The sequence below is a fragment of the Harpia harpyja genome, chromosome 1 (assembly GCF_026419915.1).
Source record: "Harpia harpyja isolate bHarHar1 chromosome 1, bHarHar1 primary haplotype, whole genome shotgun sequence".
Taxonomy (NCBI): domain Eukaryota; kingdom Metazoa; phylum Chordata; class Aves; order Accipitriformes; family Accipitridae; genus Harpia; species Harpia harpyja.
This window is the reverse complement of record NC_068940.1, coordinates 107,422,759-107,494,847: the sequence shown is the minus strand read 5'-3', so window position 1 is coordinate 107,494,847 and position 72,089 is coordinate 107,422,759. Positions and strand designations below refer to the sequence as shown.

Genomic DNA, 72,089 nt, shown 5'->3' with positions numbered 1-72,089 from the left:
CAGACAGTCGGTTGTGCCTGCAGGAGTCACTGCACGCTCCAGAGAAAGGGATCTAGTAATTTCTTACCGTCTGTGAAGTTCCTCCTAGTACTTTGAAAACAGATGTCTGGTTAGAGGGAATGGACGCTGTCCCTGCTATTCCTTGCACTCTGAGCAGTCTATAATTTAACCAGGGAGGAGTTTATCTACCAGATGTACCCCTCCCATCTGCTCCAGATTGAAGCACTTCAGCTTCATTCCATGTGTTGTGATCTGTTACCTCCTCTGGGATAAAAGATTTACCTTCATCATGCACGTGGTCTTGGAAGATCAAGAGACACACATTTAAGATGCTGTGATAAGACCATATTGAAGAAATATGGCCCTAACAGAAACCCACTGTCTGAACATATCTACCACTTCAGAACAAAAAAAAAAAGAGAGAACCTAATGGGGAAAGGTTCAGAGAGAATGGCAAGGATTACTCAAGGCAAGAAACAACTTTTGTAGGGGGAAGGACTGAGTTAGAAAAGACATTTCCAAGATTTTGGGACTCCACATTCACTATTCATGAATTAGCTCACGGAGTTCATTATATCCTTGCAGAATCCCGCTGCTACAGCCAAAAAGTGTGGGTCCCTTGGGCTTTTGGATCAAACCTCCATGCAGGTGGTTTGAAAGATGCTGCTAAGTCCAGCTCAGGCTTTTCCCGGTTTGGTGCAGGACGTGATGCAGCTTTAGGTCATAAGGGGGACGTGGGTTCATCTGTGTGTGAGACGAATGCCTTCTGGTCAGCGTTGTTGGAATGCAGGGCCCTGCTAGATGACACCCTGCTTCTTTGGGGTGTAAAGTCATGGGCTCACCCATTGCTCCATGGACCCTCTAGAGTAGGAAGAGATGATGGGAAGATTAAAAAAGCTGCAGACCGACTGGGCTAATTCACAGAACGGGAACACGTCTGTGATGATGCTCTCCAGACATGGAAGATGCTGGCCTGGCTGTGTGGGAGATGGATGCAAATCCTGATTCTCAGGCTCAGCACATGTATTACGCTGCCGGTGGCACAGAAGACAGCGGAGGGCAGTGAAAGGGCTGAGCTACCCACCTCGTGGCCTCAGCACCTGGGCTAGATGCAGACGTGGGCCCAGCTGCACGTTAACAAGCCATTTTGTTTTCAGGAGCACATTTGCTAAAGATTAGTGGCAAATCTAGCTTCTGTGCAACCCCGGGGGGGGAGGTAATGGAGGAAAGGCACTGTGGTTCCTAAATGAGGGTAAAGGAGGAACATGCATTACAAATGGAAGAGGCTTTCTTCCTCCTCCCACCACTGCCATGATGGGGGCAGCCACAGACTACTTTGAAGTCCTGTCCTTCGGGCTCTTTGCCATCGTTTGTGCTCAGCCCTTCCAACAAAAGCACAGTCTCTTGGTGGCAAGAGACTTGGCCGAGGAGCAGAAGGCAGGCTTTTTACATTAAGGGAAGGGCTGTGAACAATTTTGCCTTTATCACCACAAAAGGGACTGTAAATCCCTCAGAGTTATGGATTCTGGTCCTGCAACTTGATCTCCCAAAACCAGTCATTTAAGTTAGGATAAATCTTTTCTTCATTATTATTATATGGTTTGTTGTTTTATTTTAAAAGAGAAAAAGAGAGAGAGAGGAGGGAGAAATTGGCTCTGAAGTGGCTTGAAAATAACATTTGCAGCCAAAGAGTTATTTTATGTATACTGCTTTGCCTAACTATACTCTGTAAGGATAGGAAAGGACCAGAAGGCTCAGACCAGATTTCTCCATTAAGAGATGGAGCTTAGTCCGTTTCTTGGCACTACTTAGAAAGTCAATATTTTCTCTTTCTTCTTTCCTGGCTGAATTTGGTGGAGCAAAGGGTCTGATTCCCAGCTACAGTTTGGGATCCAGGCAGGCAGGCTGGCAGGCATTTCACCCTACAAAATCACGCCCTGCACAATTTCGGTCCTGGCTGTTTCCAGCTCTTTCACACTCACTCATTCGATTCCTGCCTCAGCTTACTGCAAGTTTGTAGTCTGTGAGTTTGTAGACTTGCTCCTTCCTTGGGACCCAAGGGGCAGCTGCAGCTGCGTAGCCTGCTTTGCCATCTGCTTGCCCGGTGTTTGAAGATCTGGAGAGGGAGAGAGGCCATGCCATCGCGTGTGCTCTCCTCAGGACTCCAAGGAGCCCTACGAGAGAGCAAAGTTTTCAGCTGCCATATATATCTGCTTCCTCACATGCTTCAGTGTGTAGACACCTTCACCCTGCACATGGACAGCGGAAAGCTGGGCAGCCTGCTTTGTTTTTTTAACAAATCCCAGTGGCAGATTTCCTTTATGGTACCAAATATACTCTTAGAAGCATCTCTGCTCATTGCCACTGGTAACAACTTCAGTGTCCATCGGTGCTGGTGCAGTGGTTTGCCATCGTTGATTTGGAGAATGGTGTGCAGTAACACATCTGGAGCCACTCTCCACCTGCACCCTGGCAGCTTTCTGAGCTAGCTCTTTACAACCAATGTGCTGGAATGGAATGGAATGGGGCTTGTGAGTCACCAGTCTCTTGCCTCAGCACCTCGGCAAGGGATTTTCCTTCTGAAAACGTGATCAGTGCCTCCATCTGTCAATGCAGTGCTGCTATCCGCAGTTTAAAAATCTCTGACTGATGACTTATATCATGAGGTTGCCCCTTAATCATCATGAAAAAAGAAACAGACCTATAATGATTTCCTCCTGTATATAGATAATAAATCATAAATTATCATGCATTTATGATCCTTATTATCTATGTGCATATACCTGTGATTTTTATATATATATATATTCATTTGTTTAATAGGCAACATTTTATTTGGTCTGTCTTTGAATTATGAACTCCTCCCCTCTCCAGATCCCGCATGTGTACAAAAGGGTATAGTGGTTTCTTTTCCCATTTAAAAGTTTCACCCCCCCCTAAAACCTGCTGGCACAACTGCACGTTAGCCTTTCCTAGCTGGTTCTGTTGTAGTTGCCTGGATGAGGGAAGCCAGCTAATTAAAATGTTTAGATGAACCCAGAGTATTTTGACACAACTGGGTTAGGCAGGTTGATGCTGGCAGGGTGAGGTCCTCACATGTGGCAACAGGCACATTATGTGTTCAGGCTACCCCCTTCTGTCCCCAAAAGCAATATGACTCACTGCAGTCTTAATAACTTGTCCAAGGTCAGCTGCACAGGCAAGAACTGAATCCAGATCTGCTGGGACCCACTTGAACTCCTGAGCCAAAGGATGTCCCAGACCCAGTCAAATCTCCATGTCCTTGCTGAGAGCAGAGCACAGCCTGAATGGAGTGACTTTCTGGATGGCTGCAATTGGTCCAGCTGCCTTTTTGCTGGGTTGGAGGAGCAGAAATGATACAGATCTGCAGCAAACAGCTTGAGCCACACTTGATGGACACCTGGACCCACCCAAAGCCAGAAATAACTAAAAGCAAAACTAACATCCTAATGTCCTCTCCTGGGTACTGGGAGGAACTTCTTTTAAACAACAGTCTGTGTTTTGCCAGAAATTAATAGTTTTGAATTAACTGGTGGTAACCAGAATTTAGCTGCAGATGATATGGATATACAGTCAGCCTCTGGTTGTGCTACCATCCCATGAACCAGAACCACAAAAGAAGACTTCAGTTCCTAGAAGTAACATGTTGCAACCAGGCATGGATTTATGGAGGGAGCTAAGGAGTTTTTCTTTGTACCCTCTTCAACCACCCAGCACAGCGCATGCATCATGCCAGAGGGAGAGATGACAGCCACAGTTGCCTTTGTGGCCACAGGCACCTTGGCATCCTTGGCACTCATTAGGCTCTGAGGTGTCTTTCCCTGGGGAGAGCTGTGTGAGCCTTCCTGCAGGTTCTCCTTAGTGCTTTAGCTATCTAAGTACTGACCGTCCCACTTTCAGCAAGGTCTTAGGTTGTTGCAGTGATCTAAGGATGGACAGGAGCTCAATGTTACAGCTGAGTTATGTTGTGCTGGCCTCCTGACAGGATGAACCCAATGCTGTGCTAAGACTGTGGTACCCACCTCCTGCAGCAGTGATGCTTCCCAGCTGGGCAGAACCTCAGAACTTGGGTCTTTCTACACCAAGTTGTGTGGGCTCCCCTTTACTCTTTCTTTGGATCCACCCTAACACCCTTCAGAGTTAATACTGAGGACCTTGCTCCCCACCAGGAATGTCTGTCCTTTGTTTCACCAAATATGTCAGTCTTGTTGGGAAGGGTTCACAGTTGGAAACCCTAGATTTATTTTTGAGAGAGTCAAATTTTGAGCTGGGAGAGAAAGAAACTGATTTCCAAGACATTATACCTTATGCTACTACATGAGTATCTCCTAAAAAAGTAAACCAGATCCCAGAGGTGCAACTGTCTGGAAGGAAATGAGGGCTATTTTTCTCCATTTCATGTCCTTTAATTCACTTTTAATTGTGCAGCTGGGCACATCTTTGAAACACCAGACTTCAGTCAGAATGGGACTCTATTTCTGCAGCACCCCCTTGTTCCCATGAAACAAACCTCCCCATAGATGTCATTATCCACCCATCCGTCACTGTCGCAGTGAACACAGCGCACACGTGTCCATTCAGGCGTGCAGAGCTCTGTACCGTAGTTCAGTCATTTTCTGCAATTGTTACAGTGCCAATTCATTAAATAATAGCCTCTGCCTTGCAGTGATGATACGTTGCTTAAAGAGACCTCCTTTCTATTTATACTATTTACCTGGCAGTAAGCCCACCCCAATTATTTATAATGAAAAAAAGTTATATAAAGGGATGAGATGTTTATACAGATGGCAAGAAGATTCCCAAATCATAGTAGGAAATACTCAAATCTTAAAACTTTTGGATGGGATGTAAACCCTCTCACTCCAGGATATGTGCCAGCTGTAATTGATGGGGTCAAGAGGAGAGCAGGGGAAATAAGTTTTCTTTGTCTTGGTGGATGGAGTAGAAAAGTGGGGATGGTGGGAAAAAGGGATTAACTTTGGCTTCACCTGAAACAGAATTTTGGTTTTAGGGTTTTTTGGCAAAGACGTCCTAGAAAAAAAAGGAAATACTGGAAAAAGATGAGGTAAATGGGAAATAAGACATCTCATTAAGATAGTTAAGACCTCTCTTCAACTTCACATTTGATGAAGAAAAAAGGCACACTGCAATTAACAATCAAAACATTTTACTTAAAATTTGACAAGACAAATTCATTGTTTTGCCTTTCCCTAATATTTTATTTTTTTGATCCTTTAAAAAGTATTTTTATCCTTTTTTTCTCCAGCTTAAATGATCATCTGCATTTGACATAAGCATGAAAATTATTTCTATTCTTTTAAAAGTGTCTTCCTTGGTAGAGATTATTCTTACAAAACTGATCAGATTTTGGTCAAAATGAGTACTTCCTCCACAGGCAAATTATCTCCTTACTTCTCAGTACAGCTTCAGGCAACTTTTTACCAGAACAGTTGGCTCTTACTAAAGAAAGAGAATGCTGAATAGTCATTTGAGATGTACTAAACCTCTTGTCTTCTCACACACGGGCATTGTCTTTCTCTGCCTGAAAACTGTAAGCACATTAAAATGTTTTCATTGGCCCATCTGTTAGCAGGAAAGGCTTTGTGAAATCCATGTGAACTTCCATTGATATATGGTGCTTTATTAACTATCCAAACCATGTTGATTATTTATTATTCATTGTTTAGATTTATAGTAGTGTTAATAGAATAAATATTTATTATAAAAGCCCCTGTTGTCTAGGGCACAGTTGCAAACCAAGCAGAAAACAGCTTGAGTGAAAGACCACCCTTCCTTCCAAAAACCCTCTCTAACTGTGGTTGGATTCCACGTCTCCATCTCCTGATGGTGTGAAGAACATTATTATAAGAGATCTGTACGGTGATTTACAGTGAAAACCAAAGTCTGGAGGTTTTTTTTTAAGTGACACTGAGGAAAAGAAAAAAAAAGAGAAAATGTAGTAGAAAAAAATCGCTCTTTCAGAAATCTCTGACTTGTTTCCTTCTATTTCTAGACATGGGTTTACCAGTGATTTTTAAGGAGATGAAGGCCCATCTCCACAGGACCAAAACTGCACCGCCACCAGAAGAGCTGTTACCTCCTGCCCTGATGGCAAGAAGAGCAAAGAGCTGATGATCACATGTAGGAAACCATATCAACCAACTCTGTCTGCTGCCCACGTCAGGTTGGTGCAGAGGCTAGTGACCCCACGAGTGTTGGAAAGTCCATCTGTCCACATGCCAAGGCTGATTTCATTCATGATTGGAAAATTTCCTTTCGGTAGAGCTGTTGTGGACTCAGAAGCACAGAACTGAACCAGAGGCTGAGCATCTGTGTCCCAGAGCGAGCACCCTCATGCAGTGACCCACATCTGTCTTCAGTCTTTTTTTACCTGTTTATTTATTTTTAATGTGACCTGCTTATTTTACAGGCCTGGTCCAAACTTTATTGGTGTTAGCAGGAAAGTTCTCAATGGCAATAGTGGTTTCATGCTCAGGCTGTAGAATGCTTATGAAAGATCATTCATGTATTATTTGTGCTAAACTTGCAAGGTAGGCATCAGACCAGCGGGGCTACTGGAAACTGCTGAAAAATGAAGCAGTGGTTTGGGACTTTCAAGGGGCAAATCAGCCTTTTTAGACCCCAAAGTGCCAAGACCCCCTTCGTTTCTCTTCCCCCATGTCTACAACCCTCCCCACCTCATGTTATTGTTCATTGAGAAAATCCCGGTATCATTCTTTCTAGCATTTAATGAAAATGAGAGAACTGGTTCCAGATCTGTGCTTTCATAACTGGTTCTTGTTAGAGTTGCCACGACAGGTTGGGAAAGGAGCCCAGAGTGGGTGGGTGGAGAGATCCCCGCCAAGCAGAGCTGGCTGGCTCCTGGGGCGTGCTACGCAGGAGCTCGAGACTTTTCAGAAGCACTTGGGTTTTTCCCCTCAGCTCTGCGCTCTTTTGGCCTTTGGCTTTATTTTTAGCCTGACTCCATCTGGTGTTGGTCTCTTCATCTACACACCAACATCCCAGGAGCAGGGCCTGCCTCCAAATCACATCCCTGCTTGGGCGCAAGTGGTGAGCTAAGGTGCAGAAACCGTAAGGGGACAGCACATTTTGTGAAACTTGAATGAATCACCCTGGGAGCAGTGGGCTAAAGAAGAGGAACTTATGGACACCACCCCACAAGCAACTCCCACCGATGTGGAATCATAGAATCAAAGCATGGTTTGGGTTGGAAGGGACCTTTAAAAGTCATCTAGTCCAACCCCCCTGCCACGAGCAGGGACATCTTCAACTAGATCAGGTTGCTCAGAGCCCCGTCCAACCTGGCCTGGAATGTTTCCAGAGATGGGGCATCTACCGCCTCTCTGGGCAACCTCTGCCAGGGTTTCACCATCCTCATCATCAAAAATGTCTTCCTTAGATCTAGTCTGAATCTACCCTCTTTTAGTTTAAAACCATTACCCCTTGTCCTATTGCAACAGGCCCTACCAAAAAGTCTGTCCCCACCTTTCTTATAAGCCCCCTTTAAGTATTGAAAGGATATCCTCAGCTCCCCACTGTCCCCCCTAAGGCATCACTGTGCCCTCTCCATGTCCTCCACTTCTCAAAATACCTCATCTTTCTTATATGTCATGCAGGCTTATCTTCCCACCCATCTCCCTACGCAGTCTCTCGAGTCTGTGGTATACCGATACCTGTTGCCCACATCTTCACGTCCATCCCTCCCCTTCACAATCCCTACACCTACATTTTGGCTAGCAGCTGGGTGGTGGCTAAGGAAACAAGAGAGATGCTGATCAGACTGGTGCTATGTGATCTGTTATTATTTGGCAGAACTTACACCTTCCTCCCTAGCACCGGTCAAAGTTGCATTAAACTGGCAAAATTGGCCAGTATGCAGGCAAATTTGGAGTTAAGAATGAATTGGGTGTGACTGCTTGCCTCTGCTGTCAGTTCTGCCCTGGCTGGCTCTGCCCAGCAGCTCAGGCAGGCAGGCATCAGCCTCTGCCCCATCCCTGAGCACAGGCATGCCTGCAGCAGGCAAAGAAGCCGGGAAAGTCATCTGCCAAAATGCTGATGCTTTAAGACGTTGCTTTAAACCAGATTGTTGCTAGGAAGCATGTCTTTGTGTTGGAAGCTATTTCTTTCCTATCCAAAGGCAGATTAGAGCAAATTCACTGAGAGCAGCCTGAAATATATATATATATATAAGAGGTTAGACAGGAGAATATCCAGATCCAGTGCATTTAGAGATGGGAACAAAGTCAAACCTCAGTCCAGGCAGCCATGAAATATGGAGGTTATAACGTAGATATAGGTTCAGCCATGGGAAACTGTCTGGATTTTATGCTGAGATCTTCACCAGCTCACATCCCTGACTTATTAAACACCGCTTTGCCTTTAAAGATTTGGTGAATCTTTTGAACTCTTTTTCTGAATTTTTGTACATGTATACATTATTTACATTTTTTGTCTCAGACATTTTTACATTAAACCCACAAATGTTCCACTCCCATGGTATTTGAGGTTGCTAGTCTTCAAATAGCCCTGGTTCACATCCCTTACTAGGTTTACCTATATTTGTCTTCTGTTAAAACACCACATTTTCAGGGTTTTCCCACAACCATGGAATAAAAAGTAGCTAACTTTTTTCCCCCCTGGTTTTTTAAATGAAGCACGGTATTTTTAAGTAGTCACAGGAATCCAGAAGCTGGAACTATTGGGGAAAAAAAAAGCGAGACTTGCAATAATAAATTGGCAGTTATGGAAAAGCAGGCCTGTGGTTTGCTATTTATACTTGCGTCTGATCTGTTTGGCTCTTGTCTGAACTAGATCATTGAGGGGATTACTGCTTTATTTGTAATGCACCAAACATATCTTTGGTATGAAAATTATCATCGTACAGATGTGTTCCTTGGGTTGCATCCTGCACACACATACCTCATAGTAAATCAGAAACAGCTTCAAGAAAGGAAGCAGATTTACACAGAAGTAAAACCGGAGTCTATCTTTGTGCCCACTGTATATATTTCTATCAGGCTCTGAGATTTGTTTGACTTCCTATGATTGAATACTGAGCTAATGTTGATATTAGCAGCTAATGCAAATGAAATATTGCCAGAGCTGCTGCCAACTTACATTCAACCAAGGCTGATGGATTGTTTTTGGGGTGGGATTCACCTCAGCTAATTTTACAGTTCTGTACTTGAGTTAGTCAAGCCCAGACTCGGCAGAGGACTGGCACTCCTTTCAGTGACACAAAGCAGTACAAAACACGGAGCAAAAGATCCCTACTCAATTATCCTCATGCCCTTTATCCCCACCCCTCCTTGCTCCCCAAATTTTTTCATTAAATCGTGATGTTTCGTTGAACCCTCAGAAGTCAGGTTTTTAGTATCTTTTCACGGGTGGGAAGATGGTCAAAGGAGAGGAGAAAAAAAAAAAAAGAAGAAGGTGGAAATGCATTGAAATCTGTGTCAGTTCCCCCAGAAATAAGGGGCCTTCTGTGCAGGAGAGTGACAGGACATCTGAGCGCATTTCTGATGGTGAAGTCCTTATGTTCACCAGAAAAATATGATGAAGGGTTTTTTTGGTGTTTATTTATTTATTTTTTTAATCAAGTGACTACATGAACAAATCTGGTTCTAAGCCTAGCCAGGATATGGAAAATATAGATATTTATACTCTCAAATTATCTTTGAAAATGCCTTATTATTGCAGAAACTGGAAGCATTTTCATGAGAGACTTTACTAGCTCTCATGACTAACTCCTCTTCTTAAAGATGTCCCTGGGAGCAAATCTTTCTGCAGAGAAATCCTAGTTTTGAATAAGACAAAATATTTTGCACAAATTTCACTTTTGTTAAGCTATTACAGGGAAAAAAAGTTTTGCAAACTTTGTGTAGAACTCCTTGATTTTTCCTCCAATTTTGAAATATTTCATGAAATATCATAAATATTACCTCACTATTGCTGGTTGAAATGCAGTATTTGTTGTTTAAAAAAATGAAGGACAGCTGCTTCTCAGTGCTCATTAAAAATTCTTATCTTTCCTGGATCAAAGTGTCTTCTGTTTGGGTTAAAATGGGGCAGTATGACACTTTAGCCATTTGTGGGAAACTTCAAAAGCTTCTTTCCAGTTGGAACAAAGAACATATTTGATAATGTTAATTTCCCATAAAATGGAAATGTTGAGTTTTGACCAGTTGGATTTGAAATCATGAATACTTATGTCTATTCACTGAGCTGTGCACATTGAGGGATCTACCGACTTTTCCAGCAACATAACTTTAGTATCATACTTTGACGGTCCTTTAATTTATATCTCTTCTGGATCCATTGCACACTGATTTTTCTGTACAATGAAACAAACACTTTTTTCCCCAACATCAACTTGAATCCTATAAAGTTTATATTACAGAGAGGAACAAAAGCAGGGAATAGTAAATGACTCAAAAAATCAAGATTTGATCTGTCAGAATGTCTCATTCACAATGCTATGGAAAGCAGGTTCAGTAGTTTTGTAGATCCTACCATTTTAACAGGCACATATATTTCACTTCTGTTAAGAAGATGTCAGTGAACTGTTTGGCCAAATACAACGTAATTATCCTTTGACATTAAAAAAATAATATTATGTAGATGTGTGCATTCAGACCAATCTTATAAAAAAAGTTGCTGAAGTTTGGCAGGGGAAACTCTTTTAATATAAAAGGTTTTCTATCTGTCACTAGAAAGTATGTCCCCTGGTATATTTATTGCTTTACAGCTGTTGAGACACATAGGACAGTATTTATCTTATCTAAATTTAGCCATGCAAATGTTAGACAGCTGGAATCTCAGCTATTTGAGGGATTAGCCTAGACAAATTTTGTGTGATAGATGCTTTAGATAAGCAAAATTTTCCGAGATGATTCCTAATGATAATGTAGGATCTGAAGGTTCAGGCTTCCATTCAGAATAGGCAAAGGAAGGAATTAACTCAGTATGGCAGAAAGTTTCTTAGCACTGGATTCAAACCATCTAATGATCTAGAAAAGGAGTTTGTTTCATCACATTAAAGGCTAAAGCACTGGCCTCTTTTCCCACCCTCAATCCCACCCAGGCAACCAAAAAATGTCCAGCTCTTTCACACCAAATCTACCAAAGGAATAAGCAAGCAAACAAACCAAACTCACTCTTCTTTCCACACAGCAGCAGAAAAGAAGTCCATTGATCAAAATCCAAAGAAGCTGAGGAATTGAAGTTATGCAAAAACGCTTGGTTGACATCTGTCAGAGCGGGTCTGAAATAACAGCTTCAACTAGGAATTTCACCAGGGTCTAATTAAACTGCAATGTGTACATTGTTAATGACAGTGAATTAGCAAGGATCTATTTTCTTTTGCAATTCTATGCTTTAAAGGGTATTGCTGGACCAACAGTGAAACTGAAAAAGAGAAGCTCTGAACTCCCATGGGTCCAGATAAATATCTCCAAGGCAAGGGTGATCTGAAGACTGGGTAGCTGCTGGTGCTTTGCTGTGATGATTCTCTGAGCTTTTCACATCAAGACTTCGTAGCCAGTCAAGAAAATGCTCAGGCATCAGTGTTTGGGATTCAGGTGTTATACCTGTCTCACAGTATGGAAGTATTTTGTGCCTCATGGAGTGAGAAGGATCCCTGAAGTGGCAGTAGGACAGGCACAGTGATATCACCACAAATACTGGCATATCAGATAGCACCTGAAATTTTAATGTGTTTTACGCTTTGGCTCCCACTTATAGCAATACAAATTAGGCACTTCATTATGTTTAAGGGCGAGGGTCATAAAGTTCTTATATTGTCTTACCTCTAGGACAGCCCCAGTTCTGAGAACTTTGTGTTATGATATGGAAGAATGATCAATAAACAAAGCTTTCTCACTTTCTCCCTGTTCTTTTGGGAACACGAATTCTTATTCCAATATTATCTACGCTCTTTCATCCTGATAATATACCCCCCCCAACTTTTAATTAAAGCAGCTGTTGCCTCTTCTTCACGGATAAGAAAATGAGGTCCCCTGCCCATTAGTTTGTTATGTTTACAGGAAATGCAGACAGAGGAAATTTTTCACCCACCCCTAATGAATTCTGGGTAGACAAAGAAATGTAGAAGTCTCTCCTCTCTCCCCATTCCCTTATGAACAGTGCAGTCAACTTGCAAATTAACATGAGCTCTCAGAGCCTGAGCAACTTCTTTTTTACCAACCTAATTTCCATACATTTTGAGCTCTGTTTCCATTCTCATCCTTCTCCTCCACCCCATCGAATCCTTCTAGGGTTTGCTTTAAATGTGTAAGTAGCATCCTGAACAAGGTGGCATCCCTACCTGTGGGGATGCCATCTGACCCTGCTATCCCAAAGTGTAGGCATCTGAGTAGGTGGGTGACTGAGGCACCCCGAGGAAAAGAAGACAGGGTGGGTTCAAGGTGGAAGCAGGGACTACTTCCCTCTTCTTTGCAGGTACGTTTCCCATACCAGGGGCTTTACCCCAAGTTTGCTGTTTATCAGAAGCCAATCTTAGTGAACAGCCATCTGCTCCTCTCCTTGACCTGAGACTCCACTAAACTGTGTTTCTTGAAACCTCAGACTGGATTAAGGAGTGGCTAATCCCCGAGGGTCAAGCAGCTTTGTGAATAGCAACAGGAGCAGAGCACCGCCACATGATCTACGTGGTGGTGTCAGCTAGTCAGCAGCCTAAGATAAAGCACACAAAGCCAGCATCCCCTTGTAAACAGTTCATTATGTTCTTTACATCTCTGTTTCTTTTTGCTGCTGGCTTTTCGCTCCTACACTCCCAGACTAGCTAATTACTTTTATCACAAGCTAAGTATGCAGTCAAGAGGTTCCAGTTGCCATCAGTAGTGTATTTTTAAGCCTTCGCAGCTGACATGCCATTTTAAGATACAGGCTGGGTTATCCTTGGCCTTCATAACTTTGCATAACCTGTGGCTGGGAGGCAAGGAGAACCAGGAGAAGGAACGAAGCAGCCCAGTGAAGATGGGTCCAGACCAATGGGAGACATGGGATGGGTCACGTAGCCAGGGAGGGGAAGGTCATGAAAACTGAACTCTGGAGCTGCAGGGAGTGAATTCAGCCTGGGATGAGAGGTGAGAAAAAGAAGGGAGGTAACACGGGGTAAGAGTTTTAAAATAAAAGAGGGTAGATTCAGACTAGATCTAAGGAAGACATTTTTGATGATGAGGGTGGTGAAACACGGGCAGAGGTTGCCCAGAGAGGTGGCAGATGCCCCATCCCTGGAAACATTCCAGGCCAGGTTGGACGGGGCTCTGAGCAACCTGATCTAGTTGAAGATGTCCCTGCTCATGGCAGGGGGGTTGGACTAGATGACCTTTAAAGGTCCCTTCCAACCCAAACCACTCTATGATTCTATGGTTCTATGAATAGGACCTAACAATTGTCTGATGAAAATCAAGAGAAGGTTCTGGCTCAGTTTGAGGAGCAAAAAGAAACCACATTTCTGGCCTTCTCTTTCTCTCATGCATATTCTCCTACCTCTGTTACTAGTCTAGCTCAGCCTCATGTTATGACAGGACAGCAGGGCTGCCCTATCTCCGGACACAAACCCTGCATTGATTTTTGAATAGCAACCTGATACACCCTCTCACACTTTCACATTCACCCTGTTGCCCACCAAAATGTTTATGAATTCACCTTTCCTCCTCTTTGCACTCTAATGCACTCCTGCCAAGGACACTGCAACACAAACATTCAAGCCCTTCATCTAGAAACACTCATATGCTGCTCATCCCTCCATCTGTCCCTCCAAGGTATCTGTTCAAGTCTTTCCAGAATGAATATTAACTTTCCTCAAATGTTCCTTCTAGCAAAGTTCTCAACACAGGCACATCTGTGCATCCTCACCACAGATCAGATGCTTCCTAAACTCCTTACGATGCTGTGTGGCACATCACAACTTCTGAGTGAGGTGGTAAATTAATGATGCAGTAAAGTCCAGCAATTTTTTGTCAATCTTTCTAGCAGTCTTCTCCCATTAGTGTTAATACTATCCATTTATTGATTCCTGCGTTGCAATTTGCCTTAAATAAAGAACTTCTGAGTTTGTACAGCCCAAATTACAACTGGAAACACGTCAAAACTTGGAAATCTTAATTGGGATAAAAGTCAATAGTGTCCAAATATTCTTGCAAGATAAAAGATGGTATCTGTAAGCAAGAACCATTGATGCCACTGACAACTTTGTGGGTGTATGAACTAACATCTGTTAGTTGCTGTTGCTGTTCTCCTCTGGGAGATGGATAATCTGGCAGATAGCAGTTTTCAGTTGCTGCTACATCTGTCTGGTTTTACACCAGGGCGGAGAGGTTTGTGCTTCGTGGCAGTGCCAGTCCTGCTAGAGATGCCCGGGGTTTCCAGCATTCGCTTTTGAGGTGCAGAATATCCCCACTCTGTTGAAAGGGGCTTATGAGCTTCTCTGAGCACAACTGATGCTGCCTGCAATGGAAATAATGCGCCTTACAAAAGTTAACTGCTTTTTAAATAAACACTCTCTAGATTACAGTAGCTCCCATCAGAGGCTCATTTCCAAAAACTGCTAAAGAAAACACCGAAGAACAAGAGAGCAGGAAACATGCTGGAAAAATTACCTTGAGATAAAGACTGTTAAAGTTTATTTTTCTACTCTATTTTAATGAGGTAATAGTTAGGGATATTACACAGATGAAATTGCATTGCCTAAGTGGGTTTGCATCTTACCTCACCATTTTTCACCTTCTAGGATTTCCTTCCATTGGATTCTGGGGAATTTATACTATGCTAAGTGCTTTCTTGGTATGGAAAAGAGGAATCCTGGTGGAGGCGTGTTTTGTAAACAAGCCTTGGTTATCAGAACAAAGTTATGGTGAGCATGCAAGCTTGATGATTTTTCTGTTGGGTGTGCAATATGCCTAGCACATCTGAAATTCTTCTATGTCCAAACATGTGTGTTTTTCAGTGCTTTGGACTATCTGAGATGACAAGCACAAGCTGAAAGGATGATTTTCTTTAAGTAAAACATACTATGTAATAATAGCCCAGGGACATTTCACATGCAGCTGTTAACAGCAGAAAGCAGAACAAATGAATGCAATACCCCCAAACACTAAGTGTTTGCAGAGGGGAGGGATCAGGCTATCAGTATACCCCAGATTCTTTGGTCTGCAAAAGCATTCTCTGTGTGTTGGAGCACGTAGAAAGTATTAAGTACCTCTAAAAGGTGCTTCACCCCATCTTAAAACCAAAATGTAAGGACAGTCACAGTAAGCCAAGCCATCCAGCTGATTTGGGGTATTGATCAATTGCTGCTCTAAGAGACCTGCTTATCCAGATCAACAGACTGACTTTCCCAATGAATTTTTTTGCACATATTTCTATCTTCTTAGAGGAAGTTATCTCCCTCCAGCTGTCTACTGACTCTGTATGCCTATGGACTATGCTGCCTCCTAATATTCTTCCTTTTCTTTGTAGACTTTGGTGCCAGGTTCTCAGTGCCAAGGATGTGGGATTTCTTTTTTGGGAATGTGATATTTTGGAGTTACCAACCGGATGGATTCTGTCACAGCCTGTCTAGTATTCAAGGCACTGGGAGTCTCTGGAAGCTGCTGGGTAGATGGGTAAATGAATGCAGCCAGCTGCAAAACATATTTATACCTGCTATTTTCCTGATTGCTGGGGGTAGGATTCATCTCACTTGGAAATTAAGCACTTAGTCTATGCAAGTTGTCTAGGCTGCTTAGAGAGGCAGAGCACTCTCAGGGAGCAAATCACCCAGATTAGACACTTGAGTCAACACATGTTTACTGATGCTAAATGTTTACATGGATTCAAAATATGAACAAGTTAATGGCGGATAAAAAACCTGAAGATTACTGTAAAAAGATACCCACTCTTGTTCAGAAAGTCCCTGAGGCAGAAATTTGTGGAATGTATTTTGAGGATGATCTTCGTTTGATCTTATATTTTTCCTAGGCATTTGTTGTTGGCAAATTTCCAAGAAAGACTGTGCTAGATGGACCAAAGGTCTGGCCCACTGCAGTTCCTGTTAATTTCTTATTTTCTTCAAGTGGGATGAATCACTCTCTGGAGGTACCTATCTGTTTTCATGGCTAGAGAGAGGCTAGATCAGTTGTTACTGGACATAAGGGAATGGGTTCTTACCTCGTGTTAGACAACTACAATGTAGAAGTCTACACTGGAATTAGTCACTCAGAGCCTCCTCCAGTCATTGTAGAGAAAAGGGCATTTTTAGAAAACAATCCATCTCATACTGAAATCTGTTTCTTCTATAGACCAGAAACACTGTACCCACAGAGTTCCTATTTCTCTCCTGTGGTTTTTTCAGAGAGTAACACATCTCATCTTAACTTCTGTCTCTTCTGGAGACCAGGTGCATTGTGACCTCAAAGTTCCTATTTCTCTTCTATTTCTTTCTCAGACATCTGGGGTACACAACTAACAGTAGATGAGATGAATTCCTACTCCATATGTTTAGGAAGCGGAAGATAATTGCTATGGATCTCACCTTTCACGTCCTTGTTCCGGATATAACTAGCCTATTTCATGCTTCTTTTTCTCACAGAAAGAACCGACTGTGTTTTCTAGACTACACAAGGTCTACCGTTGACTGGTCATTTGGTCCTCATGTCCAGCACCGTGGTCCTGTGTGATGCTCTTTGGGTCTCTCCACCAAGGATATACAGAAGGGCTCCTTTGTTCTTTGAACTATCTAGTCCACTGCCTCAGTTCACCATTTTCCACACAACTCCCATCACAGCGGACAGCAAAGGTTTTGCCATGTTGACATAAGATGGTTTCCAAGGCATCTGATTGATCTGTGATATCTTTTTCACCTCTTGGAGCAAGAGTGGGTACACAGTAGAGGAAACAGTATTCCATGGGGTGGTACTCAGGGTTGAACAGTAAGGTGAAATTTTATTATGTAGGTCTTGCAGAAGACAGTGATGACCTCTGAAATGTCTTTCTGCTTCTTTCAAGATTTTGTTTGGCCCAAGGAGGCCAAAACACACAATTTTTCTGGATTTTCTTTTTAACCACTAAGCCTCAAGTCCATGGGTTTATACTCACAGGAATTCAGTTCTGCCCATGATTTGGCAGAAGGTAGAACCGTCTGACATTTTTTGATCAGAAGTACCCATTCCTTTATATAAAAACCCAGGATCTCTCCCAGTCTCAGGACAAAGATGCCACATCCACAGGTCATCTCACAGAGGCAACAAGCCCGAGACTTTCAGGCTCTCTGCAGTATGTAGTTGTCACAGTGCAACACAGCAATCCTTGTTCCTTCTGAGCAATTTCTTTCACTCACCCAACAAAATTTCCTATATAAGTGGGATGGTGGAACACGCTGTTAAATGTTTATTACTGAAAATTTGAGGGAAACCACATGGATTTGCTAGACAAGACTTACAAAAACAAGTTGCAATAAAAACTTTATAGCATCTCCCCCAGCACCCTAACATAGACTTCCTTTTTGTTTATGAAACATATGCATAAACTGATGGGCAAAATTTGCCTCGCTGGCTACATGGCAAACATCCATTTCTGACTCTGCTCATATGCACCAGATGAGGAGTTTTCCTGTTACCACTGCATTTGAAAAATTAGCATTCAACACACAACTGAGATTTGCACTGCATGGGGCAGAGTTGCAGGAGGAAGCAGAGAGGAACACTATGTTGCTAGCATAAATTCCTTTTATTTTACTTCACTTCTTTCTCCCTCCACTTTGGGAACATTTACTATGAAATGGATAGGTGTGATTCTGACATCAGATTGGACAATTATAAATGGTCTGGTTATCTCAGCTTAGTGAGTTACCTGTGACAGACCTCATCAATTTATTTCAAATGCCAATCATGGCTCATTGATCAAAGGAATTCTGCTTTACATAGCAAAGCTTGGAGACATGCAAATACAGTAATTTCCTCACTTCTATTTTCCTTTCAACTTCAAACTAGTACTAATCAAATCTGTAGATGAAAAAATTATTAAAATTAATATTTTGGTGTGTTACAGTACTACACCAGTGGAAGCAATTCTCCATATGGCTTGGTGCTGTATAAACTTGAAGTAGTTGAAAGTTCCCAAGAAAAATGAAGAGAATCTGCAGTGTAAAAATAACATAGTGAAGAAAGGACTAAAAGGTTATTTTCAAGTTCTCAGTGTCCAAACCAGATAAGCCAAATAGTCGGAGGGTTAAATCACAAAAAGGATGAATCAGTTTAGGCATCTGTACAAAAAACAAACAAAAAAATCCACTAAAGTTTGTGTAATGGCTTGGGGAAGGAAACCTTCTATGCATTACTTTGGAAGACAGAGAATTTCCCATCCCTGCAGATTTTAGGCACATTACTTCTGGGAATGACAGGTAGACTCAGTCCTGTCTTGGCAGAGGAGACTATTTTCTGAGATTTCAACTAACTCTGCAATTGCAGAGAAAGGGTTAGTTTTGCAAATATTTTGTTAATTCTGCATGTGCTTTTTTTGGCATAGGCAGGAAAATGAAGCCTTGTTAGGATGAAGATTTATAAATAAGATTAGGATCAGACCTAATGGAATAAAGGGGACTCTAGTAGCTTTGCTATTTGACAGGTCCCATCCAGTTTTCTCCCATATGTCAAGTAATGCTAACAAAGAGTTTCCTGTTGGAAGAACACCCTCAGGAAGTACTGCTTGAAATAAACCTAAACAGGATAAATTGATTTTGTCATTCTTTGGGGGAAAGATGAGGTCTTATAAACATATTTTAATTACACACGATCACTTTGCCTTCTGTGTTCATGCATGTGCAATGTTCTCCGTTTTACCTAATGTGACATGAGCCAAAATGATACTCAGAAGTGGAGGAAAGCAGCTTTTGCAACTGCGTAAGTGGGTAATTCCTATGACAAATTGGGCAGTGCTGAAGGAGCTTCCATGGGAGCAAGGAGAGAGGACAGATCGAGTCAGAGACTGATTTGTCTCTGTTTGACTATCCACCACGAAGACTGAAAAATGTCTTGCTCTTTACCTGCTTCCACCTTCTGTGGCTGTTTTCTTCACAGTTTGCTTGTGGAGCTGTTCATATGGGTGTTACCTTTCACTACAAGGTTACCTGTCTTCGTGCTGAAGTGAGTTAAAGAGTGTCCCACCTACCCCAATTCTGCTGGTTGCAAGGGCTCGAGGTTTCTTCTGGGGACAGGGAAGAACAGACATTGTGGGGAGGCTGAAACCACGCCAGCTATGTATAAAACCAAGCCCTCATCAGCAAACCTTAATGACTTCTCCTGGAGTACACAAGGAATGTCAACATTGTCCTGTGTGCTAGCAGGCTGCAGGAATATCAAACTTCAAGCTGGTGAATAGACACAGAAAGCTGAATGTACTAACATTTTTATCCAGAAGAGCTAGGTCTGGAAGAGGTCCTCTGTCCACTGACACCTGAATTTCTGGTCCGTCCCCAGGACGTGATAGCTATGCAGTACTCTTTTTCTCCATTAGTGGTGAATATTCTCTCGCTGTTTGTGTGATGAAATCTAAGAACTTAGATGTGAGCACGAACAATTGTTCAGTATAGGAAGGACCATGACGAAATGTGATCTGATTTGAAAGTACAGCCCTTGAATATGGAGATATCTCAAATCCCTTTCAGAAAGGCAGAGCTATGTGACCTAAATATAACAGCTATCTACTTTCTGTGCTTGGCTTTACAGAGAAAATCTCTTTTGACTTCAGCAAGTTTTGAATTAGCCCATCTGAGAAACCACCAGTAAACCCACATCAAATTAGAGCTGGGAAAAATCTTGAGGATGAATCAAATCAATGTGCATACCTTGAGGCAGAATGGGGCTGGTCCTTAGATGGTCTTCTGAGATGATGGACCAGTGGAGGGTATGGCAGACCATTTCCCCATCTTTCTCTGCTGGTGAAAGAAACTGAGACTGAACATTCCTAGGCACAGTAACAAAAAGTCTAAGGCTCTAATATCTGCCTGGCTGGCCTTGTGATGATTCAGTCTCCTTTCCTTCCTTCTCTGCTTTTCCAAGTGATTAGTGAAAAAACCCCTACTCTAGACTCATCTGACTCCCTTTGTCCCTGCGGGGACAGAGAAGACATGCAGGTAGCAGAGTCATTCTGGCTCGCAGACCTTGTCATGTTTTCATAGCCTGTGCAACTAATAGCTACCCTGGTCAGGAAAAGGCTGTTCAACAAGAAGAGCTGGATCCCATCTATATGAAAACTTCCCGGGGAACCTGGACTTCTCTTAGCCTACCTGACTGCATAATTGGTACCATTCACTGACACACTGGGCCCAGTGGTCTACCTGATGATGGGGGGGGGTCAGAAAATGGAAGAGCCTGGAAAAGCCTCAAGACATGCCCCAAGATTGGTTCACCCCCACACACGATCCTCACCAACATGCTGGGGGACTCTCCATGGTGATGGCTCCTTCCCATGAGGTCACCTTGGTTACTGAGCCCATCCAGGTTTCAACGTGATGCCTTCAACACAAAACAGAGCCCTAGGATCAGATGACAGCAATTGCTCCCACTGCATCCAAAACACTGCCTCTCAGCCAAAAAATATGTCTGGAATGCACCATCATTGTATTACACAGGGGCGCGATTTCACTGCAGGGGATACAGTAAACCCCTGAAAGATGTTGGCAGATCAACAGATCATGCCATAAGACTCCGCTCAGATTGCTTTTGGCATGGCTGCCTTGAGACAATTCTAATTAAAACCAGCTGGCCCTAACTATATTTAGTGATACTTATTTGGGTTTTGACGCTTCTTTTTTTCTTGTTTAATCCATATGGCTGTAAAGAATTTCGAAACAAGCATGTTGTTGATCAGCTAATGAGAACAAGAGCTGGATGAAAGGGGATGGCAAACCCAACCAAAGGGCGCAATATAGCAATGAACTGGCCATAGGCAATAGAGCTCTTGAGCTTTCTTTGTTGTAGGGTTGTGACTGGAAACTAAAGCAGCTAATTGTCATGCCTGTGTGATTGAGAGGGTGGGATTAGTTCTGATTCCTAGTGGGAATCCCAGCATCCTGGTAGACCCTGAAAGACCATCCAGTCCCAAGGCAGGAACAATTATATCTATGCTCTTCCTGACAGAAGTTTATTTAAAATCACCTTAAAGCTTTCCAGCAGGCAAAAATGTTCCATAAGACAGATTCCAGCACACAGTATTCATCCCAACACAGAGTTTCTCCTAACATTTAAGCAGAAAGATTAACTGTCCTGCAGTTTAAGCTCTTGATTATCACAGACATTGAGAAGAGAGTAGTTTTGTATGCTCTGAAGCATTTTTTCTTGTTCCTGAAGGTTATCGAGTTCTTGCCTTCTCTTCCCCTCTCGCCCATCTCATTCCTCTTTAGTCCAAACAACCCCAGTTCATTCAGTCTGTCCTCATAGTTCATATTATTTGGATCTGTGTTGTTTGGCAGCATCTCGAGGAAGCCCGCCTTCCCCTCCCCACACAAACAACAAACCTACTTCTGAGTCTCTGTCTGTCTGTCTGCAGGATTTGATGGGTTGCCATGTGAGTGAGATGGGTTGGCTGCATAGCACATGGCCATCCCCACTTCACAAGAGTAGGCGCTCACCCCTCACCAACTAGTACTCATCAGACGAGGATTTACACAACTGGAAGCCCCTTCCCTTCCTTCCTCCCTTTAAATCAACTTCTAAGCTACTGATGTAACAAGTCAGATGGTCATATGGCTCCTATTTCCCTGGGATCTGAGCAAGGCCCGTCACTTCATCTAATACCTTGTGAGTGGCGGCTGGAGATCCGATGTTTTGTGAAACCATGCATTTCACAGCTGATGAACCAGAAGGGAAAATCTGGTAGACTCCGTGTTTTATGAGAATGGGGAGAACAATGCTGTCATCAGATTGCACTTAATCTTTCCCTCTTGGCAGTCCAGATGTAAGCAAGGTTGACATGCTGCTTTGTTTCAGACTGTGCAGTGCTGTTGTGAATATGACTGTTCTTTCTGCAGCTGTCATTCAACGTGACACAAATGGGACAAAATCAAGCTCTGCAAGACTTGGAAAACCCACCTAGCAGGTCCTCTGACCTGTTTATTCTTCTTAAAACTCTATTTTTCTCTAGTTTTCCTACACTGAGTGGTTGTGTACAGGGAAAAATGCCCAGCAGGCTGACATTGGCTGAAAAAATATTCATAAAATTCATATCCATAAGCAGTTGTAGGTGGTTCTCTTTCTCTATAGATGTTTTTACCAGCTGAGGATGGGAAATGGGATGTAGCAATGTCCCCTTCCATGTTGTACTCTGCATTCAATTCATTAGGTTTACTTTGCACGGTTAAGTGAACCCCAGAAAATAATCATAGTTGCGTATCTTTTGAAGATACACTGAACAATTTATCATGACTGCACTTACACTGGAGGAGATCTGAACAAATCACAGCATCTATCTTTCCACTCATGTCTGTGGGACTGAGACTTGGTCACCAAATAGTTCTCTCCCTGCCCAGTATAGGATCTGCTGCAAGGTTGACAGGCTGGGACTGCACAGCTCCTCAGGTCTGACCTGAACACTAAAAAAATTATCATCATCACCCTCAGCTAACAGACAGATCTCTCCGTATTATTCTGATTCTCCCTTACCAAGTCCCAGATTCTCTTTATCATGCCAGAAGAACTGTAGACCTTTGTCTACCATGCCTTCTGTGCCAGGAATTTCAGGAATCTTGTGTCTATCCAGTGTTCCTGTCAGAAAATACGGAAGGAGCATAAAACTCTCTGGTCATTCAAGAGCAAAATGAGCAGGCAGATATTGAATGGTGTTTTTTTTTAAATTACAATGTTATTAATGCTTTCATAGTGACCATACACATAATATGATTGTATGTGTGACATACAATAATTCATATATATGTATCTTCATAAATGCAAAATTTCCTTGACAGATTCATTGAAATACAGTGTATTTTTCAATTCCTGCTATATGTTTATGTATTTACACAGTAAATATTCATAGGCATGCATGTGGCAATGCAAGCACACAAACATATATGTATTTCTCCTCCAGATAAGCCAGTGTAACAAGCCAGACAGCAAGCAAATATGCTTTGATATCAGAACCTCAGAACATTCTTACAGAACCACTTTTGGGTTTTGGGACATACTTTAAAATGGTCAAGCATATCTCTGGTTTGTTGACGTCAACAAGTATGAATTAGAGTCATTCTTTCCAGGAACTATCCTCTTCTATTACGTCCTTGTGGTGTGCTGTAAACCAAGACGTGACTGGCCTGAGCTAGTGGGGATCACATGTCTCTTATCGCATGAGCTGGAGTCCAAGGTCCGCTTGTGAGCTTAGTCCCAGCGTATGTTAAGTTTTGATGTGTTCTCAGACACCCCTTTGGGATTTTTAAAGGAATACCCAGCGTGTCTTCAACTGCTGTCAAGTGCTAACCACTGGTAATAAATTGTTATTTTGGGGGGCAGAAGGGATTGCCTTTCTGTGCACTGGGTGCAGGATACCCTGCAGAAAACACTCATAGGACAAGACTCATTAGTTGCTTCTGTAGTAGACTGATAGCCCCCGTGGGTATCACAGCACAGAGGATACTTGGCGGAGTGCAGGTTCAATGTTGTATTATTTCCCATGTCCTTACCCCAAAATATCTTTTGGCCTTCTTCTGTACAATATCATCTCTGGACAAACTCTTGTAACTGAAACCGGGCAGGACCAGGCTGTTATCTATTTTATGGCTTTTGATTTATTTACGTCAATGTTTGTTACAGAGATCTGGGATGTTCTCTGTGGGGGTGGGCTTGTTTGTTTTAATTTTGACATTTGATCACTAGATATGCTTGGAGTAGGCTGTGTCTTAGTGGGAGAGTTTGGCCAATTTAATTTTCCTACACAAAAAGCCTAACCCCATAAGGACCAGACACCCTTGGCATCTATTTAAACAGAAAGCTGAAGGAGTAAGAAAACCCAAGACCAGAACATCAATCCTCTTTCCCACATGTCTTCTAATAACCCAGTCATAGGACCATTGCAACATACGATCCACCTACACTTGTCTTCCCACTGCGAAGTAGTGTCATTTCGGTCTTTTGGCAAAGTCAGATGGGCAGGCTTGGCAGATGCCTCATAGGTCAACATACTCAAGACATTTTGGACAAGCGTATGAGGATTATAGCGAAAGGGGAAAAGAGTCTTGTAGATGTGTTCTCCCTGTGGAAAAATATCCATCTTTAGCCCTTTCTGTGATCAGCAGAGCACAATGTCAAAGGAAAAAACTTCAGCCTAAAATAACACTTGAGAGGTCAGTGATATGTGCTGGCCTCCCCAGTGAAAAATGCGTATTAAACGGAACTGACTCATGACAAACAGCTTTCCAGGTCCCAAAATCTGTGACTCTCTTATCTCAAATGAGATTCAGTGAATGTTAGCAGTGGATCAGCTGACCAATCATAGAGCTCATGCAGTCTTTAGTCATTAGATAACTGTCCAAATCTTATTCCAGCTTCTTGAGTCTGTATGTGGGAAACCTCTCTTGGCACAACTAAAAAGCTAGGGGAAGGAGAGAGAAGAGTACAACAAAAAAGGGAAAAGGGTAATTTTTGAAGAACAATGAAAGTTCAGTTAGATGTCAAGACCAAGGATATGTGTTTGGTGGACAACTTTTTAAAAAAGATCTCAAGCTCCTTCAGAAGTTTGCCAGCTGATCAACAAAGAAATAAGAAATAAAGAGGATAAGTTGATAACTAAGGCAGAGCAAGAAATGTTACTAGAAATACACTCAAGGGCAAGTCCTGGGTACGAATGTTGGGGGGTTAGCATGGGATCATATTCCCTCCCTGTTCGTGTGCTGAATTGTGTCTGTATATCATGAACTGATCCATGGGCAGCTCTGGATCTCCACGTGCTTTGCACATACTTGAACACTAACAATTCGGCTGCCGGAGCTCAGCTCCCTTTGCAAACCTCCGTGGCTTCTTCAGCCAAGCAGCGCCTGCTGGAGGGTCCCCAGGGTTTCAAGAGCGCAGAGCAGAGCTAGCCCTTGAGTCCTTCAGCCCAGGACATTCCTGGCGTTCCTCTGCCAGCCGACTCTATGTGACTATTGTTCCCAAGCTATTGATTCAGATTGGGTTACAGCCCTTCACAGGGGGTTGAGTTTCACAACCAAGCCAGAAATTCCACTGCATGAAAAAGGAAGATGAGTATTTTGGGAAGTGACATTAATGTTACACCTGTGACATCACAAGAAAAGACTCCATATTCCCTTTTGATAGCCCCTCTACTTATTAAAAAAAAAAAAAAAAAGAGAGCATCAACAGTAAGTAAATTATCTATGGTTAAAACATTGCTGTGTGAGGTTTCATGAATATGTTCCCATCACATACACTGTGTGCCTTCTGCAGGAATTGTATTCAGCTCCCAGGATGTATAGTACTGTGTGGAAGCGTCATGAGAAATTTATTTCTTTCCTAATTCTGTCACAGACTCTCTGTTTGACCTTGGTCAAATCATCTACCCTCCCACTACAAAAAAAAAGGTATAGGATAACACTCCCCACTCCCTTTTTCTCCTCCTGTTACTTGTATGTATATTTTCAATTTTTATATTTTTATTTCTGTATTTTACATATTTTTTAATTTTTTTTTCTCCATATCTGTAACTAGCAAGCTAGAATTGTGGTTTCTGCCAGGACCTCAAGATATTCCTGTGACTCAGATGATAATGATAAATGATAGCAAGGTGTAAATTACTTTGATCATCACTGCAAAAGTTGCCTTTGTGGTTATGGCCCAGAATTTTAAATATCTCTGGTAATAAAAAAGGAATAGAGAAATGAGTAGCAGGGCCAGATCATGAGTCTTTATGGCTCATTTCAAGTTGTCAGTGCTAATCTCCAAGTAGGATTTGGCCTACAGGAAGCAGAAATGAGATAAGCCGGGTACACCTGTTTTTGTTGTTGAACAGAAATTTCCAACAGAGACCTGACTTGTTGCAGGCTCTTTCTTCTGCTGTAGGATTTCTGCCTACATCTCCCATCACATCAGGAGATAACATAAACTGCAAGCTTCCCAAAGCTATGCTTAATGCTATAGTTGTGTATGTCCTGGAAATTTCTTCTGATGGACTCTGGGCTTGGGCTTTGGTAATGACTGAGTAGAGACACCTCTCCAGAAAATTCACGAGTGTCTCTTGCACATAACTCTGAGAGCATTGGAACAGAAAAGTGGGAGTCTCAGACTCAGTCTGGGACCTTTGCTAACCCCAAAGTTGCAATACTGCAGCAGTTACCACAACTTCACAGCTTGAAATACAGTTTTATTTGGCTGGAACTCATTTCATATAATTACCCATCCTGATTAATTAGGAGGTCTGACCTGCCGCTGTGATTCATCTACTTCGGGACAAAAAAAATCAGTGTTTGGTGATGGGTCTGGGTGAAGGTGCCTCCCAAAATACATACCACATTCCTTCCAGTGTGTGATACTTTGGTTTAATTTAAGTGGCAAGACTTTATGCTACAGATTTGCTTGCATGTGAATGTGCAGAGAGAAGTGGGATGTTAAACTTTTTATAGATGATCCCATTAAGGAGACTGGATGATTAATTATCTCCTGTGTCCAGTACCAGGTCAGAGAAGTCTCCTGAGATGTCCTCAGACTTTGCTGTGAATCCAGATAAATTGGTTGGTTTTTTGGTTTTGTTTTTTTTCTCTGCTGTATCCATCACTGGCCCCTTTTGGGTCTTTTTCCTAGTATAGAGCTAGATCTCTGTGAATTCACTTCAGGTTGCTAGAAAAGGGCAGCTGTTACTTAGAGTCCCTGGGATTGCTTTTCAGTTAATGTGTGAAAACAACACAGCTCGGAAAAAAAGGAAGAAATCCACCTTGGCCCACCCCTTGCACTGCAGCTGTCCCTGGTAGTGGTTTAGTAACAACATGAAATGCTCAGCTTTGAAATTTGCAGCAGCCACATGGCAGTCCAAGTGGGGACAGTCAAAGGCTGTCAGAATAGTTGCAGTGCCAAATGAGCTGCTGATCTCATACAGTACCAAAAAAGAGAGAGAGACGGAGGAGAAAGGAGGACAGCTCATTGAAATCAGCCGTGTGTATCTCCTTTTCTTTATAATGGGCTTCACAAAGTTGAAAACACAAGGTGATGATGAAATGGTGATGGTAGTGGGGACTTCTGGCTAAATCAACTTGGATCTACCACTTTTGCCTTGAGCATCTGCTCTAGGATCTGCAAGGTCACACTGAAAAGAAGTATTTACTTGTCTGCTAAGTAACCAGTGATCAGGGTATGGGTAGTAACCTGTTGTCAACCCGTCATTCGCTGAGGCTGATCATTTTACTTTGTCCCTGGGAAGATCATGAGTTGACTTGCTCATAGCCCATAAGTATTCAAAGCAGAAGAGTTCTCAGACTCTGCTGAGTCCCAGAGACAAAAGCATAAAAACCTGTGATGGATGGAGGTTGGGGGTAGGTATACTCCTTTTGGAAATAAAGGAATGCGTTATTTTATTCCTTTCCTGAAAAGAAAATTGAAATATCCTAGTGGGGAGAAAATGGACTATACGAGTATGGAAATGTGGGATTTCCTCACTTTAAGCATCTGAAAGTTAAGCCTCCAGTGTGAATGGCTGGGACTTCCTTTGCTAATATATATAGAGAAAGAAAAGTCTAGAAGGATATTCATCCTACCTGTTATAAAGACCAAAAATTGGAAAGTATCACCATCTGGGAATGTTTCTTCATTTTGACAAAGAAAAGGCATAGCTGATCACTGATCTAAAAGCTAGACATTTCATCGATGCTAAAGTTAAATGACATCATTGTCCCTTAGCACTTCTAATAGGAACTAGATGATTTTCTGAAGAAAATAAAAGTCTATACTTAAAAGAAGTAGGCTATCATGAAGTCTGCAAAATAGCTGTTAATTAGTCCTTTTAATTGACATCTAACACTTTTTCCTTTCAACAACCAGCTGAAGGATCTTGTTGATTTTTGCAGACTTTTACTGGCTTTGCAGCAGCACCCTAAAAGTTTGCTAAGGCTGTAACTAACACACAAAGCATTTAATTTGTGTTCCTCACCCTGTGGTACCTAAATAGTCTCAGGATCCATTATATACTAATTTTCTACTAAATTCCACATGTAGCAAGAGCACATTTCCACTGAGTTTTGTGTCACCAGTGCTGCTTTGCTGCTTGATATCTTCACCGTTACATTTTCTATCAGATTCAGCTTTTTTTTTGTTTTCTTTTTTTTTTTTCCTTTTCCCCACCCCAGCCCAATGAACAGCAAACATGTGTTCTCCTGATCCCAATAGTCAGAAAGTAAATGATGGTTACTGCCAGACAATCTACTATTCTGGTCCATATCCACAGCTGGTATAAATCAGCATAGTTCCCTTGAAGTTAGTGGAACTCACTGATTTATAGCAGCTGAAAAGTTGGTCCAAAGGCAGGCGTTTGCTCTTCTTTTGAGCTGATGTTGCTAATAGGGAGCAGTGGTAATATTGGTCAGACAATTCACCCTATGGAAATTGGGTGCAGCAACAGTAATCTCAGAGAAAATTCTCATTTTTACCTTTATTTCTGTCCTCCTCCACCTTTGCTTACAGCAGGTTCCCATCACATAAACACCCTCTCAGTTGGCCCACCACATCCCTCTCTCTCCATCTGGTTACAACCCCTTCTGTTCTTCCTTCCAGTATCTTCTTGTCTTGTTTTAATAACTCAGGTGTTAAGGCATGGATGGAAAAACTGATAAGCTCTACAGCTGACAAAAAATAGGGAGAGAAATGGAGATTTCTTGGACATTCCCCGTCTGGTTTTCTTTTTTTTTCTTTTCCTTTTTTTTTTCTTCATTAACTATCTTTGAAATGCCATTGCCATTTGAAAATATCTGACTTTCTGTTTATAACTTGGTTATATTAAAGTACAGAGGTTGAGTAGCATATGAGCAGATGTGGTTTGGAGCTTGCTTTCTTCGTCCAACAGCTGACAAGACATCTGCTGTGCTAGGGACTGAAGAAGCAGAAAAATAAATCGTCTTCTGGTTGCAAATCTTCTAAAAACACTTTTTCGCTGTTCTCTGGGGAACACACTCAAGCTGTGGCCATCTTACAACTCTAAGGACAACATTCTTTATTGGGAAAAGTTGCACAACCACTTTTGGTTGGAGAGAGAACATCTTTGACGTGCTCTCAACCTCTCATTTAAAGATGTCTGGAGAGTTTCCATCAATGGTTGTTTTTGAAGAGAGAATTGAAGTTTAAACTCAAAGATTATTTTTATTTTTAACAGGAAAAAACCCCCAACCTACGTGTGCGTGTGTGTGTGTGTGTGTGTGTGTGTGTGTGTTATTCTGTTGAGACATCAAATGTCCGAAAACTGATACATTTTGGCCCCAAATAGTTCAATTCAAATATCCCACAACTATATTTCATGACAATTCTTGGCTTTTCTCAGGTCTTCATTTTCCTCGGAAAGAGGCGATTCACATTCTCTATGCTATCTCCTCTACTTGGTCTGAGGGGGAGTGTGGCAAATTGCAGTAAATGGAGTAAGATTGCTAGATAATCTCATCCAGGCTCCCTTTCCTAGGAAAGGCTGGACAAGATGATCTTTTGAGGCCCCTTCCAAACTGGGCTGTTCTACGATTCCAGTAAAACTGGACAGACAGACTTATCAAGGACTGGAGAATCATAAGGCACTGCGGCAGTATTCCCGAATTTAAACCATTCAGACTTTGGCCAGAATATTTTGTTTTCACATATATTCTATTTTTCTGGTTCTTAAATCCAATTTTTTCTGTGGGAAATGTCTTGATGAGCTCTGTTCTCTTTGAAGATGATCTTGGTCCATCTCCCAGGAGAAACTTATCGTACCCTCATGATCAAGAGAATTTTAGAAAATTCACAGCTAGCCCAGCCTCTCATGTGGGACTCTAGGGTGACTCTGGAATAGCTTTTTGGCACTGAGATCTGCTGCTAACATCTGTTGTGAGCATGACTGAAAAATTGAAGAGCATCCCCACCCCCTGCCCTTCAAAACCTATTAATAGGAAGAGGCATTTTTGGTCAGGTTTTTTTGCAGCTGCTGGGACTCTAGGGATCCTGATGGAAGAGATGAATGGGGGATTTAGGGCAAGATTAGCTGCATTGATTTGGCTGTTTGCAGAAGGATTTACAGGGCATTGGAGTATCTTTAATCCGTGGAATTGATCCAAGACATCCACCCAGCAGTGGTTAGCCAGCTCTGCAGGTACTTAAAACTTATAACGTACCTCCCTGTTTTGCCTTGACATTGTATATTTAAATAAAGATAAGCACACATATATGCAGTAATCACATAGCTGCGGCTATTGCCTGCCATCTACGCTACTTTGTGATGAAAAAACAAAGCGAAGAACCACATGAAGCTGTGAGAAAGGGCTGATCTGTTAGGGTATTTTGGACATCGATAGGTCTGCACAAATAAACTAAACAGACGTCAACAGGGAATGTGCCATGGGTCTAGAAGAGGAGCAGAAAGGTGGGAGATGGAGTAAAATCCCAAAGTATTTAACTGGGATTTTTTAGCATTCCAGAAGCCTCCCCTCCAAGCAGAACTGACAATTTACAAAAAGTGGCAGGATACTGCAACCATTTTGATTTTGACAGAAGTGCAAAGGATGTTTTCTGTGAACTGTGTCAAGCCAGCTCTATTGGGAATACACTTTATCAGGAATATGTAAAAAAACCATATTGAGATAATCTTTGTATGACAGTATGACTACTGAATTTTGGCTGAGAATCGGACTGAGGTGAGCTTTCAGGATTGTCTTTGTTATTATTTCTCTTTTTATTAGAGAATAGCTGAGAGGAAAAAAACCCAAACAACCCAACAAACCCCACAACCATGACTGATTTGTGGAATTCAGAAGAGAAAGTGAAATATGACTCTCCTTGTTATTATGGTCTCTTCTTATCTTGCAGAGGTGGAGGTGACAAGATCCCAAGCTGCTGTTGAGCTGCTGCTGGCATCTTAATTGCCTGATATTTTCCAGTGCTGTTTTCAGTTCAGGAATAAGACCTGCTGTTTTTTTTCAAATGTTGTGTAAAACACACTTATGTGCTTAGGCTGATGCTTGCTTAGCTGCTGTCCTTGTGGTTATGGCTGGTCTCAGAGCACATGTTAATTTGCACTGCAGTTTTGCTGCTTTGAATTAACAGAACTCAGAATTTCCTGGGTCTGTGCTGGCTCCTACCATGTCAATCAAGAAGTCTGCAGTGGGGAAACATGGAGAAATTACTCCCTGGTATTTCTTTGGGTCTGTAGAAAGCTCTTACAATTCTCCAGCCATGACCCATTTTAATGCAGAAATCAATGCACCAAAATATTTTACAGGGTATGAAAACAATGCATGATTTCTGTTATTTTTCACAGAAATATCTACAACTTGCAAAGTTTGCAGAGATCACTTATTCTGATCATCAGGGTACATCAGACACTTTCCATGCTTAATTCTTGTTTTTCCTGGACAGAAAATGGGCAAACGAGAAATAGAAACCTGCAGAAAAAACTCTACTCCAGGGCTTTGCAATATGAAGGAAATCTCAGAAGATGGAATTCAGCCCATGTAGGGTTCATCTCAATAAATTCAGGTGTCTACAATGCAAATATCTTTATGTGAACTATGTGGCTCTGGTCCCGATCACAGTCAACAGAGATCTAGTCCATATATTCAGTGTGATGGTGAGGCATGTCTTTCAGCTGTAGGGATCTGTGGCTTCACTCAGTTGCTTAAATGGAAGTATCTGGTGTCATTCGAGATGCCTCTGCCTACAATGGCCTTTCCAGAACTGTGTGGGCATCTTGTAGTTTAATAATTCACAGGGGATGGGATTAATTTGCCCACGTAAGTGTTTCTAGAGCCATTTCTGATACCCTACGGTACCTGAGACGTGTATGGGACTGGCAGGTATGCAGTTATGGCACAGACCCTATGGGAGACTGAGGCCCTTCTGCAACAGCAGCTGAAGGCCAGGTGGGGTCATCTACTGCATCTCTGTTGCGTTTCGAATGCGAACAATGCCCACCCTATAACCCAGCGACCAAATCTAGGTTTCTACCTTAGGGAAGCTGAACTGCTCCCCTGGCTGCACTGGTTGTAGTGAGTAGATCAATATGTTGGTAAAATTCTGTCGGAAACTTCTTCCCCAGGTGACCACACAACCATGAACTGGGACTGGTGGGGTCTTGTGGCTTTTGTGAACTGAAGAGAATTGGCAGGACTAGAGTCTGATCTGGGTAGAGTGAGTAGACAGACCTCTGCACAGCTGCTCATGGAGACACATCGCTTCTCTACCACCAGCTTTGACCAGAACTGAGTTTCCTGGAAGGTGAGACACTGCAGGGAAAAATGCAGTTCTCCAGGCTGTCCCCGAAACACTGAAACACCAAAATACCTCACCAGCTTGGTCAGGAGCAGCTCAGGGGTCCTGTCATAGACAATGTTCTCAAAGTGTCCTTTTTGATGAGACGAATGAGATTTGCTTCCCATTATCCAAAAAGCACAAATTACCATTACTGTGATAATCGCGCTATTGCAGTGGTGTATTTGTTACTACAATAACTACCGTGGCATTGCCTCAAACCTGGAATCAGAAAGCAGGCTCTCATTCAGGTAGGACCTGGAACTGCACGGTGTGGTGTATAGACACAAAGCTCAGCCCTTCTCCGTTCCCCCTCCAGCCTCTCCAGGATCCCCAACTGTTTTCACTTGCTGAAGCCATGGTGGAGACAGCAGCTTAATGGGGGTGGCCAGCTTTCTGTGTAGTATTCATGTTGCGCTTCAAAGCTGCTTGTGCACTGCCAGTAATGGATGTGCCGTGATTTGGGAGCAGCTGGGCAGGATAAAGCACAAATGCACTTCCAGAAAGCCACCCAGGGAACCGAGGAGCGCAGAGAGGCAGGCACTGGGGGGGGTCAGCCTGACAGCGATGTCGGGAAAAGCAGGTCGGAAAGGGGTTTGAACAGTAGCTTATCAGGATGATGTAGTGAGTAAACCAAAGAGATTTATGATTCAACTGATATTTATTTGAAATGCCAACATAGATCCCCTTTTCAAATATATTGTGGTTTGGTGGGTGGTTGTCTTGTTACAGGGGATGATTTTTTTGGAAAAATAAAGAAAAAATCTAGGGAATGTGGAAGCGACCGTGTCTCAGAGAGTGGCCTCCTGATTTAGCAAAATGACATAACCAAATGTAGATCTGAAAATTGTTAACTCTGTTTTGCTTTGAAGGGTGCTTATTTAAATCAAAGTAAGGCTGGGATTAGAAAAGCTTCAAATGGCTACCCTTATCTTAGTTATTTTAATACGAATCTGGCATTCAGGTCCCTAAAATGGTCTGGAAAATCTCAGCCATGAGGATGTACTTACAGACACCTAGTGCTATCGCAGAATCTGTGTGTGTGTGTGGTTTGGGTTTGGTTTTTTTTTTTCCCCTGCTCGTTAGATGCATTCTGCTATAAGCAATACTGGTCCTTTGCACCTTCCCAGGAGAAGACCAGTGTGTGATCCGAGGCGTGAATTCTCCCCTGCGCCAGCTGACACGTTGATGGTCAACCTCCCGTACAGCTCCATCCTCGTGTCTAAATATAAATCCGTGCTTGCCTTTTAATGAACTGCAGCACAACAAAGGCCAGCGGTGCGGTCCAGCCTGAAAGAGAGACCCTCTGCAGCAAGTGAGCTGGGAAGGTAAGTGCCAGCATGGCCCTGGGGAGGAGAAAACCCATCGATGGGACCTGGGTCGTAACCCACCCTCCCCCTGGTACACGTACACGAATGCACACGCACACCAAAAATGTTTGACCCAGCGCCAGCCCCACACCTAAAACCCCCAAACTCTCTTTCCATTTAAGTGCTAATTCGTAACAATGCCGTATCCGATGGCTCTAAAATAGCCGGGTAAATGTCTTGTCCTTTTATAGCAGTGGCCCTATTGTAAGCTCTGACATGTGACAGGTCTGAGAGTGACACAACGTGTGACTTCAAGAGACTGGACAGGGATAAAGACCTGTGTGCGCTGGTGATTTATCCTGCAGCAGCCACCCCTTCCCTGTCTGTCTGTCTGTCTCCTTCTCTCCCTTTCTAAAGCAGCCCACCAGCAAACCAACATGCCTCCAAAGAAGCCTGAACCTAAGAAGGCCGAACCTAAGAAGGAAGAACCCAAACCAGCGCCTAAACCAGCAGAACCAGAACCCAAAAAAGAAGTTGAATTTAACCCAGCTTCTATCAAAGTACGTATCTTTTAACCTGGCATTGGAAGAAGCAATTTGGGTCTGGTGGGGCTTGGGTCTCGTGGTGGCGTATTCAATGCTGCGAGATGACGTTCTCCAAAAGTAGCTCTTGGTTTTGAGCAGAAAGTGAGCAGCGAAGGCAATTGCCACAGGCAGAGTAAGAAGAAGTCAAATTACAAGGAATTTGGTTTGGGGCTAGTTTTTAAAGTAATGACACCAGAGTTAGTGCCATGCTCTGAGAAGAACTTCCAGTGTGACCTTGGGCAAGCGGTACGTGGTGGGATCCAGCTCTCTGCTAACATCTCTGTACTTAACATTCCTGCACTGTAAAAGGAGGAGGGGGCAATTGCAATAACTTCTCTTCAAGGGCACAGATAGCTTCAGCCGGGATACCGTGACATTGCGGTAATATTCAGCTGGGATACTATGACATTGTGGTATGAAGGGCAGCTAAGTCCAGTAGCTAGATGAGTTGTAATTAAAAAAAAAACCCAACCCCCAAACTGGTAACACTTAAAAAATAGACAGGCATCTTTGTAGCCAACACAATTTCAGGATCATCAAATACATTTTCATCCAAATAGGACTTGAAATCAATTCATTTCTGCATTTTTCTTTTAAACTTACTCACTCTGCACTCTTATTCATGCAAATTCTTATTTTTCCCTCCAGCACAACTTGCAATTATGGACTCTTATCATGTTTTTTAAAGTGCTAAAAAATATGTATTGAGTTCCTAAAAAATAAGTAAATCCAGTACTCCCATGATAACATCTCTTCATCTTCGCAGAGACTATTCCATTATCTACTATACAGAAAATTGGAGTAGGGAAAGCATTGGTAGATGCATGGTTTGGGTCTGGTGGGGATTTTTTTATCCAAAACTCATAGCAAAGGGAGATGATATCCTCTAGAGAAGTTTTCCTGGGAATTTTTCAATTAAATGTTTTTCATCAAAAATGCTTTTGTCAAAATTGAAACTATTTGTGCACAGGGGCTGGGTCTGGCAAATATACTGCTTCCTGCTTCATAAAGCTAACTCTGGTGGAGCTCAAGCCATCTGGTGTAGATCAGAATACGTCCCTAGATCATTGTACAACATTCAAAAAAAATGCTTTAATGAGTTTTGAAATTCTCCAAACATTCCATTTCTGCATTCCAGGATGAAACTGTTTCTTGTTTTCATGCAGCAGATAATCTGTAGTTAAAAAAGGTGAGGAAAACAACCTTGTATCAAAACAAAATGTTAAAAATGATCAAAATGCATCTTTTGATGGGAATATCTCCAATTATCAATATTTATTCTCAGACCTTATTGCGCAATTTTGTGTTTGGAATTTTTTAACTTTTTTTTTAGACACTCGAAAGTCTCAGAACTAAAATATTTCTGTGGTAGAGAAAAGTACTTCTTGTTTCAATTTTCCTGACTGTTATAGTCTGCTGTCATGATAATGGTTTAAAAGAGCCTTATTTTGCACGCCAGAATCCCATTTTCTTTCTCTTGCTGCTTCATGGTCTCAGTCTGTATTGGGTCTCTATTGGGATCTCAGTTACAGTGGCCTAAACGTGAGATACATCCCCTTAAGTAAATGCAGTTATTCTGAAGTTTTAATGTTACTCATATATACATTCCCATAGGATTTGATCCAATACTTAGAAATTTTCAAAGTAGATTGGGTGTGATTGAATGTTGTTTGCAACTCATAGAAAAGAGTTTGGCTTTTTTTTTTTCTTTGTTTTTCTGTAAGAGTTTGGCTGAGTCCACGAGGGGGTTTTTTTAAGAAAATGTTTCTCTGGAATGGCCCCTGAACCTCTTTACTTTGGGGAACAGATTGTCCTGAAGAGATCTGATAGCAAGAAGACTGTCTTTTCCATATATCTAATTCATTTCCACCTGAATGCTGTCTTTTAGCAGGGGGGCACATTTTGCCAGAAATTTATTCTGCTCTCCTGAAAAATAGTAAGGCTGATGCAAAACAGGATTTGTCTTTTATTGTTATGGACACAGAAAGTGGGACTGGCTCATCTAGCTTTAACCATTGGCAAGTTGATCATTGATCTTAAACAGATCGTCTATAATCAGCAGAAAGAAACTCTCTAGAGGTTTATCCCTTGCAGCGGTGCAAAACACCTATATCAGGATGGATTGAATCACCCTTGGGAGATGCTGATCTGTTGATAAAGGGAGACGAGACAGGTATTTGGGTGCCAACATTTCAGCAGCTAAAGTTAGCTGAGATGACGCGTGCTTAGAGTCCAGTGAGTCCTGGGTACAAAAAGGCCACGCAGAGACAGCTGGCGTTATGTGAGGACCTGGATGGGACACAGCTTACCATATAGAGTTATCTTTAATAACCACACCTTCCCTTGTCGTCACTTGATATGCTTATTGTAGCAGCATGCAGTAATACAGGTGCCTGGGGAAAAACAGTCACCGTTTATTTTTGTGGAGTACTGTGATCCTGAAGCCATGTGAAACCTGTTCTCCCTGAAAGCCCTGCAGGCTTCTGAACATCTGCAGGGATCCTAAAAAATAAAAACTTCTTCCCTTTTTCTGCGAGAAAACATGTAAGAGCATCCGGGATGGGATTCAGCCACAAGGGAAATAAAGCAGGCATCGTGCCGGTAAAGATGAGATCCTGCCGGACTTGTCTGTCTGCTCAGTTCCAGAGTTCCGAGCGTGCCGCAGTGCGGTGGCAGGGTTGCAGCTGGGCAGATGTGCAGGGGTACGCGGGCGAACATCTGCCGCGGCGTGAAGCAGGGCTGAGCAGAGCGTGGGGTGGCTGCTGTCCGCGGGGAGGGAAGCAAACGTCTCTTGGGGGAGATGGGTTGATTTTCGTGGGGGAAAAAATCCCATTTTGACAACAAATAAATGCCCTGCTAAGTGGGATCGTCACAGTAGTTTTTGGTGCCTTGCTGGAGAATTTATTCTGGGCTGAAGTGACTGAAATGATTATTTCAGAGTGAGCTTGGATGTGGGGGAAATGTATATGAGTTGATAGTGGACATACCTGTGAGAAGTGCTTAGAAGGGGGAATGAAAAAGCAGAAGACGCTTTGTGGGTAAAAAGGATTTTGTTTGTTGGGTAAATGTGTTGCCTTAGTGTGCATGAGAGAAAAAAATGCTCTATTAAACATGTGGCTGTATTAAAGAAATTCAGTTTATGGGAGTAATGAATGTGTGTACAAGAGAGGGTGAAGCAGCATGTGACACCTTTGTGCCTACGTGTGTGACACAGGGGTTTCGTAGTCACGGTTTTGAGGAGTTTCTGTGTGCAATCAGTAGCCGTGGGGTGTGTGCCCTGACTTCTTGAAGTTTTGTAGCTGCGTGACGGCTTTTGAATGTACCTTTTATTCAGAAAGAGGAATTTAGCTATATCCCTGACTTCTGTAAGAAAGGGGGGGGGCTGTAGGGGTGAAGGGTTTTGTAGGCAAAAAGGCTTCTTTGTGAATAAGGAATCTGAGGTGTTGGCCCACTTGAGAGAGATTTTGAGTGTGCAAATCAAGTATTTTATTTGGATGTGTGAGGGAAACGGGGGATGAGCTCACGGGCCCACATCTCCTCTGTCGTGGGAGGCTCAGCAGCAGGTAACCTGTAGCTGGCTGGTGGCAGGAGTGTAAGGTCCTTTGCAACCCAGACCCATGGAAAGCATCATACGACAGGGTTTGCTTAGGAAAGAGGGTTTTTTTCTTGCCAGAAGAAGCCATTTGCTGGGCCAAGGTTAGGACATCCCAGCGCGGGCATGAGTCGAATCTCAGCGTATTGAAGAACCCCTTCCCTCTGGTGCAGAGACAACAGGAGCAGGTTTCTTCAAAGCCATTCACCACTCTGTCTCCCCTCTGCTTTGCACCAGAAGAACACAGCTATGTCAACAGTGCATCAGGTAGAAGGTGGTACAGAGCTGTCCCTGAGCCACCCACACAGGGCAGCACAGTACTCAGTGTGGGGACCATTTCTTTGAGCCCCTGAGTAGATAGGTGATGACCTGGGACATACTAAAGACATCCAGACAACTAAGGGCTTGTCTGATTCAGAAAAAGCCTGTCTGGATATCCCATGCAGCGTACACATACCATATCCAGCTTGGAAGAAGAAATCATGTTATGTTTTAGTAAGAGGTGGGGGGGGAATGCAGGTCTTTGCCCACTTTGAAACCTGTCAGGATGTTACATCTCGTTGACAGTTTGGCCAAGTCTTCAGGCATCAAGAGAGCTGAAGGTGGCCACCATAGGCGTTCAACCTCCCAACACCCTCTCATCTTTCTCTCTCCAACCTATTTTTTCCCTTGGTTTCCTTCCTTCCAGGTGCTACACATTTCCATTGTCATCACCATTATTATTATTGGCCTACAGTGCATCTCAGTAGAAATACTTTTAGAGAGCAATTTCCCTCCTGTGCTCACATATTTGAAGGTTTCTGAAGTGGGCAGACACCTGCCAGGCTAAACCAAGCCCATGCTGGGCCTCCTTCTCTCTCAGTGGTTTTTTCCTGAGCCTTTCAAACACAGAGAAATTTGAGTAGTGAGCCTTGAGGAGGCCCCAGGCAAAAAGACTGAAAGTTTAGCAAAGTCAGGAGACACCATTGCAAGCTTGTGGGAGTCAGTAGGAAATGTTTCCTTTTGAGTTTTGCGGGATTGGCCTCTGACTCACCATTCTTGCTATGGACCAGTGCTCTGGCAAGGTGTGAGAACTTTTGTAAGCTTACTGTGATTTATTTTTAATTTAGCGAGCAGCGAATGCCTCTTAGGTATGTGCTCAAAAATTGCATAGATCTGGCAAAATATCTTCAGATGCATAGAGACAACTCCCTTTTCAGCATAATAATGGTACAAAGTCCTGTAACTCCAGAGGAAGATTTCAGATGCCACCTATTTTAAATATCAGATATCTTTCTTAGGATGGGATGAATAAAATTGAAAGTGGAAGAAGTCCAGTCTGGCTTCTATGGAGGGAACCTAGGCATTTAGTTTACATAAGTTGTCTATCTCAGCTGGTTATAGTAAAGAAAAGGAGCTCCACCCTGAAACCTTTGGCTGCACAAGTTCAAGCTACTGTCTCAAGCACGTGGTCTTAGTAGACAATCCAAATAAGTGCAGAGGGTGACTGGAGGTTTGGATTGCATTATTAAAAAGTTTCCACAACTAATTAACATGTGACCCACTTCCCTCTTGCACAAGATAATGTACCAAAGTGCCCTGATACCCTTGTGGTGGGCACAGGAGAAGAACCAGAAAAGAATAAAAGGGGAGAAATTCCTCTCAAACCCCAGATAACCGGAGTCCTCTGCCCTGCTCAGCCTACACCAAATGGAAAGATGAGGATGAGTGAAGAAGGCCAAAGGCTCCTGCATGACCTATTAGCATTTCATGTCACTGAGCGTGGTGAGTACTTGTTTTACAGAGCTTAAGGCTGTTTAATCACCTAATCTGACATCCCATGTGCAGATTTTGACTCACATGAGCTCTGCTGAGCCCAAAGATTTTGGTTAGGGAAAAGCATTTTGGGCCCAATGACAAAGAAAGAAAGAAAGGAAGAAAAAAAGCGGGATTCACGTGCGGTATTTCAGGCATCTACAAGTTAGATACTCAAGCCTGAGCTAGTCTCTTCAGGCTCCCAGTACAGCTGCTAAAGAGAAACAGGCACTTTCAGAAGTTCATTCATTTCACCCAAAGATGAGCACCTAAGGTAGATCGAATAAAGCAGTGGTAGAGAAGAGGGACCACTGAAGTATAGGCACACTGGAGCCACGACCTGGATGCAGCGAAGACCCCTGGTAGCTCATTTTTGTGCCCCAGCTAACGAGAACTGCAAGTACTTGGTGCTTACCAGTAGAGCACTGCCAGAGCTGGGCTGTGCCTGGATGCAAACCAGTAAAACTATCTGGTTTGTATGGTGCTGTATAGATTTGGATTTCTACCAGTCTGGGGACTTTTTCACAGTACAGACATTGGCTGCTGAGTGTTAGCAGTTCTGCCCGAGGACCTACTCTAAAAGAAATGATGGACCTACTCCAAAATCCTGGCTCTGGGCTGACCATGGAGGAGAACAGATCTGCAGGATCCTGAACCTGAGCAACCTCTACCACGTCTGAAAGAAAATCCTGCATCCTCCCAATCCATCAACCCCACGAAGCCGGGGCGAATCCAAATTCAGTAGCCTGTGGTCCTTCCTCGGAAAAACCCTGACCTGAGGATTTCAGGTCATGGTGGGCAGCAATTGCTTTAAGTGGGAGCTGGAAAAGGATCATCCTTCTGGAGGGATCCCCCTCCAAATTCATGACAGCTCAAGTTCGCAGCATAGCTCTTTCCCTTTATAAATGGTGCTTTTTCATACCCGGTCTCACACTCTCTGGGTAGCAGAGATAAGCGTAATTAACATGCCATTCTAAAGGCAGCTCTGCTCTTTTATTCTTTCCTTTATTTATCACACTCCATGTCACTCTGGAAGCACAGGGCATTCCCAGCCAGGCTGGCCATTGCGGGGAAGCTTTTAATAGCAGAGAGAGCACCTTTGTCCCTCCTGTCCCTTCCTTCAGAGCAGATGGACCCAGGCTGACATAAATTTGGCAGCTTGCTTGACAGAAATGAATCACTGCCTGAAAGTGTAAAGGGATTTCAGCGTTAGGAAACAACCTGTAGCCTTGTCCCAGTGAAATGTTTCATCAGAAGAGGGGTGGGATGACTCAAGTCCCCGGGGCTGTAGCATCCCCAAAAGAGATAATCCCCAAGAGATACAGGCCAGGATGCAGAGCGACGAAGAAAGAGTAAGATGTTGAGCAAACATGCATTAAAACACAGCAAAAGGGTTTCTTTGTGGTATATTCCACTCATTCTTAGGGCCAAAACCGAACAGCACTGGAAATTGAAGGAGCTTTCCAGATGAATTTTCTGGGCCAACGAAAGTCTGGCTATCTTTGTATATCGCTCTTGTTCGCAGAGCTGGGTGACGTTTCTCGTAAAAATACTTTTCGGGGAGACTTGAAAAGTGCAGTTTGGTGGTACCAGAATGTTTTGCAAATACACACAGATTTTGCAAAGGGTTTTCCAAAGAAATCTGAAAAGGATAAAGAAAATTACCAGTTTCAGATTTTTTTAGTTAATTCCCTGTTTAGATTCTTTTTGATCTGAAGCAGCTATTAATTTTGGAGGGTTCTTTCCTTCTTATATAAAAAAATACCCAGAAATTTTTAATGGTTGAAATTACTTCAATTTGGGCAAAAGAGAACATTTTGACCTATCTGGAACAATTTTTCTGCCTCATTTCCAACTAAAACTGTCATCAAGTAAAACACAAAACCCAAACCTGTTTTCATTCTTAATCAAAATGACTTTTCCCCTGAAAATTTGGAAATTGCTCAGTGGCACCCTAAAATACGAAGTAGGATGATTTTTAAAAAAAAAATAATTTTTCTGGGCAGTTTCCTCTTCCAAGTCTCTGTTATGCAGCTGCCAAAAAATAACTTTTCTGCAATGTCTGATGTCTGTGGCACAGGGATGTGCAAAACCAAACCTGTAAACAGCTCAGCTTGGTCTGAGGGATGTAGAGAGGAAAACCTGTCAAGTTTCATATGTTCTTTATTTGAAATAACTCAGAGTTGCAGCATTACTGAATCCTCAGGCCTTGAAAGTAAAATGTGTGGCTTTCTGAGTCTGTATCTGGATTGCTGAGAGGCAGGAATGCAGCGTGATTTTCTGAACGTGGCTTTCCTTAGTCATTTATGGAAAGGAGATGGTTTCTGTAGAGGGTCTTAAACACCATTGACTTTATTTCCCTAATACAGAAGACAAGGCTGTGGCATTGGGTAAACCTTGCCCAAGGGTAGCCCAGCTTTACTGACTCATTTGAAATCATTGAAAGTAAGATTTTCTGCAAGCATGTCTAGGGGATTTTTTCATCTCCCTCTACATTTCCTCTTCTACACCTGCATGTTTCACATCTTTTTCTGTCTCCCCTGATATTTATACACCCCTTGTCTCTGCAGTATTTCCCAGCCTGCTTTCACTTCTGCGCAAAGCATAGAAATTGTGCAAATTGTGCAAAGCAAAGAATCGTGCAAAGCAAAGAATTATGCAAAAGCGGAGAGTTGGTTTGAAAGCGTTTGCACTGCTCTCAGCAGGATGATTTCAATGCCGTTATTATTTTCCCGGTTCATTTTCTCTTTTCAGATGTTATCTCAGACAAACTAGGACACAAGAGGTTGTTTATTTCTGCTTTGCCACCAAACGAGCTTTGCAGCTTTTTGAAAAGGGGGGGATGAAAGAATAACAAATAAGTCCTGTTTTGACAGTTTCTGGGGTTTTCAAGTGGCTCTGCAGCAGGTCCTGACCTAGAAAGCCCTTACGGCAATACATGCTGCCATGATCTTCTGAGATCTCAGCCGACATGTTTGTCTGCTTCTCCAGCACGTGGTGTGGATGTAGCCTCTGTAGGCTTGTTTGCACGTCTGTAGTTGCGTGTAAGGTAGGTTTTCTTTGATTTATAGATGGGGAAGTAATCAACATATCTGTGCGGAGATCTCGTGCTATGGGTGTGTGTGCCCAAGGTGGGAAGCGAGTGAGAGCTGCCCAACCTGCAGCCTTACCGTCATCCCTTCAGCCGGTGCCTCCCAGCCTCGCCTTTTCCTTTTTCTCTCTCCAATCTGCCCCTTGATGAGCAGGGAGTTATTAAAAGCACACTCTGGATACGGAGCAGCTCTGTAATAAGGTCTGCATTTCTCACATAGCTGCTAAACCTCAATCAATATGGTTTTAATCGCCATTTGTGTAACGTGCAATAACTATTAAATTTAAATTAAATGCACAGCTCAGAGCATGCAGAAGGCCCTGGCCAAAGTGCTAACTTTTCCCAGGTTGCTGGAAAGCTGGACTGTAGAGACAGAGTCTTTATTCCTCTCGTAAACCAGTCAAATCTTCACTTGGAGAAGGGGAAAAAATGTTGAGAGTAGCTATAGGAGGGATGGGGGCGGAGAAGAACAGTGGCTCTTAATAGAAAGAGAAACTTTTCTGGGTTTCCCCTAACTTTTGCAAAGAGGTTAGTGTTCAGGCGGAGGTGACTGGGTGTACTTTTCCCCGGTGTCTGTGCTGACAGGATGGAAAAAGGCATTAGTGGGTGTGGAGTAGAGCCACATAGGTTGTGAGCTGATGGGGACATGACTCAGAGCCAGACGATGATGTGCTGCCTTCCCTCCTGGTCCTGCGCCCCATCCCTTCCCAGGGGCAGGCTGGTTACCAAACTGTCACCAAGTCCTTGCCGTGCTGGCCAAGGGCAATGCATCTCCATATGAAATGCATTCTCAAGTGAAAGAGCCCTTCGGCTTCGCTGTGCAAGCCCCAACGGTGACCTTGGGAGCAGTCGCCTTGGGTAAAGACCTATCTCTGCACTTACGTGCTGCAGAAGCAAACTGGAGACAGTGATAATTATAGCTCTGAGAGGGGCTTTCATGAAGGGTTTTGGTGTTTTAGAAGAGTAGGGCTGATATAAATACCTAAAAGTGCTACGGACCAGTTCCCCTTGGCAGCAGGAAAAGGCAGAGTGTATCTACAGTGATTTTCAGGCAGAGGCGTGCAGTGGCTACCTGCTCTGGACTGGCCAAAAGCGGGGTAACCAATTCGCTTTGCACCAAGACGAGGAGCATGGGAAGAGCTCCTGCTGCCTCTCTATGCACATCGCTCCAGCCGATGAGACCTGCCCACGTCGCTGCACAGGCTCTGGGACTTTGAGTCTAAAATCATCCCAGCCTCTCCTACAGCTGTAGTGGCTCTGAACAGCCTCACAGTATAGAGCTTTCTGATGTTAGACTAGTAGTGAGCTTCTCCACCTCCACTTTCTTTCCTCCCCCAGCCCAGGGACTGACCTGTTTGCTTAGACTTTGTTGTAAGGTTCCCAAGTGACAAAAGGGTTGGTTAAAGCCCAGGTATTATTAAAACCAGCAACAACAAATCAACATCAAAGCATATTTCCTAACAATATTTCATATATATATGTACAAAATTATCATATGCTGGCCAGTGTAAAGAATTGGAAAGAAATATGGGAAAGGAAATGGATATAATGTTAGTAGAGGGGCAATGCCAATGTAATCCCCAGAATATTGTTTTTTTTCTCTCCTAAGCAAATTTCCTTCTTGAGTTTAATTTCATGTCTCATTGTCTGCACACATCTTACATGGCATTGTTCCCTTCCCTGTCCTATCTGCAATCTGAATCCCAAAAAAGCAGACAGGCAGAGCGGGACTCACCTAAATTTAAACTGAAATCATCACGCTATGCTCAGAGTATGCAGTCGGCTTGCAGCCCAGCTCTCTTAGACGAGATAGCTGCTTCCCAGAATCCCAGCCATAGCCAGGGAACTGGGTGTTACTGACACTAATAACAGGGATCAGGACAGCTTTAGCGGCTTTTGCTCGTGAATGCTGTCCACGTCACAGACTAATTCCCAGCAGTGGGTCAATTATCACAGCCCCTGCCAATCACACATTCATCCATGCTGATTTATCCCAGCTGAATACCTGCATCCTATTTTTCCAAAGATCTGTGCTCTAGATCCAAACGATGCTAGCCTCTAGATTTAAAAGGATCAGTGCAGATTTAGACAGGTCTTTTATAAACCATCCTCTCTCACTTCTGGTTTCTCTGACTGCCTTGGGGGTTAATGACTCTGTATGGTTGTGAATGTGAGTTGTGCATACAATATATATATTAGGAAGAAATTGTTCTCTGTGAGGGTGGTGAGGCACTGGACCAGGTTGCCCAGAGAAGCTGTGGATGCCCCATCCCTGGAAGTGTTCAAGGCCAGGTTGGATGGGGCTTTGAGCAACCTGGTCTAGTGGAAGTTGTCCCTGTCCATGGCAGGGGAGTTGGAACGAGATGATCCTTAAGGTGGCTTCCAACCCAAACCATTCTAGGATTCCATAATATACATATATATATGTAGTAAGTGTGTGTGTATGTATATATAGTATGTGCATGTGTGCATAGACATGTATGTAGGAAAGAAATGTGAGTGTGCATTTATGTATATTCACATGTATATATGAATCAATACACACATATATATAGATGAGCAAACATTTACACCCATGCATACCCCTATAAAGTTTCTCTTTATCCAAATGCCCCGTGCATGTGTAAGCACACACCATACCCATGCGAGGTGCCTGGCTGGCCAACCTGGGGACCAGTGCCCCCTTGCCAGCCCTCCGATGGGTGCAGGAGAGCCGAACCATGCAGCCCGTCCTGTCGGGATCGTGCTGGGAATGAAGGAAGGTGGCCCTCAGCCCGTGACCTGGCCGGAGCCTGCCCAGCCTCCAGCATGCAAAAACTGCTCTGCTCCAACAAAAATTACGCATCCAAAACCCAGAATAGAAACGGTGACAATCTATCGTTTGTGTTTTCTGGGAGGCAGCGGAACATCGCAGCCACTGGGCAGTCGTGACTGAAAAATCTCCTGCAAGAAGTCTGCTGCTGTGAACAATCTTAGAAAAACAAACAGGTTTCTAAGGCACCCAGCCTTAAAAAAACAGCAACGGGGAGCAAGGAAATAAAAAAAGGCATCATTGAGAACCCAGCTATGGTTAAGAGCAGCCTGACAATAACTGCTGAGTGCTTGGGGGGAAAAGAAAGAAAAAAAAAGAAGGAAAAAAAAAGAAGAAAAAACATAAAACGTTGGTAAGGAAAATAGCTCAAACTTTTCAGTGTTTGTGGTTAGTGCTGACTAGTAGGTAACAGTCACAGCCTGGCAGGGGTAAATATGTTGTCTCTCTTTAATATAATGGTTGCATAAAGAATTCCCCCCTGCAAAATGCACCTCTCTGTCCAAAAATGAAACGTCATTGAATGCATGCTGCTTGGTGACAGCACTTTATAAACACGGCAACTGAATCTGCCCCCAACGTCCTTGTGTATGATGGCAGGAGCTGGCTGTAATGAGTGCGAAAGAGTGTTGGGGACTGAGGCTGCGGGACATGCACAGACTTTGTGGGTCTCGGGAGAAACTTGTTTTTCCATGTCACCTTGCAGGCTCCGCTGCAAAGCCTGGAGAAAACCGTCACGGGTCAGAGCACTTGTTAATATGATCAGGTTTTGGACATTGACACCATTGTAAGCGGACCAAAACCAACCCAAAACAAAACTCTGAAACGTCAGCTCCAATTGCAGTTATAGGAAACTTCAGATTTGGCTTCTTTCTACATAAATAAATAAACCTCTAAATCAAGCAAAGGACCCCAGCAGGCTGAACTGAAAAGAAAAACTCGCGGTGGTGCAGGGAGAGGGAAAGGGTTTCTCCTTTTTTTTTTCCATTGGAATTTGAAATTTTGATAAAAGGGCAGGATTTAAAATTTCCATCCTCTTGACCAGTCTCCCAGCTGGGGCTCAGCTTTTCGGACTTGAGCTCCCCAGCGGTGCTGGGGACGGGCAGGAACATCCAGTACGGCTGTGGTTACGTAGCGAGATCAGAGCACACTGTTTTTCTGCTCACAATGAATAACGTCCTGCTTCAGAAAACAATTTAAAAAAACAAACCAAAAAAACCCCCAAGCCCCAGAGTACGAAGTATGGCAGATACTCCTTTGTGCTCGTGGATTTTCAACGGGGAAGTTTTGGCCCATTTGAAACTGGGGCTGGGTTTTAGTGTGATTATTTTGGGAGCAGCATGTGTGCTGCGCCTGCCAGCTTCATGAAAGAAAAGCAGAGCTCTCCCCGTTGCCAGCATGTTATCACGGTGACTCTTTGGCAGCTTATTCCTGCTTTTTTTTCAAGACAGTTGCAGGGCAAGAAGTGTGACGTTTTAAAGGGGTCCAGCTACTGTTTGATTTTCCCGGAGCTGCAAGTGCACGAGGATGGACGGGATTTGCTGGGAGCTGGTGGTTGGCATCATCCCATCCCTGGGAGGGTTGGGGTGGTGATGGCTGCAATGCCGATGATGGAGAAAAACAACACCTTTGGGACAGAGTTGGGAGAGTGTGGTGTTTGCATCGTGTTGCTGTGTGAACCCGACGGTAGGGGGTTGTGTCTGGGTATGTCTGGGAAAACCTTAATATTTTCTACCCAGGACACTGAAGCTCTTTTGCATGTGTTGCTGGGCTGCAAAACACTGTCAGACTAGACCTTGGAGGAAGAAAAGCGTGGTAGATGGTTGTGGTGGCTGGTGCTGCTGGTGGATGGACCTTGCCAAGGTATTTTGTTTCTCGGGGCACCTCATTGTGTACAAGCAGAAGCTTCAGCTTCCACATCAAAAAATGACTCCTTGGTTTCCAGGAGATTTTTGCTTTACAGTTGCCCTTCTGCTGCGTCTTGCCTGAGACCCATCGAGCTCATTTCACTTAGGCCAACTTAATGTCTCACGTGGTCTCACTCACTACTAGCATGACTGTGTCATCTGAGAGCAAAATTAGGTCGGCAAAGGGTGGTTGTTTTTAGGCTTGGTGGGGGAATTAAAATATTAAAAGAAACCAGCTTGAATTTTCAGGAGGAGGTTTCAGCAACACACAAAAAACCCACAAAAATTCTTTTCTGGCAACTCAAAATGGATTTGTTCAGCCCCAAAAGAATTGTTTTGGTAGGGTTGGGGGTGAGCTAATGCGGGGCAGTGGGATTCTTTAAGTCAATTTTACATGAAATATGCCACTTCAATATAAAAATATTTGAATCTAAAATAAAAAAAAAAAAGATAAGAAAAAGCTGCCAGTATTTGCAAGACAAAACATTTGATTTTGGAAATGAAAGACAAAGGGAAAGTCTTTTATGTCAAATTTATAAGTGTAATAATAATATTAATAATAATAATAATAATAATGCCTCATATTTTTTCTTACTTTAAGCTGTTTACCAAATTAAATAGTAAAATATTTAGCTATTTTTAAATGAAAAAGTGTTTCATTTTTCCTGGGCACTTTCCAACATATCATATCCACCAAATGTATTGTCTGGTGACTAATTTTCCCTGTCCTGTTTCAGACCTTCCATTTTAAGACGATCATATTGCAAGGGGCACAAGTGCAATGCTGTCCCATAATTATATGTGTAATGGTGGAGTCCACCTGCCCCCATGCATGTGGATTGAGAGATGGGCCTTTTTCCTTCTTAACACCCACTTACCAGGAGGTTTGAGGGCCTGAATCCCCCCGAAGTGTTGCATTGTGGTCCACAAGCTGTATCCTTGGGGTTCTTCTCCACCAAAGACCCAACCCATGAGCTAGTGTCTACTTCAAGCAGACAGCACAGGCAACGTCTGACCTCTCCTACACCCCAGGCTCCCCTCCAGGATCTAACAGAGAGTATTTTTTAGGTTTTATAATTTCTTCCATGGTTGCGAACATCTGAACAAACATCTGCTGATGGGGCTGGAGAAGGGGGGAGTTGCAGAGAAGGTGGGAAGCCAGCCATCAATAAATGGTTGGAGAATCCAAACCCATGTTGCTACAGGGAGAACAGTCAGTCTACAAAGTGTTTTATATTTCTGGTGCTGGCCGTTGCCAGAAGCTGTCTCAGTTCTCCAAAGCGGCTGTGTCATTCTCCTGTCGAAGCTCTGGAATTTCCCTTTGCACTCCGGAAAGTTGTGGCAACACAGTCCCCATCCAAGAAAGGGAGCTATCAATTTATAGCCTACTACCAGAGTTGGAAAAGCACAGTGATTGAAAAGCGCACTGCTCCTTAAACCCCAGAAGATGTCTACAGGAAAGCAAGAAGCAAGGCGATGCGAAGCCCTGCCAGGGGACTGCCGCCCAGCGCTCTGGCTCGGGCTGAAGATGCAGAGCATCAGCACCAAAAATGAGGCTGCTTTGAGTCGCCGTGTGCTTGGACAAGCTTTCTGCAAAGTGCAAAGCTGAACCTGTGCCCTGTAGACTTACCAGGCTGCGGTTCCTCACTCAGCGGGGATTCAGAGCACAACACTATGACTGAGGTATTGAGGTTCGGGATTATGTTGTATTTCTTTCTTTGGGGTAGGAACCTCATGGGTTCCCCAAATCTATTTCTCAGTCTGGCTGCACCGCTGATCTCGTGTCTCTCCACAGTCCTTCGCCACCCCATAACCTTTAGTGCTACCTCAGCTTTCCCCATCTCCAGCTCTGTCTCCACCTGGGAGCATCCCATGGAGTGACTCTGAGACCCAAACCAGTGCTTCCTAACCCCAAACCAGACACTGCTCCTTCACACAAGGCTTTTGCATCTACTTCTTGAAGGACAAGGTGAATCAAAAGTCATAATATGGCAGACCTCATCCAGGCTTATTCCAAAATAAAGTAGGGACCTGGAAGCCATAAAGTCTGCTGAAGTTATAGTAGGAGCAGTGGTGATATACTGATGTAATTTTTCAGCTCTCAGGAAATGCAGATAAAAGAAAGATTCAAGGTGACCATCTTCTGGTGGAAAAGAGTGCAGGCTGGGGAAAAACGTGTTTGTGTATTTCCTTACGTAGCGGCATCCTCTGCACGACCTTGACAAAGACTGCCCCATTTTCCTGATCTTGAAATACGTATCTTTTTAATGAAAGTCTTCATCAGTTCAGCTGAAAATAATGGTTGATTTCTATCTTCACTTCACTTTCATTATCAGTATAGTTAGGTATTTTAAGAGGTCAGCAATTCAGTTCTCTATCTGACTCTCAAACAATATATTTTCTGCCATTCCAAAATGACCTGTCATTTCAGTCCAACCTGAAATAATTTTTCTCCTGAAAACATTGGGGACCAAACATAAAACTGAAAACACAGAGTATCAGTAGAGTTTTATGGTTGGGTTTCTACTCTGCAAAATGATCATTATATTTTATCTGTTCCCCATGAAGACCAGGTGGAGCATCTTGTACTGTCCTGTGTCACAGCTCATATTCTAGTCGAGTGTCTGTATGTTGTACTGTGCCTTCCTTCCCATCAGACCATGAGCTGAGTAGAAATAATGAGGAAAGTCCTTAGGGCAACCCTGGGAGCTAAATGTAGGTGTACCAAAAGAGTTTCAGAAGGCAGAGGAGATGAGAGATCAGGAGTAACTATCAAACAACAGTAAGGGATGAAGTTGTATGAGACTTGACCACGTGTCAAGGTTTACCCATGGGCAGTGGAGGAGTTTATGTACATCGTAACTGCTCTGAGCAGAAAGTAATGGGAGAGGGGATGATGCGGATAATGTGTATTAATAAGTTTAAAAAGGTCTTAGTGGAAAAAACCACATGCTTGTGAAATACAAATGTAACCTCAACACAACGATACTGATCTCGATGGTCTTCTGGGCCTCTTTCCATCTGCTGCATTTCTGCCTCCTAAATTGGTCTCCCAACAGCACAATAAAAAAAAAAACAAAACCAACAACCCTTCTCCTTCTCCAAAAGTAGCCCTGCCATGGCTAAGTGAAAACCTTGCTGTTTGTATTAGGATTCCTCAGTGTACTATGAAACAAGATGAACATTGTTTCTTTTCTGGAGGGGCTCCTTGCTTGCATTGTCTAAATGCTTTCCCCCAGATAACCTTTTGGCTGCTGGTTAGCGACAGTTTTATTAATAGGACTTATTTCAGACTTAGTTATGTCTGACTTATCATGCACAGCGTTATGTGCTTGATTGAGATACTATGGGTTTATAAAAAAATTCCCTGAAATAGGAAGCTGTGGATGACGTTAACAGCGCCAAGGGGTGCGTGCATCCCTCCTGGTGTCTCTGGGACAAAACCAGCTTAATGCCATTGTTTAAGCATAGAGGACAGTAGTATCAGGGCTACAGCTGATGCCACCAATGACCAGGTGATGACCCCCTGAAGCCGAGATTGCTAAAACAGCAGGGAAGCTGGCATAACACTTCCCATTTGTTATGGAAAGGATTTAATTCAGACATCTGGTGTCTTCAAAGAACATGCAGCACAGCCCACACATCAGGGCAGGGGACAAGTGGAAAGAGATTAGCTGTCAGCAGCTCTGTCTCTCGTATGGATTTGTACCAAATAACGCCACTGTGTGCCTTGGTGTTGTGGATGCTTGGCACTCATAGGAATGTCCCTGCTTTAAAACCTTGTTGGTTGCCAACAATGCCAGGGGAAACTCAATTCTTCTGAAGTGCCAGTGTATTTCAAACAAACAAACAAACAAACAAAACGCCATGGGAAATCATCCTAGTCTACTTCCAAGGAGCCGGAGAATGTAAAACCGTATCTGGGAAAAGAAATTCACGTTAAGCCTGTGAACAGGTTTTGCAGCCTCCAGCTTTGGGCAATGCTCTGCTGACGGAGCTCAGTGAAGTGTGGGGTGATGCTGGTGTGCGGCGGTGTAAGCGTCTGGGGGCAGGAGCGGGCCTGAGCATCAGAGATCCCACTGGGAGCTTTCACTCCCTCGGATGCTCGTTGCAGTAGAGCAGCAGAAGCAGAGCTGCCTCAGAGCATGGATATGGGTCACTGTTTGTGGCTGCAGTGCATTGGGACTCCTTCGCCCGCTGCTTGCCTTAGCCTGACCCCATTTTTACAGCCTGTCCTCTGGATCCCTCCTGTCTGGGTTCTCCGGGGCAGTAACTCTGCCATCCTCATGGACACCTCCACCCTTGCTCTTGCTACAAGGAGATGGCTTTGGGTTTGTGTCCTCCACACCGTTCTGAGGGAGAGGGGAGGGAAAACAAAACCCCAGCCGTCTTCAGTCTAAACATAACCCAGGGTTTGTTCCATCCATCTTCAATGATACCTTGTGGCCGGGTAAATGATGACTCGCCTTTCCCTACGACTCCACGGTGGTATGTGCTGAGAGGGGAGGAAAATAGCAGCAGCTGCCACCCACGCATCTCTGCAGCTTTCCTGAGAGGAAGCCGTGCCTGGGTGGTAGGTCTGGTCAAATCGTCTGCCACCGCTTTGCCAGCTGTCACACATGGTCCTCCAGCTCTGGGTGGTGTTTTTATAGGGGCCATGATTAGAGGTGAGGCACGCTCAGCCCTTCAGCTCAAACCTTCCCTTTGATCCGACCGTGGGAATTTGCAGTCATCCCTTTTCGCTCTGGCACGGTTTCTCCTGGCCTGCAGTCTGCCAGAGGGCTAGCTCACGCTTTCTGGGTGGGACTCACCAGATCAGAAAAGGACATCCACATCTGTGCTAGTCACCTGCACACTTTTTATTGCCATTGTAGAACTGATTGATCCACTCAGTGAAAAGGAGAGCATAACTCACCTTCTCCTCAAGTATAGACCTAAACCAAGTCAAATTACACCCTAGAAGTGCCTGTTCCCTTCTGCTGGTATAAAGCGAATGTGGGGTCACTGACACATCCAGATGTCTACATCTAAGTGTAGCTGAGATGAATTCCTCTCCAAGAGCCATCCCTCATAGTTATTTAAATATGAGTTGCCAGCAGCTCCGGCCTTACTTCACCCACACTAGCTATTGATGCCTGAATAAACTCAATACGTGATTACCTTCAGTCAAATTCTCAAAGCTTGATATAATTAGACCCACTGGGCATGAGGCTGCTGCTGACAATGCACCTCTATAAATGTGTTCCCCAATTGGTATTTATTTCAAATTAAATTAAGGTATGTGGATTTAGGATAGGACCCAATCTAGATGATTATAATCTTCATGACAAAGATGAGCTTTGGACCTGTCCATGTATTAGAAAATGGAAGAGCATTGTTATTCTTTTAGGGGCTCCTTACTTGTATTCTTTAAATGCTTCCTTCTAGACAGCCTCCTGGCTGCCACTTAGGCAACTATTTTATTAATTGGACTTCATTCAAGGTAAATCATGACTGAGAATTGCCAACAAAGTGGTAATCCCCTGAATGAGTTAGTTAAGATAAGGTTGAACAGGGCAGACACAAAAATAGTGGCCCGATTTCCAGCAATTGCAGGATTAGTGTTGAGTCCTGCCTTCCAAGTTCACCAGATGTTTTCTGGTTCTTCCTTCTCCTAAGCCAGAAATTCCATGCTTGGAAACACTATGGCAAGGAGTGATAGGCAGGGCACTGGTAGGAAATATGTATAGGTGAAGGGTTGGGCCAAAGGAATAAGGCTGTTTCAGTGCTTAAATGAGGTACCTAGTTGAATAATATGGTATTTTGGCATTTTCTAGCAAGGCAGACTCAGCCAGTAAATTCACCTGCACCAAATACACTGTCTTCAAGACTGCCAAGCCCCAGCTATTCCAGAAATTGATGCAGGATACCCTGCAAGAGGGGTCTGGCTATCACCTTCTCTCAGGGACATTCTCAGCCACAAATAATGATAGATAATTAGAGCTGCCTGGAAGAAGATCCCAATCAACACAGTGTTACTCATTGGGCGATGACGTTCTATCAAGCTTAGCAGAGTTCTGTGAAGAGGGCATGGGATGAGTCCTTTAACTTTCTGCTGGAGAGTGAAATCCTCTTTCAATGACCTTGTTTTCCAGTCTAAAAAAATGGAAACACTAATAGTAATGACTATTATTGCAAAATGCTCTAACACATGCACAAAGAACGTTCAGTTAGAAGATGGTACTTTCTTGGGGGCTTGGTGATGGAAAGGTCCAAAATTGCCAGGGAATAGCTACATTGGCAAAAGAGGGACTCTTGAATGAATTTGCAGTGTACTGTGGAGCCACATGGCATGACCGAGATAGACTGCTAATACGTGCCAGGAGCTGGACTACAACGAAACACCTGAAAGCATGAGTAGAATGAGTTTTGGATTGTCTGTATCTGCCCTGTAGGCTCTCATTGTGTCCTATGGATGCTAGAGCTCCTTGTGCTGCTGGGGGTATCTGGAGACAGAAAAGCGTCTGGGAGCTGTCCACCAAGCCCTGGGGGGAAGAAGGAGGTTGGTGTTGTCATGCTCCCCCATATCACAGACATCCTGGCTGGAGAACTGAGGAATTACAACAGCTCCACCCTTTAATAGCATGAAAATCCCGACTAGATGATGAAGAGATGTGTCATGTTGCATTTCTCCTTGAAACAAGGAAAGTTTGTGTTTGAGGCTCTCACTATGCCTTTGCTCCGCTTGGCTACTTTGCTACCAAGGAACAAAATATGATATTAAGCAATGAGAGGTGGTCAGCTTCATAAGGAAAATTTGACCCAAAATGTGTGAGGTTGTGCATATACTGGGGGGCAACGGGTCGTATATGTCCACAGGACTGTTAGGTCTGTCCCAAGTATATGCTTTACATGTGTGCATTTGAATGTTTATGCATATCAAAATATGGTTTCTCTTTATTTATGTATTCACCATTAGGGCAATCTGCCAGTCTTCCTGCACTTCAGAAATGCCCCTCTCAGCAGAGACGCCCATCCTGTTGGTTTTCCCTAAGAGGCAGGTGTAAATTCTGCTGTAAATTCACATTGCTGACGTGTGCCTGCTCATGCAGAAGCTTGGACCTCACATTCTGACATTGTGTTTCCTTCTTTTGCATTTGAGCTCAGCAGCAGCCTGTGGGCATCTTGGAGCATTTTTGGAATCCTGCAAGAGGGCAATGCCGTGGACAAGTAGGGAGTGGGACAACCCTAAAACTTAGGAAACAGGATGAAATATGAAGTGATGAAAAAACAAGAGACAGATGGCTCTTAGAGCAAGGTCCAGAGAGCTGTCCAGTATGGTCCAGCCATGGTTTTTAGAGGATGCTTTAGGAAAAGGTACAAGAACTGGGCAAAACTCCTCCAAAACACTCTCCTAAACCTTAAGCAGAGACTTCCTAAGCTATGTATTTCTGTACATTTGGTCACGTACAGAAATTAATTTCTTTTCTAGGAATTGGTGCTGTCACCCTTTACACACGCATAGACTGTGAGCATCCACAGTGTCCCATGACCAGCTTTTCACAATTCAGCTGTAAGAGCAAAGAACCATTTCCTTCACTTTCCTTTGAGCCTGATTCACACCAGCTTCACTTGATACCCCCTAGTTCTTCTGCTGGAAAAGACTATGGATAGTAGATCCCCATCTGTCTGCAGATAAAACCCTTTCAGCGAAGTAGTCTGGGATTTACCACGGTGCTACCGTAATCATCTCTAGAGAGGACATCATCTTCCTTCTGGGGAGTCACTTGGGATAGGGAAAAAAGACTACAGCAGGAACACAGGAGCAGTAGAAGAATGGACAAAGGGCATCTGTAGCCATGTGGGAAGGGCAGAGGTCCTAAAGGTGGGACTGGTTGATAAAGGGAGGCAGAGGAGGAAAGAAGAAGAATCTACAAGCTCTATAAAATTATTTTCTTGGATTTATGAGTCAGTCTCTGTCATGGGCCTCACAAGCAGCCAGAACCATAACACAGAGACTAATGCAGTGCTGCTCTTATTTGCTTCAGTTTTCTGTTTTTATCTGGCTTTTATTCTTTGTCTCTTCCAGGTTGAATTCACCCCCGATCAGATTGAAGGTGAGGAAGATGTGTTTCTTTTCTGCGCATAGTAAATGCTGTCACTGGCAGGTGCTGGCAAGTGCTGGGGTGAAGACGGGTGTGGTATTGACACTCCCTCGAGAAGGCTGTGCTTTAATTCATGGCTTTGCTCCTGCTCCATCCCTCCTCCAAATCCTCTGTTGAGTTGGTCAAGAGAAAAGGGGGAAGGTCATGCACTATGCATGGTTAGGTACTTATTTCATTAAAGAAAGCATCAGGTTCTCTGCCAATGAGGCAAAACCAAAAAAAGAACCCTCCCTTCCCCCCGCTTCCAAATCCTCAGTCCAAATATATATTCTTTCTTTAAGAAAACCCAGTAACAAAATATCAATCCTTCGAAGAGAAAGTCTCCCAACTCTGCTTTTGAGAACTTTTCCCTGTATTCAATCAGAATTTAATGTGTTACAGTTTTGTGACAGCTCTCCAGAAACCAGCAAATAACGACAGCAAAGGCAATTTTTTTCTTTCAAAGCAAAACATCAGCATCAGTTTCTGAAACCCTTGTCCCAGCCCAAGAAACTGATACTGAAACCTCATGCATGAAGTCCTGGGAACACCACCACTGCAGCTGTCCCCTTTTTCCTCAACTACCAGCCTGCTTTTTACTTAAAGGGATAGTTGATAGATGGAGTCAAACATCTGGCAGAATTTTGCTTTGGTCTTTAAAGACTTGGCAGAACTTGGTACGGCCTGTGAAAGATGGTATCAGAAAATGGGTTAATTAGACAAAAAAAAAAAAATCACAGACTATCCAGTCAGGCTGATTCAGAGAGGAGAGATACAGAAAGAAGGATTTCCTGAACTGGAACCAAATGCCATAATGCCTTAGTGACTGAGGCTTTGCCACAGACTTCCAACATTACCTTGGGATTTTCAAGTCCCCGTTAATGCCTTTAGTTTCTATTTTCTAACAACAGGTCAAAAGTAACATATGTTTGGAGACAACTGCTAATTTCTGGGAACCTGCCCCTTTTCCAGTCCCAAAGTCATGGGAGAACCGTACGAGAAGCACAGTTCTGAGCCACAAACCTTTGAACTATTACAGCAGCACATAACAGCTGGATCTCATCAGCTAATGTTTTGGGGATTGGATAGGACCCACCTAGTTTCCATGCCTTGTTTTATCTCTCCCTGAGGAGAACTAGCTCTAGAGACTATATCAAAGAATGGGAAAAGGCCTATTCAGAAAAAAAAAGGGATGCTTGTCTTGCCATCAGCCTATTAGAATGGCTAGGAAATGGCAAATTTGGAGCAAGTCCAGGGCTGCCATGAAACACAAGGGGTCTAGAGAAGATGTAGACCACCTCTAGAAACAGAAAGTTGCATTTTCTTTCTTTACAGCAGCCCCTGCTCCCTTCTGGACTAGCTGTACTCACTGCATATATAGTGCAAAACTGGGAATCCGGGACTTGTGAATAGGATGGCCTTGAAATATCAAAGGGAAAGCCATGCGGCAGGAAGCAGATAACATCATCGGTGTAAGAAAGGCTATGAGACCTCCACGTCAGCTACAACAGCATAACAGAGTTATACTGTGTGCTAGCACTGGGGAGAAACACTAAATCCGCTCAAGATTAATCCCACAGTTGGTTCATAGGTTCTGCCAGGAGTTGTGGAAGGAGTGCCTAATGGCCTGAACATCACCTGGGGACTGATCACTGCTCATCAGTCAGCTCCTCAATTCCTTTCCTCCTGGCGTCTTCTGGTTCTTTTTTTTTTTTTTTCCTCTCCTTCACCTGACCTTTAGGAAGTTCTTAGGTTCATAGGTGAGTAGGTACGCAGGTTGATAGTTGCTACATAGGTATTTACTCCTAGGTAGAGCTTAGATGCTTCAGATGTAGAATTATATCTACAGCATGGTCCACAGCTGTCCCTGGACTGTCCCTGGCATGCGCTGTCCTCTAGACTAGTTTGCATGTGTCAAAACCTTGCTAAGAAATGTGCCACCAGTTTAAGAAAGTGGACAATCAGTATTCCAGTGCTTGGGACTTTTTCTTTTGTGTTAAACGCACAGGTTAGAAAGCAAGCACCACTTGCCATGATTTATAGCTGTTATACTGGCTGTTGGCATGACTTGAGAGTTGGGACTTACAGGAGCTCTAGAATACATCTTTTTGCTTTGTTTTCTCCTCATTTTCTCCTCATATTCTCTGAAGCTTCCAAGATTGCCATCTGTCCCTTTCTTCTGCGTTTCAGTTGCACTTGTTTTGTTCTGGGTTCATTTTCAGCTCCACACTGCACTGTTAATTTTATCAAACTTCCTCTTTCAGGAAGTCATCAGGAGGTCAAGGTCACCTGTCATACCTTTATATGTGTTTGTAAAATAATAGACCTCGAATGTGTAATAATCACCTCTTTCTCTCTCTGTTGATCAGATGAGGATCTAGGTGTCTCAGTGAGACTAGATGCTTCCCCATTTGTCAGCTGAATCTAAGTCAATAGGAAATCCATCCTATATGTTAGATATTACTGGCTGTCAGTCTATCACCATTGACCCCAACTGGTTTTCTGGCAGCTGATTCCAAATTGAGGTGGTGGACAAGAAACAGACAATGCAGCATCTCAAGGTCTTTTCCAGCTCTATCTTCTAGGATACTCTGAATCTTTTCCTCTTGCTAAGGAAAAGACTTTGCTGCACCAGGCTTACTTCCCTACAACGTTTCATTATTATGTTATTATGTTAGCCCCCAAAATGTTACTCTCAGAAGAAGAATGGTCTGCGGGTGAAGCCATATGTAACACACCCATCTTTACACATCCTCCTGCATCAACTGCGAGTGAAATTCATTGGTTGTGGCAATGTGTGTTTATGAAACTGGATTCCTTGCCTCTTCAGTCCCCTAAATTGCTGAAAAGAGAAGAATATGAGCTATTCGAGATGAGAAGATAGGTAGCAATTAGGCATATGAAAATATACACTGCTCCTGCCAGTGGTTTAATGGCTAGCAGGAGGACAAAGGAGACCATAGCCATGCTGCTTTCACTGCTTTGATGGAAACGTGCATTAAGCCAGAAAATGCAAATGCAAATGCAAATGCAAAAAAAAAAAAAAGGCTGCTTCTGTATATTGACAATATGGGGTTTCCAAACCCATGGGCCAATGCTCTGGTGAGAGGCAGTTACATCTAATTTTAAATTAAATTAAAAAAAAATAAAAAAAGAGAGAGAAATGTGAGCTGTCAGTAACTATGATGAATTCTCAACCTTTAGGGGGTGGTGCGAAGGGTGCTCAGGCAGTCGGTCTCAGGAGAGAGGTAAGGGGCAGGTAGATGAGTAGCGCAGGCAGGTGGGTGTATTTCTCCCCACCTCAGCTGCTGAGTTCCCCAGGAAAGGACAGAGCTGGGAGTGGGGCTCTGGCCCCCTTCCACTGTCAGCAAGGAGCCCATGAAAATCCACCATTGCCCTCTGCTGGAGTGAGGGCTGCCAATGGGACCTGGGCTCCGGCCGGTCACGGAGGAGGCAAAGATCCAGGAGAGAGAGGCAGGGAGAGAAAGAAAGAGAGAGCAAAGAGGAGAATGCAAAGAAGAAACCAAAGGGAGCGTTAATTAGTCCAAAATGAGAAAATGCATTGTTGTTTGAAAGTGTTGGATGGAGAAGGAAATGAGTAAGATATGAGTGGAATGATAAAAATGAAAAGGGAGGGAGAAAGGAGGAGAGGCAAACCCAGCAACACTAGAAGAAGGAAGGAGAGAGGGAACGAAGCAAAGGAGAAGAAAGAAAAAAGAGAGAGGTGGAATAATGAGGAGGAGGAGGAAATGAGAAGGGAAAGGTGGAGAAAATATGGCATGCAGAGTGCATGGCTGAATGGCTGAATGAGTCAGGATCTAGGGAAAAAAAGATAGCCTCGCTGTGTTTAGAGAGTGGGAGGGAAACATATACAGAAGAGTAACAGCAGGACAAGGGGCAGATTCAGGGATTCACAGCTTTAAAGCCAAAGGGATATTTGTGATCACTCATAGACCGTGCACTATGCAGTGTGTTCAGTAAAGGATAACAGCCTACTACTGTTGCTTGCACCCTGAGATGTTCCTCTGTCTCTGCAATGTGTCTGCAACTCCAACAGGGAGAGGTGAACCTGAGTAACTACTGTGTCTGGGGGAAACCCTGGGATCCTGCATTGTCCCCATTAATTAGAAGCATAGAATCATTTAGGTTGGAAAAGACCTTTAACATGATTGAGTCAAACTGTTAATGACACTGCCAAGTCCACCACTAAGCCCTGTCCCTAAGTACCACATCTACATGTAATTAGTGGCAGAACAGGGAGCCTCTTCCATGGGAATGCCTTTGTCAAGATATTGCTGCTCACAGTGGTAAGGGACTCCCTCTCTGGCCAGAATTAAAGAGAAGACATGCGGATCTGTTCACAAGGTGTAGTAGAGGGGAGCTGGCTCTCTTGCAAGGGGAAGGGCTCTGCATGGGTGCACAGGGGAAAGCAGGCAGATGTGAAACCACTGGAGGGAATGATTGCATCGCCACACGTGAGATCTGGCCTGCTAGCGGTAGCTGATGGCATACCAAACCTTACTTCTCCAGATGCAATTGGACTGGGTGCTAGAAAAAACAAAAATCAGAGGATTCTTCTGGATCTGCTCCTTGACACTGTTAAATCCAACAATTTATCAACTAGAAGGTTTTCCATAAACCTTCACCCTCCCCCACCAATCGACTGCTTGTCATGTGATAATTCCAGTAGGTTATCATGGCATATCTTGTTACCCGCTAATAGAGGTGCTCCTTTATCTCAGTGGGCTGTGTCAGTGCTCTCTAAGTGTACAATGCTGAATCCAGTTAGCTAACGAGTAGAACTGCTATTGAATTCTGTGCCATCCCGAGTGCTCCTGATGAGCTGGAAAGCTCTCAAGGCCAACCATTTCTATAAGGTTTTCTGCACTTCCCGATGATAGCTGAGACGGAAATACCATGAGAAGAGCACTTGACCTCTCTGATTCTATTCCCTGATTGAACCGGAAAATGCAGGGGAGGTGGAACACAAACAATGCAGATAACAGCAACAACAGAGCTCATCAAACTTGTTCCCAAACTGCAAAATAAAAGGGTCAGGCAGAGTTAGTTAGGCAGAAGGTCTAGGCTTGCTTTGACTTTTTCTGGGGGACTATGGCATGCTTTTCTTTTTATCTTTTTGTCTTCCAGAATTTAAGGAAGCGTTCTCACTTTTCGACCGGACTCCTAAATCTGAGATGAAAATCACATATGCACAGTGCGGAGATGTCCTGAGAGCTTTGGGGCAAAATCCAACCCAGGCTGAGGTCATGAAAGTGCTTGGCAGACCCAAACCAGAAGGTTGGTGTCCTCCTCTGTGTTTGTTTTGAAAGAGATCACTCTAAGAATTATTCATGAAACAGACGAGGTCTCCATTTTCTGATGGAAAGATTAATTGTGACATAACAAAGGATGTGGAACAGCCTCTGCAATTCACTAGCAGAAAAGTAAATGAGGAAAAAAGTGATCTTGCAGTCAATATAATTGTCTCAAATCTAGGAGAATGAATTAAGTTAATGGCCCTCTGCGTCAATGTGTTTTACAATGGCAAGTTTTTACTTTTTAAAATTGCTTTGATGACAGGCATTCACATGTGTTTGCTAAAAATGCAGACATGTTGAAGACTTCCAAAGAAACAAAGGGATAGACTGATTGTGAGGACACAGCTTGTTCTACAAAAGTATGTGTTAGGTCTGTAATGATTGCAGTAATATCTCCCTTCAACATTCACCATGCACTGGATATCTCTTCAGAACAAAGGAATCTCTCTCCGACCATTATCTACATTCAGGCATTTTCTAGATTACTTCTCTGTCCTTTCCTCCCACTGAGGTGGAACTGACAATTAGGACCTCAAAAATTCAATAACTATGATATGTCAGGATATTGCAATGACACAGTGGCAAGTAGGCAAAGAGTCATATGGGAACAAAATGCCCTCTAATGCTCTTAGGCAAAGAATCAGAAAAATGGGATACACAGCCCTGGACCTGCCTATTTGCTCTGAAGCTCCTCTCCCAGTATGGTTTTAAACACCTCTGTGTTATAGAACTGCAAAGCAAAGCTGTTTTTGTACTCGGAATGAGCTTCTCTTACTGTCTTCTGCTTAGTTTCATACTTTTATGCTGCATGAAACAGCCTTGGGAGTCTAACAGTATTTTTTTTCCTTGATGTTTGTGTATGTCAGATACTAGGACATATCTATCTATCTATCTATCTATTAAAAACTCATATTTGTCTCTTTACCACACCTCTTTCCCACTCTGACTGTCCAGTCTTCCATCTGTACTTATGATATTTCTATGCTCTTCTCTCCCCTTTAGCTGGCATTTATTGCCACAGTTCTTCTACCCTCATCACCTACCCATGGTGGATGCCCCATGATTAGTCCTCAACTCTTCCAGGATCCACCAAAACTTTCATTTCTATCTGTGTCTTTGTAGACATGAACTCCAAGATGATCGACTTTGAGACTTTCTTGCCCATGCTCCAGCATATTGCCAAGACAAAAGACACAGGCACCTATGAGGACTTTGTGGAAGGTCTGCGCGTGTTCGACAAGGAGGGGAATGGAACAGTGATGGGGGCTGAACTCCGCCACGTTTTGGCTACACTGGGTAAGGTGAACCTTCCCTCATGCAAATTCATCACTGAGGTCTTTCCCACACAGCTTGTATCATTACGGGTAACCTTTATGGAGAAAAAGACTGGGCAAGACTGCAGCTATCGCTTTGTCCTCAGTTATAAAGACTAAAAAAAATTTCTTTAATAATGAAGCTAAAAATCACTGATCTACAGCTCAAACATTTGCCTGCCTGCCTTCCTTTCTTCCTTCCTTCCTTCCTTCTTTGTTCTAGCGTTTTATTTCTCCAATAAATATTATATTTCTATCACCATAAAATTATCCAAACATTGGAAATCCCATCAATTCCTTCAATATTTGTCTCCATCTTTCTGCACCTTCAAGAAAAGTTTTAAGATGAAGCACTTCTTTATCAGTCATCTGTTTAACAGAAGTGTCTCCGAAATCGAAAGCCCCTGTTTTTACAGGAGGGATAAATATTTGTCTGTCTTCTCAAATTTTTGCTTCAGAAGCTCAGTTTTTCACAGAGAGTGATGACAACTGAATGAGTGCAGGACAGAAAATTTGGCTGTAACTTAATGACAGGTTTCCAATTTGGATTAGAAGGCACTGCCATGTTGTCATCTGAATCCAATAAGCATTTCTCAAGATCAGCCTTTTCCACTAGAGTTTGTCCACTATTTTCAAAAAGGATGAAGCTTTACAAAAGAGATTTGATTTAGACCAAAGGATTCCAACGATGGGTTTTGACCTGGGACATCAATTCAAGAAGCCAAACCTTTAATGCCCAGGGGTTTTCATTCAATGACATATCCATGTCTATGAATGACACAGGGAATAAGAAAAGAAAGCAATGCTATTTTCCTTTTTATCACTGATGCTATTGGATTAGTTTGGGGACCAAATTCAGTGATGACAAAAAAAACCCCACAGGGTCAGGACTGATGCCCTGTCTAACCTTACCTGGGACAAAGAAACCACTGTGGGCAGTGTACTTTTGTACTTACCCTTCTCTTTCCAGTGACCGAGAACAATGTGGCAATGTCTGATTTTCAAGCACCGATAGGAAGTATTTCGATCTTAAGAATTGACAGTTCTGTTTAGAGTGGCATCTCGAAATGCCAGCCAAATGCTAGGGACAGCCAAATATTCTGTAAATTAGCATGCTTTTCTGTTCAATTTTCCAAAAATCGGTTGAATTTTCCAGGTTTACATCAGCTGAGGACTTGTTCCTGTGTGCCAGAACTCAGTGATGGAAAAGTGGAACAACATGAATAGCACATCACACCCAATGTATTTTATTATTTTTTTTTTTTTATTTTAATTTAATTTAATTTCTATGATTTCAGCTGAAATCACCCCCAAATTTCTTGTTTACTTTTCTGGAACTCTTTTGACATCATCCTAAAATCAGTGCCTAATATCAGAATAAGGGGATGGATTGGGTTCATCCCTGCTTAACCAAAATGAAGCTTTACAGGCAAATAGACACGTGATATTTAGATAACTAAATTAAAATAAATGGATCTCTGATCCGAAACAGAGATCCTAAGTTTGACCTTGGAATCTTCCTGAACCTCAAACTCAGAGGCAAACTAGATGGTGACTTTAGTAAGAGTTTTCTTCGTGAGGACTTGGTTAAAAAGTGACTAAAGCCTTCAAGATTTGGCACTTAGTGAAAGCTTATTCTTAGAAGAATGAGTATATGAACATGATATCATGTGGGTTTCCATATTTATTCTGTCTTTCTGGTTTTCAGATCAAATTTTCTCAGTTTGCAAGTACAAAAGTAGCTTTCCTAGCAGTCAGCACCACAAATTAAACCGAAGAGAAAATCCCCTCTTCTCTCTCACTCTCTTTTTTATTCTTTGGTTCTTTGAACTGTGCTTCATAAATTCTTAAAAAAAGGCACTGAACAGGCATTTTGCTTTCCACCCAGGTGAGAGGTTGACTGAAGAGGAAGTCGATAAGCTAATGGCTGGTCAGGAAGACGCCAATGGCTGTATTAACTATGAAGGTAGGTATGACCACTCCAGTCTGAGCAGTGCTCGTGCTTGAAGGCTTTGTTGCAATTATCCTGAGAAAGTTTAAATTTGTGGAAGATCTGGGGCAGGATGTGTTCTTTCCCAAATTTTAGACCAATTCAGATTCTATAATTCATTTGATATACCCTATCTGTTGAAGGTTACTTCTATTTTCCGTAGCTGAATGGTCACAGCCCTTTCAGGAGGTGGGGCTGTACATTCTTATTTTGTTTGCCTTTTTTAAAAAAATATTTTTTTCTACGTGCTCCCACAGTTCCTTATCCTCTCAAAAAAATATATACATCCCTTTTGAGACTTCCTTACAGAAAATCACTAAATTTTCCTTAAAAAAAATCAGCAAAAAAATGTTATCCTCAGCATCCTCTTTGGTGTCCTAATAATCCTACAAGGCCTTCCATTTTATTTCATTGCTATTGTAGAAAGCCAGAATAAAATAATTTGGTCATGAGTTCGTGGACCATGGTTCTCTCCTGCATCTAGCAAGCCTACATGCTTTAGGCTGTTCAATAAAACCACAATATTCTAGCAGGGACCATGAACACAAGCTTTCATACACAGCTGAGTCCTTCTTCAGGTTAACTGGTGACTGACATTGTATGATGGTGATTTAGCTAGTCTGCAGTATTCACTGAGCCTTTTATGAATATTTGCGTTGGTGGTCTCCTATCTACAAACACCAGTGATCTGATCTCAGAGAAACTTTTACAAGTAGTTTATTGGTAGAAATCTGTAGATTTAGCCAACCCAAATGACTCGTGAACTTATGCTGAATTCGCAGAAATTCATAGCATGGGGGTATTATTGGGAAGGAAAACATATTTCCTTACTGCAAAATGTATTTTTCCTTTTCCTTTTGAATTTCAAAATTATATATAATGAATGCTTTTTTAAATGGAGAAAAATGGAACCCCAACCCTTTTTGAAACAAAAGCTTAATTTGACTTTGAAATACCATGTTTGTTTGTAAACCTGAGTTCACTGGAGAGATATAGTCAGGTTACCTGACTTGGTGACCTTCTGTGGATTCTGGAGGTTCACTCCAGAGACACCTTCAGTGCCCCCTGACTTAGTACAAATGTGCTGAAGTCTTGGAAGCCTTGCAGGGTGAGGACCTGGAGTTTCTCATGCCTGTATACTTTGGAAAGCCAGTTCCAGATGGCAGCCAGGGGTAAGGGATTAAGCAAGCTATGGATTGAGTGATGTGTGTGTTCATTTCTACTGGCTACCTAGACTGCTGGCTACACTGCACTGCATATATTATCTTAAGGACTTACAAAGCATTTAGCGCCTGATATCTGGAATCTTATTTACAAAGCGGTGTTGTCTTCATTGCATCAGAGGAAGCAAGAAGAGTGAATTTAAATAACAAACAAGCTGAGATACCCAGGATGTTACTGAGCTCAGTGAAAGGGAATTGATATAATGACCCTTCTCTTTCTTTTGTTTCCAGCTTTTGTGAAACACATCATGGCTAACTGAATGCCAGGTGAGTCTCTTCTCTTCTCCTTGCATACCCTATTATTTTGGTTTTGGCATCTGAGATAGACAGGCTTGAAGAATGTGTGACTAATCAAAGAGAATGAATATTTTCAGCATGCTGTACAAGGAAGTAGGACAAGAATGAGTAAAATGTTATCTTCATCCTATCAAGTGCACAGAAAATCAGTGACCTTTCTGCAGTTGTCTGGTAAATCTGGACACCTTTATTTTAGAAGTCCAATGCAATATATCGTAAAAGGATTTGATTTCCAAAGAACAAGTGCTCATTCCTTTATGATTGACTGGAAACTTCAAAGGATGCATATTTTTCCTGTCCATGTACAAGTCCCTGCTTTTAGACTTCTCCTGAAAAGGCAAGCAGATAGAACGGAGCTGACTAGAGAAAGAGTGGGCAAAAAATACAAGGAAAAGTAGATAAGAAGGAGTAATGCAAGCTTATGTTGCTGAACCTACACTAGGAGGATAATTATTGGCCTTCCATAAATCTGGCTCCCAACATCTCCTGGCAAATGGGTTGGTTTTCCAGGAAAAGACATGAGCTTTGTCCGGCAAATCTTCTGGTTTTATTCAGTGGTGTTCTCCAAACCACAGTACCATTAACGGTGTCTCTGTCTCACCATTGCAAATGAGCTGAACTTTATTTCCAGTATTTCCTGATCATCGTTTATTTTTGTATTCCTGGAAAAGGTGCCTGCTTTTTTCAAATGGCATTCACCATTTTTTATCTCTGTTCAGCTCTTGGGGAAGGTCTGACCTAAGAGTTAGCGAACTCCATCTATTCTGCAAAGTATCTGACAAACTGGGAAAAGCAGTGGCTTCTTTCAGTTTTGTTCTGGTTGTTTTGGGTTTTGTTGGTTTGTTTTGTTTTGGTTTCTTTTCTTCAGCTTTGGTTTATTTTTCTACTCTGTCCTGACCAGGCCTGACTTTGTTTTGCTTTTGGAGCTCACATTATCACAGCCCACCGAGACCTGTCTGTTGTGTGGTGACTTTGGATTATGTTCACTCGCACCCCAGGGAGGGAGTTAAGTAGGAGTCACATCCAGGTTTTGGGGCCTTTTGTTCCAAGACATAACTGAACAAAATGTAAACTGACTACAAAAGATGGCTGGGTTTCTTTTCTTATTATGGTCCAGTTTTCTTTCTTAAAGGCATTTATCTTCTCTGAACATACATTCAGTTTTCCAACACTGGCTCCCAGTATTTGATTCCAAAGATCTGGGCTGGTCCACAGCCATAGTGGGTAATCCCACCGCTAGCGTGATCCTTCCTCGTTGTTTAGAGATGTTTCAATCCTTAATTCTATCCTAAACCCACTGACATGGAAATTCCCATTCCAATGCCAAAAGTCTTTCTAGTCACCTAAAGCAACGTCAGCCACTGAAGAACACAAGTGAGCAGTGGTAAGCTGTAAAGCTGGCACAGGGCTGGGAGCTGCAGCACAGGAGCCAGCAAGAGTGGTTTTGCTTGTGATAGGTTTGGAAAGGGAGCTGAGAGCTCCTGACTCACAGAGAACCAATGCGCCACTAATTTGCCAATGAGCCATGATGGGCATCATTCAGGGGTGGCATCCTTCACTCCCTGCTGTCTTGCTGTTGGCATGTTTAGGGAAAGACAAATGCAGTCTTTACCCTTGAAAGGGTGATGGCCCTTTGCCATAGAGCATAGAATAAGCAAATCCCAACGCACTGGATTTGAAATCAGTGGGAATCTGGATCTGAGTCCAAAAATAAAGTAGCGGCTCGTGTTTCTTGGCCATTCCCATATGCTGGAGGAAAGCTAGAGCTGTATCCCAATATAAGAACTGAACTGTGTCTTTCCTTTTCTCTTTATTTTCTAAGCATAGTTGTTGTGACTACTCTGTATTGACTTTTCTTATATACAGCCTCTCCACTGGCTTGTCCCCAGGTGCTACGTACTATTTATAACACAGAGTAATCAATTACATCTTTAGTTAGTGACTCTTCCACTGTTTTTTTCAGCACCCCCTGGTCAAGTGTTCTGCAGAATTATAGCCAACTAGTCTTCCTTCACAGTAGACGTAGAAAACACTCCCAGATTGGCTACACAACTAGTCCTTACTCTATTCAGTGGGAAAGAGATGGGCAGCAGGACACATGAAGCTTTCTCACGTAGCTAGAAAGCACTATACCCTACTTGTGGTCCAATGACCACTGCGGTGTGGAGCAGGGCTGTGGGATATGTGCAGTGGACTACATGGACCCCCTGTGAAGGCAATGAACACAACTCTCCCACTGCCATGTGACTGAATGTGTCATGAGCAGAGTCATCTTATCTCATGGCCTATCTCTTGGGTGCATATCCATTCATGGGAGCTGATCAAACAGCCCAAAATGCTGGGAAAGAACATCTTTGGGAGTAAGCTGGATGTTGAGAGAGTTGTTCAGATACCTACTTCTCTAAAACAAACTTTGTGTTACAAAACCACCCTACTTAACTTTAAACATATAAGCTCAATAGTAGAGCAGTACAGCTGAAGGGACAGTCCATAATGTGTACACAGAAGCTCAATTCAGTGTCCCACATGTAGGTTCGTGGTGGTGTTTGAGATGTCCCAAGTGTCTCATAGATCCATAGCCTCACAGATGGGATGGATGCAGAGCCCATGGCAGACTAGTGTCTTCTGGCAGTTGGCAGCCAGAAGACTCTGAACATCTCAAGTGGCTCTAGGTGCTGAGGTGTGGGGAAGTGAATTGAGCCCTGTGGCTTGAACTCATGTGACTGTAGGTGAAATCCTAAAATATGCCATCAGTATTTGACTGGCTTACATAGTCTTCCTTGGCCCCCATCAGATTAAAGTGCCTACAGGTAGGTGTCTACATGAAACCAGGGTATCTGTTTCCAGACCTAAAGGAGGTCCAGTTAGATGGAGCATGCAGAGTGATTCACCTCATCCAAAGAAGGGACATAGATGCAGTGAGTCCAACTGCCAAGGTTGAGAAGGACAAATCTCCCACAAACACTATGTCATACTTGTCATCTGTATGGGAATGTTCTGAATGCCTTGGGACTCTCAAATTGCATCAGATGCTTATGGTTCAGGAACTGAATCCTGCCTGAAATCTAGATGTTAGCTAAGAGGAATCCCTCTGCTCAAATGTTGCTGGTGGGACACTGAGGACAGATAATAGAGGGATAACAGAAGTAGGAGAAACTGTCTAGTGGCTCAGAAACTGGACTGATTTTCTGGAAAACTGGGTCTTTACCCTGGCTTCATGTCTGACATGGCTATATTGCCTCTCCATATAGCTGCTTCCCATGTTTTGTCCATCATTTACACATGGAGTGTAAGATTGTGGGGTTGGGACTGACTAAGGATGTTTTGTCATGTTGTATGATTGCTCTTTGATGGCATCTGCACAGTGCAGAGACACTCAGCTGCAGGCCTTGCTGCCTATAAGCTGAGTACAGATGCATGAGGACGACTGAGGCTGGTTCCTGGTGGCATTGTTTGTTTCTTCTTTCTTCCTCTAATGCTTAAAAATAACTTTATTTTTAGGACAAGATAGGCGCCGAGGACCCCAGATGCTGGCTTTGGATTTTGATGTAATGGAATGTCTTCTCATTTTTCAGCCCGGATTCCCATTACAGAGCTACAAAATGTGCTGTCCCTAAAGTTATTTGGAAAAATGTTTTTTTGTTTGTTTTGTCTTGTTTCTTCATGGGAAGAGGGCAGCCTCTGTGGAGATGCAATATGCTCAGGAAACTGAAGAAACTGGAATGTGAACTATGAATACCTGGGCATTGTAATTTTTTTCTGATACGGAACATAAACAGCAATACAAAATTGTTAAGCAAGAGGGAAGAAAAAGAGAGTAATTTTTTTCATGACTAAATCAATCAAAAAATGTATTTGTCATTTATCCATATCCTTCCCTCCCCTCCCCTCTTCCTTCCAAAACAACTGGACCCTTCTCTTTCTGTTTATTGCATTTGTAAAAAACAGCTGTAAGAGAGTAAGGGAGAAAAGAAAATAAACCAGTGGTATAAATCTCATGTATGCAAACAATACTCTTAGTCTTTAGAGAAAAGCAGTAAAATTAGAATGCCCAGCAATCAGCAACAAACACAACCTTGTTCACGTTTCTCAACTTTGGAAGATACCACCATTAACATATAAGATGTAAAAGAAAAAAAACAAAGCAAAACAGTAGTGTACACAATGTTTGCTAAAATGCATCTCTTCTCCACAAAGATTACTTCCCATTCCAACAGTCTGACCTATGAAACAAATAAAAAGTCTTTCCCAATGAAAACTGGAAGTTGTTCTAATATACGTATCTTGGTCATGCAGCTTTTCGTAGTAAAACATGGGATTCTTTGTCACCTGGTTTCATCATTGTTTCTGTGTCTGTGTGAGGGAAGGGGAAATGGGAAATAAATGTTGTTGCGAAAAACCTCAGTAGAGGCAATGGAAAGTTGAGAAGCATGAAAATGCACACGGATTAAGTTGGCTCATTTTCTGGGGAATAATAATTTAAAAAGAAAAAAAAAAGATATATCCTTTGGGAGCAGAAAAAGGAGAAGCTAGAGGCTGGTACATTTTGTTAGGAAATACTAAGAAACTGGAATATGCAACACTCCATTTAAGCAAGAGGTATCGTTAAAACAGACAACTTGGAAACTTAGTGGAGGAAAGATAATCAGTGGAACATTGGAATACCAGGATACAAACTGCATAGCGATGACTGAATAGGTCATCCCCACAGAGAAGAATTGCTATGAACGAGAGAACACAAACTATCAAATTACATGAATAAATGAGCTGTAACAAAATGTACCACTGAATAGCCATAATAGAAAATCAGCAGTTAGAGAGCTAAATGCAGTATCAAGCTGATGGCAATAACAATAAAATGCTAAAGGAAATTCAAAAAGCTAGTGCAGAGGGAGGAGTAGAAAGACGCTAATAATGACAGGAATGTCTTCTATCTAGCCTGGGTTAATGGTACACAAAGGTGCAAATAAGTGGCAAAAACCATTGTCACCATGAATCACTGGTTCTGAAGAGACCACCTCTGAAGCATCAGTCCTGAACAGAGCCATGCATTGAACAGGCCATTAATAAGGCCATGAGGTTAGCAACTAGGTCCGCTCTAGCGTACCAGAGGTGGACACCAGAAATAGCCCCCACCAGTGGTCCATCTCCCCCTCAGGGCTCCTTCTGTGGGCAGCCACTTCCATTCTCAGCATTGGCTCCCGTGATTTCCTAGGGCCTAGTTTGTCTTGGAGCAAGCACCATTTCAGAGGCATCTTGCCTTCACTGTCTTGTAAATATATATTTAGGCCCTAATGATAGCCTAATATTGTTTTGACTCAAAGGCGTACAGTAGTTGGACAATGTAGTTCTTTCTCCCTTTCCTGCTGGTGCAATGAATGTCTTGGGAATGTCTCCTGTCCTCTGCGATACTCCTACAAGGTTATCTCCAGAGTAAAGACTCCTTGAACTCTAGGACTCATACAACTGAGGAGCACCGTGGGGGCTCAGTACAGAAACACTCTGCTAGCAGTTACCATCTGACTACCTCCTCTTTGTCCATCCCCTGTTGTTCCATCACCAAAACTCATCTCTAATTTGAGCTATTGGCATCACAAAATGAGTCCTACATGGCCTGGTCTAAGGCCAGACCTGTCAACATTTCCCTCAAAATCAAAGCACGGTCGTTTGTTCTGACTTCTTTTCACAGAGATTTAGTTACCACATCAGGTGCAGCTTAAGTGGAGGAGAAATCCTAATCTCTCCAATCGACCATCAGCTGCCTTCTTCCTCAACTCAGACTTCCAGTAAGGGGTCACCTTGAGGTATATATCTAAATCTTGCAGAATATTTCTCCATACATTCTCCAAACAACATCTGTCCTCATCCACAGATGCAGGTGAGGACTTTCATTTGGGCTTATGGGTGGCATTCACCATCTAAGTGCAGATATCTGTAGAGTTGGTGTCTCCACCTGTCCTAGGCTTCAATGCTTATCTTATTGGCACAGATGGTATCTGTACCATGAGGATTACACATTATTACTGGTTTTGTTACTGGTTTTGTTGTTGCTGTTACTAAAATCACAGTTGAAACCCCCTCATCACATGAATCCAGCAGCTGGGCCTTACATGAGGCTCACAGCTATTTCAGGAAAACTGGAAGGGCTGGTCATGCTGCAAGTGAGCAACTAAGTCCTTTGATGGAGCAACATGAGAGGCAAAGACCAACAGGCCAAGCACAACCACCTCAGTTGATGTGCACCAG

The 72,089-nt window shown here is 43.0% G+C and overlaps 1 protein-coding gene across 1 annotated transcript; it reads left to right on the top strand.

The window, feature by feature from the left end:
• Positions 1-33,727: 33,727 nt before the first annotated feature.
• On the top strand, positions 33,728-70,171 carry MYL3 (myosin light chain 3). The gene is given in 9 exon segments (XM_052808879.1): positions 33,728-33,785; positions 33,788-33,820; positions 34,223-34,362; positions 55,648-55,675; positions 60,851-61,000; positions 62,143-62,316; positions 64,222-64,299; positions 65,778-65,813; positions 69,345-70,171. Coding segments are annotated over 8 exon segments (675 nt in total). The 5' UTR covers positions 33,728-33,742; the 3' UTR covers positions 65,807-65,813; positions 69,345-70,171.
• Positions 70,172-72,089: the final 1,918 nt, after the last annotated feature.